We start from the raw sequence: 72,089 nt of genomic DNA on the forward strand, positions 1-72,089 counted from the left end.
TGTTACAGTGCCCAGCGGCCACTTCGATGCTCGGATGTGATGCTGCTGCTGCAACTGCTGCTGCTGCTGGTGCACTTCATCATTACTCGGCCGTTATCGCTTTTTTGAATTTAAATGATGACACAGCTACACACTTCTGGGTGTGTGTGTGTGTGTGTTCTGGTGTGTTTGCGAATGCACAACTGATTTGAAATTTGCGAGTCCAACACGTACGTCGTCAAATTTCTTCCAGTTAGTATTTAACCCCACAACCCTCACCCGCCCACCCACTCCCCCTTCCACTCTATGTACCCCCCTTGACTGCATAGTCTCTCTCGGTCTGATTGTGAATGACGGTGCCATGGAGGCAACAAACATGGCAGCCGCAACTCACTCGCAAATACTCGGGGGGCTTGTATCACACATACGACGCATGTGCCGCGGTCACATGCATAATTTTCAACTTGTGCACCGCTCGTGGCGCCACGCGGTACCGCCACGCAACGCAACGCAAATGCTCATTAAAATACTTGAAAATGTTGTAGGCGGAATGTTTACGGTTTGCCTTTGAAATGCCATTTACCATTGCTGCCGGCTGAATCCAACCAGATTCTCATTCGCTTCTGTCCACAGTTCCCAAACATATATCACATGCAACTGAACAAAGTGGGTTTTCTTTGTGATATTTTCAATAGTGTTTTAGTTTGTACTTTGCATATCTTTTTTTTGGGTATTGATATCTCTTATAGTTTTAAAGTTTGACTTAAGACTATTGAAATTTCAGTACAGAGATGAAGTTAGAATGCTCCAGTCAAGACAGGTTTGTAGATAGGAATATGAAAATATTTGTTGGTTAACCAATTCTACGTTGGAGTAAGCAGCAAATTGGTATCCATATTGATCCACAGAGGCAACATAAAAATAATCAGCTTGTTTCAATCGACATTAATGGTGGAGTAAAGATTCTCTGTTGCACTTTAGATGCAGCACCAGCTGCGGCGCCAAAGGTCCACTTCAGTGCTGAAGCTAAAAATTGTGCAACGACCAAATACGACTCTTAAAATATGCTCGCAAGCGCAACGTGCTCTGTGCTGCTCTCGATGATAACCCGCTGATGTCATATAAATAACAGATTTAGTGCTGCTGGCCTGGCCAGGGCCGTCGTTTTATTTGTTTTGGACCTTTCAAGCGGCGCAGACAGCAGCAGCGCCAGATAACGGCAGCTTTGTTCTAAGCCCAACTCTGACCAACCGGGTCCAGCTAGCTCAGCCGGTCAGTTTTTATGTATGTCATAACCATGGCGGCCCCGACGTGGACTGCAATCGTGCTTGGTGACTGCGACAACAGCCAACAATGGCAATGGCAATGAAGGCGATGACGATGGCGATGGCGATGGCGGCTTTTAATGGCCGGGCAGGACGAGTGGCAGCGCGGCAAACAATGGCCTCGGCTTCATTGACTGCGAGTTAATTGCTGTCATTCATTTGAAAAGCCATACGCGCTATTTTTGGCACAAGGACAGGTTTTTTCCCCATTTGGCCTCAAGAGTCGTTAAAAGTGATGATGATGCGTTTACTCTTTCGCTTTCGTTGCTCACCATAACATTTAAGAGCGACGCTTTTATGTCCTCATCATCGTTGGTTGCAGCAGCACCAGCAGCAGCAGCAGCAGCAGCTTCTACAAATCTTAATCCCACCAAAGCAAAAAAAAAAAAAAAACAATCTGCGCTTTTACTTTCGCTCAACCAATCATTTATATCATATTATATGCTTACTTTCCCTTCCCCTTCTTAACCATATTGGACCCATCTGAATGGAGATACATACTCTTTTTTTCCCATCTCTACTTTCACAAATCCAATTTGGCTGCTAAGCCCTAGAAATTTTTGTGTTTGCTTATATTGATTTTTCCTGGTCAACCCAGTCAGACATTCGCATTATCACAACTTCACTGGGATGGTGCAGCGGGGGACAGCGGTTGCCGAGGGGTCAACTGTATGAGCCTTGCTCACACACCATGTGTGTGTGTGTTGTGTGTGCCACAGGCTTTCTATTTGGTGGACACTTAATAGGCTTTCGATAATCATTTTATTTTGCAGTTGAATCTGTTGCGCTTCGAGAGTTAAGCATTTCTGTTGTTGGAACAAAATAAAATTCTACTTAAAGCAAAAAAGCTCACATGTAATAATGCTTATAGATTATTAATTATTTTGCCTTGGGTTTTGATATTTCTTGAAAAAATATTCTCATCACATATCCCATATCTATTAGTAAAATCCACTTATGAGCTTTAAATATAATATGTGATTTAATTTGGCAATACTTAAAATTTCTTTGTGGTATTTTGATAAAATTTCTATAATTCTATTGACAAACTTTTTTTAGAGGGAAAATGTTTTTATTGTCGTACAATAAACATGACAAGTCTCTTGGCGTTTACATATCATACAAAACTAAGCACTTTTGCTTTGTTTTAATTAACGTAAGCTAAAGTTAATCCTTTTGCTTTGCATGCTGCAATTTTAATGGCTGTATTCAGTTTTAGCGACCTTATAATTCTCAGTAGTCACCCAGCGAATGCGTATAAATTCCGCTCGTGTGGTTTCTGAAATGCATTCAACCACCCCCAGTGAGCTGCTGCAATAGAAGTGGTGCTAGGGTTAAGCTAATCAAGGGCTATGCCAACAATTTACTTAACCAGTCCCGGCTTCCACTCTCTGCCTCTCCCCGCCTCCCTCTCTATCACTCTCTCCCTCGCTGACCTGTTGGGATTGTAGGGGTTCTGGCTTCCATCTGGTGTTTCCATCATATTAGCTCGCTCCGTGCGAATTTCCTTCCATGCAGGCAGACAGGCAGACAGGCAGGAGAGCAGGTGGAAGGCGAGGCACATCCGTTTGTCTGTCCGTTTGGGAGCCTCATGCATAAACCAATTTGTTTTGCATAAGCTGAGGCGCACTAGGGTAAAATAAGTAGGAGCAAACGTATTCCAGGATGACGCGTCCAACTCCGATTGCTGCACTTTTTGGGCTCCGTCCGTTCCGTCCACCTTATGCATTTATGCGCCTTTGTCTGCGGTTTTTGTGCTGCGTCGTCTGCGGCGCCGGGTCATTAATTTGGTAGCGAGAGCCGTCGACTTTTCGACCCCACCGTCCAACTGCAGCTGGCTCAATCAAGTGGGCAGTTGGATAGTGGTCTTCAACTAGCCGGGTTCTTAACGGCATTTCCCCAGTGAGAAATTAGGAAATTGCATTTGCTGGCAGAGCGCAGTGAAGCCCAAAAGCGAACGGGACTCACTGTCGATATAAAGCTTTCATGGTAACGGAATTTACGCTCTGCACTCCGGTGAAGATTTGCTATCGGCGATACGCAAATGCAGCTAACCAATTGAACCGAGAGATCCAAGGCTGGCCAGCGAGCAGGAAATGTAAATTTTCATATGCGGAGTCTACCACCTCCCATCTCCCACCTCCATCTCCCTCCTACCATGCACACATATGCTGCTGGGTTGTGCATACAAATTTATTGCTCATTCGCGACGTATGCGGTCAACGCCGCCATCAACATCATCATCATCATCATGCACATCATTATCATCTCCGTTGGGGGTTATCATCAGGGGCAGAGGGCGCTAAAATATTCATAATCAACGGCGGCATTAGCAACGGTTGCATTCGAATTTCGTTTCGTTTTGTCGCGAACACACACAAACACCCCTGCCACTTCTACCCTTAGGAGGCCTAGGTTAGGTGCTGGCATTGATACTAATCCTACAATGAATCAGCGTTTGTGGCGGAATTGAGGTTATGCTCCAGTTAGACATTGGTTGTCTGTGAAACAGTGGCAATAATGCTAGGAGTTTCTCTGATATGAAAACAAACTAGACTTTGCACTGCATATTGGATTAGACCTATATATGAAATGTTTATTATAAAATTGATAACACCAATAATAGCTGCTGCTCTCAATAGTTTTCTCACTTGACTTGCATTGCATTCATATCAATTATTTACTGATTTTCAAGCTACTCCCTTTGCTGCTGCTCTCTTTGTGCATCTGCAACTTCGGTCTATCTGTCTGTCCGTCTGTCTGTTTCTGGTGCCGGGTACAGTGACAATAACAGCCATTAAGTCTGACCAACACGTAACCGGGCAATAAACAAACGTGACAAATGATGCCGCTAAATGAAAGTTGATTGCCAGTTGACGGCCACACCTGTTTCGACTGACTGCAGCCGTGGAGCGAGCTGAAGTTGGCGTTATACACCTGGCCAGCAGTTGGACAGCAACCTGGACAGCAATCAAAACTGTCAGGCATAGTGAGACAGAGAGAAACGCTGAGGAAGAGAGTAAGAGAGGCATTGGCCAAAAAAAATCACAGCACGAACGCAGCCACGCAACGGAAGTTAGCGCAAAATCAAATGTCGCTCACATCGTTCTGGGGCCCCATCCTTTGTCCTGGTCCTGGCCGGGTATTAATAATGATGGCGGTACGAACAAAACGCAAAATGGCCGACGCTTTGGCTGTCGACGTGTCGCAGTCTGCGTGTGACTACAACGGTAGCGAATTTCTGCACTACCACGACAAAGGAGCCATTTGGGAGCTGAAAACGTATTCGACATTTTTGTCACCTCCCCTTAAGATCGCTGGCAGTCCGCGTACGCTTTCAGATTGCATCGTTGCCAGGAAGTCTACCGGGGTCAGCAGCAAACGTCCATTATTGTATTCCCTGCTCTGTTTATTGTTGCTGTTGCTGTTGTTGTTGCTGTTGCTGAGCTGTCGCATTGTCACATTGAATTCGCTCGTCTTGTCAGTCGATAAAAATTGAATAAGCTAACAGCAGGAGCGAGGAACAGCTGGAGAAATCGTCGATTGTAACTGGGCATCTCTGGGAGGAGATGGAGGATGGAGGCTGAATGCATCGCAGACAGCATCTGATAAATGCACTGTAATGTGTCATGTGGAGCGTGCTTTAAAATTAATTTAAATAAATTGAAAATGAATGGATGAGAATATCTGCAGTGTGGAATGTGCACAATTTCAGTTAGTTTGATTACATACCTATTTCTTTTCGTTGCACACTTATCATTTCTAAGGTGGAATACGATCTCTTTGCTCAAATCCGGTTAAATTAAAAACTGAACTCTTTTCTCACTTTGAAAGTAAATAAAATTGAGCTGTGCAAAGTCCAATTAAATGCCGCAACTAGCTTTAACTTGTTGGTATTTAAAAAGTACCACAGTCTGTCAGAGACAGTTGAGACACAGTTGACACTTCCCCCTCCTCTATCTCTCTCTCTCTCTCTGTTTCTATCTCTCTCTCTCTCTTTCTCTCTCTGTGTGTTTCTCTGTGGCTCGTTCGCAAGTCATCCAGGCGGCAAACAAATTACTAATTGGCAAGCAAAACGCTCTGCTTGTTTTCCAACAAACAACACAACGACCAGGTCTTCTTTATGGCTTGCTGTGGTGTGGTTGGCTCTCGTCTAGTCTGGTCTGATGTGGCACTCACACAAACACACTCAACGAAAGGATGCAAAGGTGGCACTCATATGGCACACAAGCTTCATTAACTCAAACTATGCTGCATATTGCGATTATCAAATTGTCTTTGCACACATGAAGCCAATGAGGGGCTGCAGCCAAGCACTAAGCACTGAACACCGAGCTCTGAGTACTGAGTACGGAGAAAACCAGCAATTGACGTCTGCCGACTGCTGGTGGCAAATAGCAAGTGCAAAAGTTACCAGGAGGTGGTCGCAAACCATGGAAATTCAATGGACAAACTGGTAACCGCAGAAATATGAAGCGCACTGTGCGACGATGACAGCAAAAACATTTTATAGATGGTACAATGCCGGCGATTAGATACCCTTCATAATATATATACCAGATGTATGATATAGTAATCTCTAATTAGCCAAGAACTGAAATCAAATATGACTTTCAATTCATTCATCATTCTTCTTTGGCATACTTGACAGATATTAACTGAGAGAACAGCAATATCTGCAAATAATCCCCTGCAATGCCAAAACTGGAGTACTCTCGGTGAGCGTGTTAAACGAACAACAGAGCAGAGCAGAGGTGTTGTCTCTCTGTGGCTATAGAAAGTAGAAAATCCCCAACATGCTTGCGGATATTTTGTTGAGCTAACAGCCAAAAAGGCACGCAGCAATGCAGCAGGCGATGTTGACGATGCCCCGGCTGGTTGCGACAGAGTGACAAACTGACTCGACTAGACACACCGACTGGACACAGACCCGAAACATGCCACATTATAGCACCTGATGGCGATTAGACAGTTGGCACTGTACTTAAATTTGCGACGATTATTCGATTGTGCATTAAAGTTGACTGCAAGAGTTGAGCAAGTCCAATTCTGGTGCTAAGCCAATTGATTGGCAGTAAGAGTTAACTGACCTGTTGATTAATGGTTATGCCTGGAAGACTGCAACGCGTGAAAGTCAATCAAAGTAATCAACTTAAGACTTAACTTAAATGAGTGCATAAATTAAGTCAAATTACGCTTGTACGGTTCTGACAAAATACACCTATCGAAATTAAAAAAAAATAGATATTGCAAAGCTACACAAATCCACTAAATTAGAGCAAATTCAAATACAAGTGCAGTATGCTCTTTGTGAATTACGTGCAATTAAACTCGAGTATCGAGTTCTGAGTTGGCAGTATCAAACTAGCTAGCCCGGTAACTTTAACCGGACCACAGAGCGGAGGATCTGCACCACTTTGAAAGCCCTGCTCAGTTTCTGTTTGTTGCTTTTACTGCTGAGGAAAACAAAAGTTTCGCTAATGCAAAATGTAGGTCACTGTGTTGGATTGCAGCAAAACTTTCCAGGCAGTCCGCCCCACCCCCCATCTACGAATTCTCTGCCCCATCATCTTTTGCATTTCACTTTGTTATGTGCAAATATTTTCCATTTAATTAACGCATGGAAACTAGCAGTAAAGCTAGTTTAGGCGAGCGACACAGAGAGGGAAGGGAGAGGGAGAGGGGGGAAGCGAGGGGCATTGTGGGTTTCTGTCGCAGCAGATTAAAATAAATTGCACAGAAATTTATCATTCGAATCTCAGACGAGGCAGCAACAACAAGAGCAGCAATAACAAACAGCTTGACTCAGTTGCAAAACTTGGCAAGAAAGTGGAGCTTAGGGTCATTTTGTATATGTGTGTATATGTGTATGTGTGTATGTGTGTGCCGTGTGTGTGTTTGTGTGTGTTGGTGAGTTCTTGTAATTGTGTGCTTGTGCCATAATTAATCATAATAAAACCAGGGACAGCAGCGAACCAGGTAAATGCGAGCGCAAGGAAACCAAACAAAAAAAAAAGGCCGCACTTTTCCAACATTTTCTTTGCCATCAAAATAAATGAGCCAATTAAGCGGACCACAAGTGAAAATGGCTGCCAAAAGCTTCCGTCTCCTGATGAGGGTATAGCCCCAAATCGTTGCAAGACTTTCTCGAGACTCGAATCCTGCTAAATCTGAGGTTCAGGTGTTGCGCATCATAATCAGCCCCTTGGATTTGCGACCTAATTCTCTCTCTCCCTCTCTCTCTCTCTCTCTCTCTCTCTCATACACATTCTCTCTCTTTCGCTCCCTTATATCTTAGCGCCTTCAGCTGAAATTTATTTATTTCTCTCTGCTATTCCCCTGCTTGTTGTCGTGTCGTCGGGCGTTGACTGAGGTTAAGTCGTTTGAAAATTTGCTTCTAATGAAACTAAAAGAGCCGCTAATTGTTGCACCGTTGTCAACATCGCAACGTTGGCTTTCAATGGGCTTATCTAGTTCTTGAAATTTGCTGCGGCTGCTAATTGAAATCAATTTGCATTGAGCGCAAAAGTTTATCAACTGGTTTGAATGCTCCCCTGAACGATCTGTGGTTCATAAATATGCATAAAGTTGATGACGAGTGGATAATTATTGAAAACGCATCTTAACTCGATGGAACATGAAAAACAATCAGAAATCATGCTTCCAAATTGTGTTGCAGTCTTAATACATGTGGCCAAATCATTATCAAGATAAAAACTTTTAGTGATTTGCAGCTACTGATAATTTTATTTATTTATCTTCTTTTTGCGTAGGCACTGGTTTAATTCCATTGGTAAGATATAAAAAAATCCCCTACTTTTTTCACAGATATAAACTCATATGTGTATTTACACAAAGCCAAAAATATTATACTCAGCGTATTACTTGAAAGGTGCCAAATTTTGTGAGAGGTCTCTTGAAAATATCAATGACGAAGTGAGTTATGCAACAGCAATAACTGGTTTTTAATTAGGGGCTTTTTCTCCAATATGTACTCATATAAATATTAAAAGACGCTGATATATTTATTGCATATGTTATATGTATTGTATTTTATTTATTTATCTTGTGTATTGCTACGCTAGTCACAAAAGAGCTCATTACAAGTAGGTTATGGACCAAAATGAACATATAAATATAGCTGCCATTAGATGTGGCTTAATGCGTTAAGCTATTTCATGTAAAACTACATAAATTTCAGTTAATATTGAATAAGCAATTTAAATATAGAATAAACCAATCAAAATAAAGTATTGCTTATCGCATTTGATACTGTTTATATTAAAAAATCAATTTCCATCCTTTAGAATGTATGTATTTTTATTCGCCATCGCAAGTGATCTTTATCTTTGTCAACCAAGTAGATGTGCTCTACTTATATACCCTATACTACTTAAGCCATTTAGTTCAGCTTAAAGACCATTATGTTGTACTTAACGACACAAAAAAGAAATCTAAGCAACAAATTAAATGAATTGTGTATCTTTATTGTCACTCATCTTTTTATTATATGGTATTTATTATTTTAAATTTATTAACGAGCTTAAGCTATGGTACACTTAGAAACTAATTAGAACTAAGGCACGTAACTACGGACAAATCTTGTGGCAGCTGCTGGCCAACTTCGCATGCAGCACTTGCTGGCTCTGTTTGGCTGCTTCCACTTGTGACCACTTTATCAACGGCAACTGTTTGTGGTGCCATTGTATTTGCATTTTGCTGTTGCTTATTCTGCTGCTGCTGCTGTTTCTGGTCTATGCACAGCAGATGCAATCGGTGCTCCTGTTCCGCTGCACGGACGACCGCAAGGGCAACGAGGGTGCCAAGCAGTGAGCCGGCCACAACATCCGACCAATGGTGTTTGTAATCCATGACACGGCTAAGGCCGACAAATGAGGCGATACTGACGCACACCAGCTGGCACAATGGACGCAGCATATTGTCAGGCAGTGTCCGGCGGATGCGCTGCAAGTGGAGCGCCACAAAGACCAGACCATAGAACGCCATACTCGAGTGACCGCTGGGAAAGGAGATGTGCGCATCGAAAATCAATTCAGTATCAGCGCCAGAGACACAGGTGTAAACGGTGTGGTAGACACCGCCCTGCCGATGGGCATCGTCGGTGCAGAAGCCGCCATCGGCCAGTTGCGGACGACAGATGTCAAAGAAATGTGGACGTAGTCTACCAATTGTGTGTTTGCCCATATTCTTGAGCACCGAGCTTGCAACATGACCAAAGAGAAACCAGCGCAGCGTGTTGTAGACCGGCCAGTATTGTTGCCACTTCGAATCTAACGGTCGCCTGCAACGACAGCTCTCCAAGATGAGTAGCAACAGCAGCGGCAAATACAAGCCCAACCAGTGAAGCATGCTGGACGAAACGGTGTTCGAGTGATAGGGATACATAAGCGACTCATCGTCACAGAAGAAGCCACGTTGCGTTGTCCAATCCCAAAGTTCCTTAAAGTTCTCACTCAGCACGAGCAGGATGCCCAGCAACACCACATCCAGCAGCGGACGATGCACAGCTGGCCAGTTGAGTCTGAGACCGAAACTCATGTTTTGTTCGCTTTCACGGTCCACGCGTCACTGATCACAGCGAGAAGTCGAGCTCAGCGTTGAAGCTGCGACTGAGATTCCGAGACTCCAATGTTCTCCAATTAAATTGTTGTTGCAAGCATCTCAGCAATTTCTGCTATTCATGTTTATTTAAAAATAATAAATGTGAAATGTGGGACATGTGAAATGATGTACACTCTTTGGATGGAAATATTTATTTAAATTGGACTAAAGACAGTGAAAATATTTTTAAAAATAAATAAAATTAAAAGGGAAAAATAAATGTTGTCTAAAAGCAATCCTTAGTATTTTGAAAAATCGTCAATTAATAAAAAGATTCGAAATGAATATTGACAGTATAAAACAGTTTACATTTTGTGGCCCAAAACTTTAGTCATCTTGGTAAAATCGAAGCAAATTTGTATCTCTATTATAATGTCGTAATAATGCCATTTTTATTTATGCTGCTTATAAAGAAAAACTAATTCATATGAATTATTCTATGATTCTTATTCAGCTGCCATTAAAATTGTTTTCTTCCATACAAAAGTTTGGAATGATTGTAATACCAGCTTTATATGAAGCTTTATTATTACATTACAAATATGATGTGTGTCTAAGTTACAGGATTGCTCAATAAATAATGACTCCCTCTCTGTACCACAATGAGAAATATACAATAAAATATGCAAAATGCGGGAATTTTTTCAAATCTTACATAATATAGTCGCAGCTGTGAGTAATTCCCACTAAATATGCTTGTTATGTGCTTGTTTTTGATTTTTGATTTATAATTCATTGCTCTGACGAGTCAACCTTGGCTGAACCTGATAAGCTGATAAGAGGCTGCAGCAAAAAGACGCACGTGTTGCGAACTCATCTCGGAATCGCTGTTGTTATTTTTGTCATCTGTCTAGCCCTGGAGGAGCACATAACACGCGAGTCTATTTATTGGCACTTTATATTTATATATAGATTTTTCACATTTCATTTGTATTCACAACAAGAGATATTTTAAGAAAGCTTCTAAAAAGCTGAGTTCATTAAATATTGCTCTTTAAACATATTTATTTTTGTTCAAGCAATTGGTTTACTATTTGTTTGCCTAGCAACACATTTATAATGACTCATAATGATGGCATTTGGCATGCTGCAGAGGGTTACCTACTTATTGAAGTTCTCACGATCATACAAAAAATACAAAAGCTTCGCCAACAACAACAAATATGAACATAAATTCAGCTTACTCTTTTTTGTGCCACTTGAGTATGACGCAGCACAAAATAGCTACCAAAATGAAAAGGTTCTTATACAACATTAAAAGAAATTAGAGATAAACAAAATACCTGACATTTGAAATGTATGAGTAAGTAAATAATATCATTTGATGTTTGTTGGATTTGGAAATTATGCTGATTAAATTATGTTTAGATAGATAGGTAGTGATTGAATGTGGTCCCATTATCTAAACACATGATAGACAGTAGTCACTTTATCTAAACACTGCTTAAACTTTAATTATATTGCCCCTATTAAGTAATTTGCTTGATTGCATGGTATTTTAAAAATGTATATCTACAACATAAATATCATCTGTGAGTCACAGAAACTCTGAATTCCCGTTGTTGCTGCTTTTGGCAAACAAATACATCAGCATGATTTGTAGAAAAGGTTAAGAGTTAAGATACAAAAGTGGAAAAGGTGAAGCTGAAGATAAATATAAAATAAACTTTTCAATTGAAAAGAATAATATATTATTTATATATATGTATTTCTATTATTATTTATTTATATATTTCTAGTATTATATATTGTTTGGTGACCCATTTTTGCACTTAAAAAAAATATATATATTTCTATTATTACCCTGGAAATTGAGTAAAAATGCAGCCAAGCGTTAAGTGTTTAAAAATTACTCATCGCCATTTTAAATTGTTTTTTCTGTTTTTTTTTTTTTTTAATTTATTACAAATATAATACGAATAACACACATATATAGATACAGATTGATGGATCTTAAATGGAGGCAAACAACAAATGAATGAAAACTTTACAAATGCAAATGCGACTACGACGACTACTAAAAACTAAGATGAGCTATACTAATAAAGTAAGAAAGTCTGAAAGTAATACTAAATACGTGGGGATTGTAAGCTAGATAGACATAAAATAGCTCTTCATCTTTTAATGCTTTACAGGTAACACATTTAATATTTAATTGGCTTTGGAATGTTTTCTTTAAATACAATTTGTTGCACTTGACGATCTCAGATCGGGTATTTAAACTTTGGTACAATATTGATCATCGCTAAAGCTGCCATTCACACAGTAGGGTGGCGGTGTGCTGGCGCAGACATCCTCCTGCAGCGTGTCCGAGGTATTCTGCCTCCGTAGTCCAGCCGGACGTACGATTTCCCGGTAGGATGGCTTGAACAGCTTGGATATGTAGCGAGCTGTAATCAAGGCGACTGTCACACCAATCAACGAACCGACCAACACATCCGACCAGTGATGCCAGCTGTCCATGACGCGACTCAGCGCCGTATACCAGGCCACCATGATGAGCACGAACTGCAGAAAGTGTTTCGCCAGCTTGGAGCTGCGCCAATGGAGCTTCCGCTGCAGATAGAGTGCCGTATAGAGCAGCGCATAGAAGGCGATGCTGGAGTGTCCGCTGGGAAAGCTGAGACGCGCCTGCCTCACATCCGCAATGGTGTAGCCCTCGCCGGCGCACTCATAGTCCTCCACATAGCGATGCAGATTGGCGGCATCTGTGCAGAGGCTGCCATCGCTCAACATTGGCTGGCAGACCGCCATAAAATGTGGCCGGAGTCGGCCGATCGTGTACTTGCCCACCTCGGTGGCATCGAAGGTGAGCACCAGGCCGAACATAAAGTAGGTGATCTGTCGACCAAATTCCACATACCACGCCGACATCTGCCAGCCGAGCACCTGCACCGTGGCAGCTAGCTTATCTTTTCGCATCATACGCACATACTCGACCACGATGAAGATTAGGGGAGGCAGTGCACCCGACAGTAGACCCAGCATTACCGGCGTCACCGTGTTCTCATGGAATGGATAGTGCAGGCTCTCGTCGTCACAGAAGAAGCCACGTCTCGCCGGCTCCACGGCGACCTCGTAGACTAAGACGGGTATCAACAGCACCACAAAGATGAGCAGCTCGATGAGGCAGCGATGCGCCACTTGCCGCTGTACAGCATTTGTGGCACATTGCACTTGGCGCTCCCCCTCCCTGCTGGCGGCTGCAATGTTCTCGTTGTCGTTGTCATCTCCATTGGTTATATCGTCGCGCATTTTGTCGTTCTCGTTTTGTTTTTTTTTTTTAAATTTTTAATTAGTTAATATTCCAATTTTTTATGCTGTCTAATTAAGTTTGGGTTGGTTGCTCTTTTTTCTGTTTTTTGTTTTTGTTTTTGGTTATTGTTTTTTTTTTATACCCGTTGGATTCGTTGTAGTCGTTTCGGGTTCGTTGTCAGCGTCTGACTGATCCGGCCTCGAGTGGGTAACGTTCTTTTAATTCAACGATCATTTCATGCACGACGGCTCTCCTCTCACATTGTTTTTCTCCCTCTCCCTCTCGCTCTGCCCGCCCGTCTCTCTCTCTCTCTCTCTCTCTTTCTCTCCCAGTGCGTCAGAGCCAGTTTATTACTGCGGAGCTTAGTTTCTAGTTTCTAGCTAACTGTAGGCGTTTTCTGCATAGTATTTCTAGATTAGACAACAGCCAATTTAACTTTGTATTTGCACCAGTTGGCAGCACTGCAAGAAAAAGCCAATTCAAAATTTGTTAGAAATTAAAAGTACATCAATAATTATTATTATTATTATTATTATCTATGTAAAATATCTAGCAGCGCAGGCAGGTTATTGTTAGGAGTGGTAAGTCTATCCACAGATTCTGTGATATTCCAATCTTTCTTAATTTTCTCTCTTACTCTTTAGACTGGGCACGTCAAGGCTCTCTTTCTCTCTCTCTCTCTTTCTCTCTCTCTCTCTCTCGCTCTTCAGAGAGTAATATATAATATTTATAAATTACTACAAAATTGAAGTTTAAAATTAAATTTGATTAGCTATAAAAGTAAAATTAAAAGAGTTTAACTAAAAAGTAGCATTAGATGTTCATCATATTTAATTTACTTAGTTTGAATGTTTATTTAACAACTTGAAAATTATTTACATTCTACAAGTCTGCGTTTTGGCACAGTGTACACAATGTGTGCTTGCCTTGATAACAGCAAGTGAGAAACTCGCTCAAGATCATTTTGATAAGATAAATAAAAGCGTGTTCCCGATGACAATTGCACACCGCCCACACACACAACACACACACACAACAGACACACCACACACACAACACACACACACAACACACACACCACAAAGGCGCACGTTTGTTGTGCCAGTTAAAGGTGTGCTATTTTGTGCAAATTCATTGATATTCAGCTTATTTCGAAACAAGCCGAATCGGTTTATTGGCACGGCGAGTGTGATAAGAATTACACATAAAACACACACACTTTCACCTACGGCGGCATTTGATAAGAGCCCGCTATTCTGGGGCAATATCTTGGGTGAATAGGCGAGTGCAGCGAGTGAGTGAGTGAGTCACTCATCAGAATACTGAGCGATTGTCTATTGTCTTGTGGCAATGATGCGTCAAATGGGCGCGTTGCATGCACCCAGTGCGATTTGCATTATCATCAGTTGAACGGCGACTGAATATGAGTTGGCTGCTTGCAACAACTGCTAATCTCTTTGCCACTTTCTGCCCAAGAATGGCCCCCATTGTGCGCTTTTGATCTTTGGCTGATCCCTCGCCGAAATGGGGGTGTTTCTTCAAAACAACAAATGCATGCGACAAATGCACAAAGTTGAAACAGTCAATCGTGAAACATGTGAGACTGCTCGACTACGAGATACCCTGGACTCTGCTCGCCCATCTTATTCTTTTCTCATATGAGTATGCTTCTTGCGCTATAACTTGGGTGTTTCTTAACAGATCCTTATGCAATTTTTACAGCTGATCAAAGATGAATCAAAGTATTTTATATATTAATAATAATTCTTATACCTTCAAAATGGTGGCTACTATTGCTATCGAAAATCGATAAATAAAATAAATAAATATGAGAAAGTATATTCCAAATTTGAGCTCGACTCGGATGTTGTTGCTGCTCAGGAATATGTATATATATATATACCTCATTGGATCGGTGATAATTCCTGCTGACTGTTTCAAGCTTTAGCAGCAAACTATTATGCCATTTGTAAACATTTTTTATGGGCTCTGTGTATGGAAAGACACTCACTCCACTCACATTCATAGTCATTCCCATATTCATACTCAGAGTCAGAGTCAGACTCGTTTTCGTATTCGTAGTGGGACGTCAAATGGCACGACCTTTAATTGAATGAATAAGCGACATTTGATTGAATTAAGTCTCTTTTTTTCTCTGTGTGTGACTGTGTGTATATCTTTTTAACATATGTATATGGGAACTATGTATATATATACATACATGTGTATTTGTTTATTTGTACATGTGGCGCTTACTTTGCCTCGGTTTGACTTTGTTGTTCTGCTGGTTAACCGTTGCTATTTTAAAATGCACTTTGAACTTTATGCACTAAATGCATTTCATTTTTATTGCCCTTTTACACACACACACACAGAGATGAGAAGCATTCAAAGTGCTTAAAGCTTTGCACTCACATTTATTTTATTTTATGCTATTTTACTAAAATAATTATTTCTTCAGGCGGGCAACCACAAAATGAAAATTCATCAATTTAAATCAACTTTTAAATACTGCTTTGATTTGCAATCACATATTATAGACTCATAAATTCTTTATATGCATTCGTCCCATTTCTTTCGCTCAGTGTATGTGCATACATGAGTACTGTTTGCTCCATAATGTAAACTGGCCAATTTTAATTAGAGTTGCTCGCAGTTTCTACTCACTTTAATTACGTGTTTAATGCTTGTTTTATGGCTTCTCATTGAAATGCTTAATTCTGTTTCCGTTTCAATATTTGAGTACAACTGGGAACAACTTTTGGTTAACGGCGATTGTTCAATTTTATGACGCGATTGTTTATTAGTTTTACGATTATTATTACCACTGTGCGACGTTGACGAGATGCCGAAGCCGATGCCGATGCCAAATGTAAACGACGAAGCGCCGCTAGACGATCACAACTGAATGAAAACAAATGCGGTGAAGCGCTGTTATTTGTTGTTGACTTTGTAAACAAATCGATCGGTCGACAACTTGTTGCTGTTGCTGTTGCTCTTTCGATCAGTATTGCTGAGAGAGCGTGCGTGTGAGTGTAGTGGGAGAGTATGTGTGTAGCTAGAGAGAGCGCAAGTAAATGCTCAACTGAGCTTGGCATTTGTTGTGTGGATCGCAAGCTAAGTGATTAAAGTTGATGGTTTGTAAACAAAACGCTGGTCAGATCACTTGTTGCTACTGTTGCAGCTGTTGTTGCTTAAGCATTGCAGGAAGCGCAAGAGAGAGAGAGAGAGAGGGAGCGAGAGGGACTTGAAGTGGGATTGCAAGTGAGCATATTGTGGACTGTGGTCATTCTGCACTTGCACTTGTTGTGTGGAACGCAAGCCAACTCTTTACAGCTGTTGGTTTGTAACTTGGCTAAATGTAGGTTGATCATTTTGCTTCTTCTTTTTTCTTAAATTTATTTATAGAAATTCAATTAATATTACAAGCTGTAACTGTAAATTTTTGTGTTTTTGTTATCTTGATAAGACATTGTGGCATTTTATCTTTTGTATACAGTTATAAGCAGATTTTATATACATTCGCTGTAATGATTTCGTTTTGCTTAAAGCCATAAATGGAATAAAATTATTTTAAATATATTTACAATTTATTGTGGCTGTTGGATATATATTTTTATTTATTTTATCTTACTTATATTTTAAGCTGTAGGAATTTTTGAGCGTACATTTTTGCTATTATTGCTGTACTCAATTGAAAGATGTTTGATTGATTAGATTTATTGACTCTGTGACTTGTTTATATTATCAGTTAATAGCCATATGTGGCCCGATTGTAGTAGCCAGCATAGCCGTAGATCTGTTCGTTTCTGGGCCACTGGCGTCGCTTGACCCTCACCTGCTTGAACAGGTGCGCCACAAAGATGGCCACGAAGGAGGCGAGCGCGGCGCCGGTGGCCAATCCGGCGGCGACATCCGACAGATGATTCTGATTGGTCGAGATGCGTTCCACACAGACAAACAGCGCAATGGCGGCACAGGCCAATTGGAGTGTGGCGCGCAGGATGCGCAGCCAGGGCGCAAAGAGACGCGCCTGGGCATAGTAGATGAGGAAGATCATCGCATAGCTGGTGCTGCTCACAAACCCACTGGGAAACGAGTGCCTCACCACCGACAACAGCTCCAACGAGGCAGCAAACTCGGTGCAACTATATTGCTCAATGTATCGCGTTGAGTTTGAGGAGCAGCTCTCCCTCAGCTCCGGCTCACCCAGCTCACCCCAGCTGGGCTGGCAGACATCAAAGAAATAGGGACGCAAGCGACCCGTCGAATATTTGGTGACTCGGATGAGCAGCAACAGCAGACCCAGGCCAAACAGATAGACACCGATGATCTTGTAGCACTCGCTAATGAAACTGGGTATCCTTGTCCCAACGAAGACGAATCGTTGCTTCAGCTCCTCCTTCTGTGGCACAAAGGCGGCACGCAACAGCTCCACAACCAGCAGAAAGGCAGCTGGCAACGCTACCACGGCAATGGTCAAGTGCACCTTGGTCAGCCAGGGCTGGCGATAAGGATAACGCAGCGAGGTATCGCTGCAGTGGAAGCCACGCTGTGTGGTCACCAGTTGCTGTGGCAACACAACAAGTGCCACACAGTAGACGCCCAGCAGCAGCAGAAAATCAATGATGAGTCGCGAAAGAAGTCGCGTATTCGGATTGCCGCACATTTTGAGACTGAAACGGCGACTGATGTTTTTTTTTTGGTTGGGCAGAGTTTCAACGCAGGGCAGGGCAACTGGGCAACTTGATTGGTGGCTGCTGGCTGGTGGCTGGTGGCTCGTGGGTCTCTTGCAGCTGCTAATTTACATCTCTAATGTGGTTACGACGTCCAAAAAAAAACTTGTTTCAAAACCCTCAGCGCTCAACTCAAAGTCGCCTCGACTGGAGTCAAGTCGACTCGTTCTTTTCTATTGTGCTATTCAGCTGAAAAACAATACTCAGTTCCAAGTCCAAATTGTTGCCGTTGTTGTTGTTATTGTTGTTGTTGGCATTCCCAGGCTATTTATCGATTGCTCAAGTATGCAAATCTTTATTAATTTATGCCGAGTCTCTTAGCCAGCTCTCAGCTCTAACTTGAAAGCATTTCAAAATAGTTTTGTTATCTTTATTTTTATATTTATATATATTTTATATGTTCCCCAGAATCTGTGGCCCAAACAAAAGCAAAAGTAACTGTTAAGCTTACGGTTTTTTTTTTTGGTCAAATTATAAATATTTGCTGACTTACAAATCTTTAATAATAATTTGGGATAATGTCTGCTGCCAAAATCAAAAAATATATACAACTATATACATATATATATATATATATATATTTTTATATATTTGTATTTTCTTCTTGCTTGCTCAGTTGCAACGCTAATGCAGTGTGCAGTCTTCGAATGTGCCACTTGGCTGAGCATGCGGCAAGTGCTTTGTGGCAAGAGATGCGCGCAGCTTGATAACTATCGATTTTAGGCACTTTCTAATTTCGCTTTTGAAAACAGCAGCAAATAATTAAACATTTCATTACTAATCATCCAATCGTTAATTATGATTAATCAACTTTCCATCGAAATAACGTGAAACACAGATTTGTTTTTACTTATTATTATTAACAATATAATATTGATTCGAATGCCTAATGCTAATAAAAAACAGATTTTCTTTCATTTTGTTTTTGAGGCTTCATAGAGGAGTTCTACGAGAGCACCTGCCTCAAGCGATCAACACATCCCCGATCCTTGAGCTCAGGGCACATAGCCGTAGTTGTGATAGGTTTGGGCGTATTGCGCCTGCGCCGGATGCGCTGGCAGATAGGGCAGGGTGCCAAATGTGTAGGCGGGCAGGGCGGGTTGCAAGCCATTGTTGGCTGCCACAACGGCTGCTGCTGCTGCCGCCGCCGCTGCCGCATTCGATTGGGATTTGGTGGAGCTCTTGGGTGAGACCTGTGGCTTCTTCATCAGTGTGTTTGCGGAGTAACCGGTCCGATTGCAGCGCTTGAAGGCAAACAGATCGGCAACATAGACACTCGTCAGCCAGGCAAAGATCACGCCAAAGATGATGCCAGCGAGGACATCGGACCAGTGGTGCCAGTAGTCCGTAATCCGGGTGAGCGACACATACCAGCCGAACATGACGAAGAGGAACTGCAGCAGATGCTTGAGCAGCTTGGAGATGCGTGTGCTGAGCGCCGCCTGCAGATAGATGGCCAGGTAGAGCATCGCATACATCATCATGCTGGCGTGTCCGCTGGGAAACGATTGATTCAGTTGCTCGTACTGAAAGTCCGTCATGTTCGCATTGCTGCACACATAGCCATCGATGTAGCGTCCCACATTCTGTGGCGCCTCGCAGTCGGTGCCATCGCTCAACATCGGCTGGCAGACGGCATAGAAATGCGGACGTAGCCGGCCAATGCACAGCTTTGTCAGCAGCGTCGCAAACGTGAGCATGGCCAGACCGAACAGATAATACCCTGCCTGCCTGTACACCTGCCCCAGACGATGCGACAAACGGCAGCCAGTCTCACGTTTCTCCCGGCCACCGGGCAGTGGCAACTGCTTGAACAGCTCCACGACAATGATGACGGCTGTGGGCACGGCGAGCGTGATACCAATGACCAAAGCAGTGCCAATTGTGCTCTCCCGGAACGGATAGCCGAGTGACTCATCGCCGCAGAAGAAGCCACGCTTGAAGGGCTTCACCAACCTGTTGAGCAGCAAACTGGCCGCTGTCAACGCGCCCCAAAGCAGCACATCGCAAATGCCTCGAGCCAATTTCGTGTATTTGGACATTATCGGCGAACTGATCCGTCTCAATGGTCTCAACTGGATGCCAAGCCGCGTTTAACTAACCCAACAATGACGCTTGAATATCTTGTGTGGCTGCTCTGAGCCATAATTCTCTCCCTCTCTCTCTCTGTCTCTCTCTGTCTGTCTCTCTTTGATTACGCTCTCTGGTGTTCTCTTTGCGGTCTGCCAGTCACATGAATACACAAAATACACAAACACAAATCTGGCTACCGTTTTGTGCGTGCTTTATTCGCACCCACAACCAGCCCCAACCCCTCACCCCCTCCCCCAGCTATCACCTCACAAATTGATCCATTGTTGCTTGGGAAACCAGTGCCAAGCCATAAATAATAATTGTTTATTTATTTAAGCATTTCATTTCGTTCAATTAGAAACTTTAAGCGACACACAATAACACTAAAAATATCCTATGTCAACTTAAAAACATTTGTATTCATTATTAATTGCACAGATATGTCTTTATACATCTATATATATATATAGCATATCGAGCTAAATCATATTCCACCCAAACATCTTGGCCCAAAACTGGTTTCACTTGGAGAAATTATTTAGCCATACACATACATATGTGTACATGTGTGTGTGTGTGTGTGTGTGTGTGTGTGTGTGTGTGTGTGTGTGAGGCCCACCTGCAAAAGTTTGCTTATCAGAAACTTGTTTATACACACACACACACACATAGGTCCTGCATTTGGTGTGATTCTCTCTTTGCAGCCGAAGACTTCACGCACCCAGCAGCAAACTTGTAAATGACATCGCCTTACCGAAGGCATTCTCTATGCATGCAAAGTAAATCAGTACCTAGTAATGCACAAGCATAAATATAAATATAAATATATATATATTAAGTATATATAAATTGGTTTCCAACTATTTCGTTTAATTATTGCGCCTGCGCAGCTTTCCTAGATTTTAGTTTTTATGGGTTTTGCAATTTGTTTTAGTGAAATAAAATATATATTTTAATGTTTATAATGTTTATATTTAAAATTGATCTATATCCTAAAATAAATTAGCAAATTTTATTTAATGTAAACTTTCTATATTTTTATTATATATTTATTTAACTAAATTTCAAAAATATGTACGACAAATTCTACGTAATTGGTGGTGTAATGTAACTAAATTGCAATAAATATATTTATACATATATAAATGTATATTTATATATATCTTTAACTCTTACAATAAGTAAGTGAGCCTGGAAGGTGCATTAAAAGCTTTCGGCAACGCATACTTTCAGCATGACAAAGTAATGCACCATGTAAAGTGTTTACTTACTGGTATTAGTCGAAATGGCTTGTGGCATAGATTACGCAGCGAATTGGTAATGTGTGCATTCAGTGCTGGGTGTCGGATGCGTGTGCATAATTTTGTTTGTGAGAGATTATGGTTTATGATGTGGAAGCGCATCGCTGTGCTGTTAAGCAAACCAAACGGTTTTCACCATTGGCTGAGCTGTTGCGGCGCAGCCAATTGCAAATGACTGGGCTAATGGGATTTTCGCTGTGGTCACTTTCATATGATTCATTCCACACGATCACACATCTCACAATGCGTGCTGTGACCCGGTCAAAATACAAAAAATCACGCAGCTCGGGAGAATCCGCACCTGAATCTGTTGTGACGTCAGTCGCATTCTGTCGTCTTTGTATCGTTTTTCAGCTGTTTGGAATGTTTTTGTGATGACGTTTGGCTACAGAGACAGAGAGAGATTGAGAGAGACAGAGAGGAAGAGAGAGAGAGAGAGAGAGAGAGAGAGCTTTAAAGCTCCGCTATGCGCAGCTTTTCCTATTCACAACTCATGCCGCTATTTATTTTTAATACTTTTACTAACTGAATCTTCGCAATTGGCGAGTTTATTTGTTTGGCTCGTTAAGTTGTAAAATTAATGTTTTTAATTTTGTCGTATTTGCGTGTTAATTTAGTCATTATGTTAATTGAGCTTCGTTTGGTTGACTCTGTGAATATGAATCTTTATGAGTGTTCATGATGAAGCTGTTTGTTTTTGGCATTAAATTATTTTGCATCATAGACGGAAGTCGATGCCTCCTTTTCTCTGCAATGAATTGCAATCTGATTAATCATTCAATTTATTCCCATCTTACTTATTGCAGATTTGTATGCTACTCAGCAGGCATCAACTGTTCTTAAACTAATAATTAGAAACGAAAAAAATCTTAACTATTTAACTATTTGTGCCATTAGCTCGAGTGCATTGCACGTGCAAAGAATTGAAATCAATTTATTTTCATTTCATTTCAATTGTACAATTCGAATAGAGTTAAGCGAGTTTCAATCTCTGCATAAATATATATTGTTTCGATTATTTAGATATATACTTAAATAAATATATTTTATTGCAGTCTCTACATAAATATATAATTATTTATACTTCTTATTGCACTGCTTGCATTCTGAGCAATAATTTTGCTAATCAGAATGCTTTGCATATACAATATCAGTAACTTCCTATTCCAATTGGCCTCTCAACGACACATTCCAATTGGCTAAGTTTACCCCTCACAAAAAGTGCACACACACACACACATAGACATGCCGTTAAATTGCAATTAACATACGCAAAAATCTTTACGACAAATATTGGCTAGATGCAAACAATGATCAACCCCCTCCAACACTGTTACAAGCCAACTTCTCTCGCGACACGTTAATTGCCAATATTGCGTTGACATAGGGCTTGGCCCTAGGCAAACTGTAGCCTGGTTGGTTGGGGAGGGTTTACTGGGGATCTGTTCAGTCACAGTCGTCTTCAAGTGCGTTGTAGTAGCAGCAACAGAAAGTAATGAAATGCAAGGCGTTATCAGCGTTATCATCGTCATCGTTATCGCAATTTTACACCTTACGCTTATCAGTCACACCTAGCGAGCCTGGTTCGCGGAACAGCGGAAAGTGAAACAAGTTTCAACGTGTCCCACCTCGATAACAATTTCAATTTTACACAACATTTAGTTTCATTTCATTCGCCTGCTAAGCTAAATAGAGCAAGCAAGAATGCTGCAGTCGCATCAGCTCGACTGAAAGATACCCTGCACCCAGCTGATAGCAATGAAAAGATCACTGTGACTTAACTTGAGTCTTTCTTACATGATCTTGATGAAATTTGAGCAGTTGTTAAATCATCATGATCATGAACTATAAGTAATTAATTAAAAGGTTTTACGTGTGGCTTTCATTGTTATCGATTTGTATCGATATTTTCGAAACGGGAGCAGTTATACATAAAATGAAATTATTTGATCTGCATGTGGTCTAAGAGAACTTAACTTCTGTCAGATCTGACTCGCTTGTTGCTGCTGATCGAGAATAGATATAGCCCATGGAGTAGCCCAGATCTTGCACTTTTGTTTAGTCTTCTTACTAATTTTTCGTGGGTTCAGAAACCTTGTTTTTCTTTATTTTTGATTTATTTGTATTTTTTTTTGCTTAGTCAGAAATTATGTCTTCTTTTGTTATGTGATATACATGTTTTTCGTCGGGTTGGGCCAGACAGTCTGGGCTGTGTTGTTTGCATGCACCCGATTCCGTGGCATTGTGTAACGGATTGCTCCCATCCGGCGCTGGCTCAGCGCATTTCATAAATTGTGTCGATAATCAATTTAAAGTGTTTATCGTTCAAATTTCAATTCTTTCCAAGTCAAATCCGAAACCATTTCGATTCAAGCTTGAAAATGCTTATCTTGTATTTTGCTGACTATCTTCTTGCGACTCGCACTGAGATCATTTTGATGTTGATGTTCACAAAGATGATGATTATGATGATCTTATTTGATCGGCTCTCGTTTGGCGCGTGCTGCGGTCAATTATTGATACGGATGTTGCCATTTGCCACTTGCCACTTGCGGATTATTCGAGACCGTAATTGGGGCGTATTTAATTGTATTTTTCTTCTTTTTTTTTTGTGTTCTGGTTTCGTGTGATATGGCAAGCCTATCAGCTTACAATGAAACCCAAAAAGCCGAATGACAAACAACACACACCTCTTATAACATTTAGCGAATTCCAATTGAATATGAATTGTAATTCTTATAATGAATAAAGTTGTTGTCGTATTTCAAAGGAAGTTCTTTAATTTCCTTGGAATTTACTCAACTCATGAGTCGTCTATAAATGATGTAAATAAATAAACAAATTTACTATAGAAGAAGAAGTATTCATTGCAATAGCTTTTAAAAATGAGAGAGAAAATTACACCGATCTCAAAGAGATGCATTCTTTATCTGTACTCAGAAAATCATAAATACGCGGAATGCAATAGAAGTTGCGGGTAACCTTTTAGCACAATATTGCCAGGCCAGAATTACCATAAATTAGTAACAAATGGCAAATGGGAAACACTGCGACATTTTCTATGTAAATTGAGCAGTTTGCCAGACGTGCATAAAGTTGCACAATTCGCAGTGCGAATATACAAAGTGGCCATAAACTTGCCACACTTTATGAACTGCATTTGCAGTTGTGCTTGCAGCTCGGATTGCTACAAAGTGGCACTGTCTTCAATGCAACGCTTCCTCATGCAGCTCGTGCAACGACCTACATCAAGAAACGCCTCAAAGGCACGCAGCAAATACGATCTCAGCAGTAGCCCAGCAGCCCGACTTAGTCACGTCGCAATGACCCACTCCAGAGTGGGTGATGGGCAGGCAGGGGACCGAAAGAAGTCATAGAGGAGAGACAGGGGTAGAGAGAGAGAGAGAGGAGTGGCACTCCACTCCTTCAAGCGTTCGCTGTGTGTAAATGCAACTCTTTCATTGTGGCAAGTCTCTGGCAAACAGGCCTAAACAAACTGAACGCAAAAGTAAACCTTGAAACCATTCAACAGTTTCCTTATTAGCGTCAACCGCAGCCACACAGTCGACAGTCAAAAGCGCTGACGACGTTGCCGACGGCTCTGCTGACGACGCTGCTGACGACTCTGCTGCGACAACAGCTAAATTGATAAGGAAAGCATAGCAATGAATTCAATATCAGTGCGAAACACCCAACACAACACAACACAACAATACCAATACAACAACAACAGTAACAACAACAACAGCAACTACTAACACTCCTCCACATCATGCTGTGTGGTGGGTTTGATGGTTGCTGCGCGTGCTGGCAGCGACAGCAGCAGCCGCAGCAGCAACGGCGACAGCAGCAACAGCAGCAGCAGCAGAGCGATCGCATTGGGGCCGTCAGAGTCACAGTCAGATTCGGTCTGCCAAACAAAACGACAGCGTCGTCGTCGCATAGGCAACAAATTGAGCTCGGCCAGCGAGATTTGCTGCCCAGGAAACCCACAGCCCACTACCCACAACCCACAGACCACAACTTAAACCACAGCCCACAGGCCAACAGCCGTTAAGACTTGTAACTGACAATCGGCTAATCTGGCCAATACAGTTAATTTATTTAATTTGCAACTACAAAACCATAAAAAAAAAAAAACACAAAAAGAAAAAACGCGCGCGGAAAAGAAAAGTAAAGAAAAAAAAGAAAAGAAAAGAAAAGCAAGGAAAACATTACACGTGGTTTATTTACTCCTTAAATTTCTAAGCACATTGGATAATTGCATTTGACGTGAAAATGCCGCAAATCGTGAAGGGGATTTTAGAAAGCAAATCCAATTGATAAATGCACGACTATAAATAAATGCGCAATTTCTGTATGCCAAGTGTCAAAAAATAAAAATAAATAATAAAAATAGCAAAAATAAAAATAGGAGATAAAAAATCAAACTGAACAATGCCAAGCGACTGTGTGAAAATTGTTTGATTGAAATACAAAATATATAACCGAAAAATCTCATGTTTTTCAAGCTGATGTGTTGATCAGTTCATGCCCGAGTGATAAGGGCGCAAATAGAACAATATCAATATAAAAACAAAAACGGATTCAATGGCGCTAAGAACAAAATAAATATTTACTCCAAAAGAGAATGCAAAGCGTGAATAATTTTTGTTAACAACCAATAAATACTTACTAACAGCAATAAACTATGAATTATCAAAATATTATCTAAATATTATCAATGAGTTTATTTATTAACTAAGCTGAATTGAATCAAAATTAATTGTGACTGCTGAGAGACAATTGACATAAATATTTTCACTAGGAAACAATCAAGTTAAACTAATTTTTTAACCAATATCTGATTGTATTAAATGCTACCATAAAACTAAAAAAAAAAACGTTGAATTTATTTCGAATTTAATCCGAATAATTGTGTTTGCCAAGAAAGAGTTAAAAAAAAACATATTTGCACTAAAAACATTCAAATCCGAAAGCTAAAAAGTTATTTCTCTAACTAATTCCACACCGAAAAACTCCAAATGTATTCCGATAAACTGTGAATTAACTTAAAATCAACTCTGAATACCAAAAGACAGTTTTCATTAAAAAAAAAGGAAACATAAAAGAAAAGAAAAGCTAAAACTTAATTTAACTAATCAAACTCGGACTACATCTAAATGCCTAAATAAAACTCCGAAGAAACTCCGTCAAAATCAACTTGAAAATTGGAAAATGCGGACTTTTAAGCGTGGCTTCTTCTGCTCGGATCTGTCCCTGCGTTATCCGTATCGGGAATGCACGATTACTGTACCGATGCTGCTGCTGATGATGCTGCTGCTGCCGATGCTCTTCATCAGCGTCGTGGAAATCATGCGCATCTGTCGCCAGCTGCGCATGCGTCGCTATATGCGCAACTTGTGGCGCTCTGAGGCGACGTTCAGCTTTGGCTTCATTGCCACCTTCCTGACCACGGAGCTGGCCAAGAACATGGTGGGTCGACTGCGTCCGCATTTCTACAACGCTTGCCAGCCGCGTCTGAACGATGGCACCAGCTGCTCGGATGCCCAGAATGCCGATGTGTACATGCAACATTTCTACTGCAGCAATCGGAATCTGTCGTCGCAACAGATACGCGAGTTGCACGTGAGCTTCCCCAGTGCGCACAGCAGTCTTAGCTTCTACTCGATGTGTCTGCTCGCGTTCTATTTGCACAGCGTGTGGCATCATGGGCGTGGCTGTGTGCGCGTCATGCGGCACATTACACAATTCCTGCTGCTGATGGCCGCGTGGTATGTGTCGCTGAGCCGCGTCGCCGACTATTGGCACCACTGGTCGGACGTGCTCGCCGGCGCTGTGCTGGGCGTTGTCTATGCCACAATCACCGCTATTTACGTGGGCGATCTGCTGCACTTGCGACGCCATGCGGCAAGTCCCGTTGCACTCGGCTACAGTGGTTGCAGTGGCTGCCACTGCCACTGTCACTGCCACCATCAGCGTCTGCTGCACCATCATCATCAGCAGCTGCTGCAAGCCGAGAATAACAATTCGACCACATCGACAAAGGTACATTTTTTGGCTGCCGCTGCCGTTGCAACCACAACGACAACAACAACAACTGCAGCGGCCGAATCATTGGACAACTGTGGAACCCACAACGTCGTCAACGATCTTGATGAGCTACACGATGGCAACGAGAGCGATGTGGACATCGATGGCTACAGCGAAGGTGATGTTTTCCACAAACTGAACACCTACAGCGACGTTGGCGTCGATTACGTTCTAGGCCCATCACGTGCCACAACACCAACAACAACAACACCAACCACACCAGCAACAACAACAATACAAGCCTTGCCACCACCGTCCAGTGTCTTGCCAAATGCGCTCTAAGTCGACTTATCTGTCTTTGGTTGGATTTCGAGACGGTACGGCAGCTATTTCGACTATTTTTCCATTAGAAATCGATATATATATATATATATATGTATGTGATAAGCGCACTGTTTACCTGATATGCACATGCCGCTTTACTCTGAAAATGATTTACGAAATCCGCTGCGTGCTGGCGACGCCAACACCAACACCAACGCCGACGCCAACGCCGCTGACATGTTGTGCAACTGTCTGGCAACGCTGCGTTTGCTCACAATGGTCAAGCAGCAGGCTGAAGAAACCAAAATTGATTATGCTGATTAGCTTGTTAAAAATAAGTAATTGCAGCCACTTTCATTTTGCATTTTTGCGCAAATGATCTTGCAGCGCTGCCGAATTTATCGCATTTTTTTCAAGCATTGTATTTGCCGACTCAATGATATTATTATTGGCGGCAAGTTTTCCACGGCTGCAGCTTGTGTTGTGCTTCGCTTTGTTTGTAAACAATGTCGCAAACGGCGCTTTGAAGACAGACGGCAGACGGCTGATGGCAGACGACAGACTGCCCAATCAGCTGAGACAATCTTGCAGCAGCGACGCTGCAGTTAACGCTGGCGTCGCTGTCGTCGTCGCCGTCGCCGTCGGCTTTGAGTAGTTTTGACTGCACCGCTTGGCGATAGTCGGCCAGTCGATAAAGCACTATAAATAATGTACAAAATAATAAAGAAGCAAAACATGGTCAACACTTTATGATGATGATGATGTTGATCATGATGATGATGATGATGATGATTAAGTGCAGTTGTATTTGTATTTGTAGTTTTAGTTTTAATTGCGGTTAAACCGCATTAACGATTTATTGTTACTGAAGATTTATGAACAAAAACTATTTATTAGCGTCTATTATAATTATTTGTTTTTATGTTAATTATGTTTAGATTTTGTTTGTCGTTGTCGACAAGTGTTTGCTCTACAAAATAAATAAAACGATTTATGTGTAAAATGATTTATGGCATTTTCCATTTTTGGCTGCGACTTTCAGGTTCTTTCTACGTTTTCATTAATTTTTTTTTTTTTTTTTTATTAGTTGCTGCAATTAATGCCAATTAGCTGGAAATTTGTACGAGTCAGCTGTGGGGAAAAAAAGAAATAAAATATATGAAAAATGTTCTATTTACTTGAGTCTTCTAAAGTGGAAATCACCTAGAAGTAAAAGTGCGCCAGATAAGGCAAAGACAAGCCGCAAATTCTGATAGCTGTTGTTGATAAAGCCAATATGTAATTGTGGTTATAATATGCCCTGTAGAAACACAACAAACTCGCAAGTATTTAGTCGTGTTTCCTATCTAATCACTAGATAAAGACTTGCTAGTATATATATATAAAGCACACATACATACAGATATATATATATATATACTAAGTAAACGTTGAGGAATTTCACAATCACAAGTTGTAGAATTGTAGTATTGTCTCCCGAGGAGAGTGGGAGTTGAAACGCGTTCTGTTTCGCATAACTCAACTGATAAATAAATCAAAACAAACAAAGTTCCATTATGATTGGGCATTCAGGAGAAGTTTGGCGCCAGCAACTTGAACCGTGAAGTAAACAATAAACTTGAGTTGCTATTTAATTGATTGGCATCAACATTACATTCTGTTATTTGGCTCAAACCGAGTCTTTTGCCATTTTTTTACACTTTTTTTATACTTTTTATTTACGGTTGAATTATAGAGTATATTTTGTTTTTGTGCTCTTCTGCAAAGATTTAGTTAGACTCCCCAATTGTTTAAAGTCTGTTACCGGTGACTGCCCCTAAAGATCGATAAGAATCCCCCATAACCGATATACCTAATGCTGTAAATCGATAAAAAGCATATAATAAATGTAGAAGGTATTTTGGTCTCACTTGTTTGATAGTTTGAGCATTTTAATCTGTCGCTTAAAGCCAATTTCCTGTGTCAGCTGAATCAATTTGCTGGCCACAAATTCATTTTGCCTAAATTACTACCTTCCCCGCGCATGTACAATCAAGTGAGTTTGCCAATCTATATTGATTTTTTGCCCTCAGCCCAGCCAGCGATTGATGTTTTGCAATTGAGGCGCATTAGCCACTCACCTAGATATGCATACACTTAGCGAAAGATACATGGATACCGATACAGATGCATTAAGAGATATCTGCCGCTTTGAACTTCCCCTATCCCCCTCTTCCCTCCCTCCTATTCATACGAGTTGAGCACAATAAAATACCATTGTGGTTGTGAGGGGGTGCCGGAGACGACGAAACTGTAATGCAACCACAAAGTATTGCAAAGCCATAGAAATCAAAGGCAAAACTAAAGTCGAGCAATTTTCTCTTAAGCACATATGTCGTAGAGATATTCGAATACCAAAAAAAGGCAAAAATAAAATAAAAAAAAAATCTATCTACTAATACAAAACAATTGAGTGCAATCTTGCACATAAATTTCGACTGTGAGTCGCCCCCCCCCCGAGGTGGATGTGGCAACTAAGTATGCACTGCGGAATGCAGCTGCTGCAATTTTACTCGGTTTTAGTTTTTTTTTTTTGGCTTGCCACCCCCCCAAATTACAATATCTGTTTTCTTGCCTTTGTACCTTTTTTAAACGGTAAATGTGTGCAACCGTGGGCAAGAGCAAAAGTCAGGTTGCATAATCATTTTTTCCTACTCTTGTAGAATGCATATTCAATTTAAAAAATTGAACAAATTTTTTTTTTTTAATACAAGGTAAAAATACTGAAGTCATGTAAATGTTGAAAAATGGGTTAGCTATAAAATTATCAAAAAAAAAAATGCTAGTTTTTAAATGGGTCGGTAAAAATAATAATTTATATATAATAAATAGAAGTGGGGCTTTCGTAGCTTTGCATATATATATAATAATATATATTTAATAAGTGGATGTGATGTGTGGGCATATTAAGACTAAACATAGTAAGTATAATTCTCATTAAGAAATAACTGTCATTTAAAGATATTTAATATAGGCAGTTGCCTAAGATAAACTTTTTTTCTAGTTAAATAATATACTTATGTACAAGTACTTCTAGTAAGCAGACTAACTATAACTAAATTAGGTGACATCGCATAGAAATCAGTATTAACTCAATGTAAAATGCAATTATTGAAGTATTTGGCAATATTTGGCAAATTTTGCACATTTTTCCACTGTGGCTGGCAGACTGCTTAAATCGACGCATAGTTTGTCTCTGCTACTCTATTGACATTTCCTCAAAAACTTTTCTCATCAATTCAAGTCAGAGTGCGGCAGTATGTGTGTGGTGTGTGTGTGTGGTGTGTGTGTGGTGTGTGTGTGTGTGTGATGTGTGTGTCTGTTGGTGTGTAAGGAAATGTGTGTACGTGTATTGGTACTTGTAAATACGACAACGTTTATTGTCATTGGAATTATTACTGCCACATGCGAGTGGAGCCCAAGCAAGCCAAGCAACCAGTCAGCCTGTCTTTCCTCCTGTCCTCCAGCGTCAACTTCATTGTAGGTAGAAATCACAATGGTTGCTAGGGGAAAACCTGTTTTTCAGTTTTTGGATTTTCTTTGCCGAGCATAGCAGCGTCAAGCGGTGGGTGGCGGAGGAGGAGTAGAAGGCGGAGGAGGAGGAGGAGGAGGAGGAGGAGCAGCAGTTGTGACGCTCTACTAGCAAATGTCTTACGTATTTTTTTGGCGTATGCGAAAATTTAACGAATCATGAAATACGATAATTGAACCATGCACAAGAGTTCGTCGCCGAAGACGAAGACGACGATGATGACGATGATGACGATGATGACGATGATGACGACGATGATGACGACGCCGACAGCGGAGGCATCTTCTTCAACTTCAATTTCAGCATCGCTGGCTGCTTTGTTTGTCTCCCTATATGTACGTGTGTGTGTGTGTGTGCATGTGTGTGTGTGTGTGGCTGCGTATGTGTGTGGCATAATAAAGTTTTATTGTAGCCAAAAGTTGCTACCACTCTTTCACGGTAGTCAGGCGTAGTTTTTTGGGCATGTGCAGCACTCGTAATTGTTTGTGGTGTGTGTGTGTGTGAGTGTGTGTGTGTGTGTGCTTGCCTCCGGGAGCCATACGATTGAGATTGAGAGAATGGCAAACTAAACATTCAGATGCCAAGAAATTAGCGCGCTATGTGTGTGCGTGTGTGTGTGTGTGTGTGTGTATGTGTGTGTGTGTGCGTGTGTGTTACACAACAATGTCATGGTTATCGTCAATGCCTTTGATTTCATTTTCAGTAATTTAAGCTGCGGCTTTTGGGTATCTGCCAGTTGTGGGGCATACTTTTAGGCAGCGCGTTAAATTTTCAAAGCTTTGGCTGGATGAGCGTTAAAATGTCAATTTATGTTTTATGACTCTAAATGAGCAGTCCTCGAATTAATAGAATCTGCCTGGCAGGTCTGGCTCATAAAGAGCATTTAAGCCTGCCTCTTGGTGGATTTTATTCAAGTTCAATGGTTTTGGCAGAATGAATAATTTATTTGTTTGTTAAAAATGCTGATCGAAAATGAAACATTGTTTCAAGTTTTTGAAAAGATTAATACGAGAGTTGAGTAATAACAAAGTCTATAAAAATAAATATATATTCATATATTATATAAATCTTTGATAATGCCCATTTTCTTATTTATTTGCTGCATTTAAAAAAATAATTCTTAATATATTTTATTTAGATTTATTAATTTTATCTTCATTTTTGTGGTGGTGACAATTTTCAGCTTATTCTGCTATTTCTATTTTCTATCATATTCCTATTGTAATTAAATGTTTTTCATTCAAGCTTACATTTTAAGCAGATTTTACTTGAATCCGGAATCCAGAATAGTTATATTTCTTTGCATAGATTTTATGATATCTGTGTGTATATTTATAATCTTTACTTAATAGGTAAAAGTAACTGCATAGTTACAGGCGGGGCTTAAAACCGCAGCTCAAGTTGCATGCCTCAGATTAGCGCCCGGGGCTATGCACTGGAATTGTGGAATTGAGGGACTCCTGGCTCGGCTCGGCTCGGCTCAGCGAATGCGATTGCGAGTGCCTTGGATGTTTCTGAGCTGCTTCTCCACCTCCTTCAAGTACTTGTCGGGCAGACAGTTCTCGCGCATGGCCGCAATCTTGGAGCTGATCACCTGCTTGATGTTTGCGTCGCGTTGACGCTCCTGCTCCAGCCACTTGTGCATGCGGTCCTGTTCGATGTCCTGCAGGCGACGACGCTCCTCCTGCCGGTCCGTCATCTGTTGCCTGAGATCGCGCCGATATGTCTGACTGCGCATCTCGCGCTCGCGATCCAACCTCTTCTGCTTCTCCTCCTCCTTGCGCATGCGCTCCAGCAGCTTGTTGAACTCCTCCTCAGCATGGGCGATCTCCTGTGCGATGCGCTGCTTCATCTCCTGCGCCTGCTGGGCCCGCGACTCGAGCAGATCGCGTTCCGCTTCTCGCTTCGCCATTGCCGCTTCCTTTTCACGCTGGCGATATTCGCGCTCGACGCGATTGCGTTCCTTGAGATACTTGAGCTCCTCGTTGGTCTGGCGCGTCTCCTGCGCCTCGACGGCTATTGTGTAGATGCGTTGCTGTCTTCGCTCAAACTCCTTCTTCACCAGCTTCTGTATGTCCTTCAGCTGGCGTTCCTTCTCCTGCTTCTCGCGCATGTAGGCCGCTACGCGCAGATCCGCCAAACGCTCCTGCTCGGAGAGCATCGTCTTGAATACGTTGGACATTTCGCGGATGCGTTGCAACTCCTCGCGGAAGCGCAACTTGCGCATCTCCACAAAGTTACGCTGACGCTCCTCCTCCTCCCGCACCAGTTCGCTGGCCTTGCGCAGATGCTTGGCCTCGGCGGCCACCCGTTGGGCCTCCAGGAAGCGCTTGTTCTCCCGCTCGGTCAACTGCTGGCGAATCTCCTGGGCGTACTTGGCTCGCTTCTCGATCTCGAGCCGTTCGCGTTCATCCTCCGCGTTGAGTGCCTCCTTGGCTCGCTCGTTGACCATCTTGGCCAGGCGTTCGTCATCCTCGCGCAGTGCTTTGGCCAGAAGTTGCTTCTCCTGGATTTGTGCCTCTCGCACCGCTTTGCACTTGGCGTCGAGTATCATGCGATTGATCTGCTTCACCTCCTCCTCCTGCTCCTGCTTGGCGAGCAGAGCGCGACTTAGCACCGTATTCTGTTCATCCAGTGCCTCGTTGAGATCAGTGCTCGGCTCGGCCTCCTTCGGATCAGTCTTGCGAGAGGCGTCGATCTGCTTGAAGCGTCGCCGTGTCTCCTCCACCACTTGCAACTGCCTGCGATGCTCATCCTCGGTCTGCTCGACCACCTTGAGCTTATCATGAATGCTCTCCACCCTGCACTTGCCCGTCAATCGCTTGAGATCATTCGGCCGCAACACGAGCTCCTTGCTGCCCTGGTTGCGTCTTCTCTCCCTCTCGTTGCGCTTCAGCTGCTTCTGATCGAAGGCGGCAAACTGCTCGCTCCGCCGTCGAAAGGGCACATAGCTCTGGCTAGGATTCTGGGAGGTAAATGGTCTATATCCGCCGGGTGGCGGACGATAGGCGGCAGTCTGAGCTCGAGCCCTCAGCTCCTGGCACTTCTGCTTCAGCTGCGACTCGGCGCTCACAAAGCGCACATTACAAGCCGATAAGCAAGGCATTTGCGACGGGCTAACAGCAATCAAACGGGAATCAACACTATCCAACGGAATCGGTTTCAATGCCAAGAAATTGAGCAAGAAAATAACCCATCCTCGTTGTCCAGTTGCTAAGCTTTCAATATGTTTGTTTGTTTATGCAACAAGCGATGGTCACCTTGGCAGCAGGCTGGTAACCCTGGCATTGCACCAGGCGCGAAAGTGTTTGCACCTCTATCAGAGATACACTGATCAAAATTTCAATTACATATAATTATTTTCATAAATTCACTCAACAAATTTCCGATTCCACAAATTAATATTAATTTTTTCGAGCAACTTTTTAAAATTCAAATTTCGATTAGAATTTAATTTAAATTTGCAAAGCTGTTGAACTAAAGTCACTTTTTTTTACTGTGTATTTGCAAGTGAAGCCAGGACAGAGAAATTATGTGCTCAGGTTGTTGATTGAATTGCAATTGATTTTCTAATGTTGGTCTGTTGTGGAGTATGTGAACCATTAGTCACTCAATAGAAGATACAATTTTGAAACCATATTTTTAATGGGGGAGTTTCCTTTGGTGTTCAAAACATGAACCGTTCCGCCTAGTAGCTGTTTGCCTTGTTATCTGTTTTGCCCACTGGCCGAAACATATAAGCAAAGCCAACGTTTTTGCCATAAGCATCAGAAATGCAATGAAGCATAAGTCTGGAGAGATTCAGACGTATGAATTATGCGAAATGCTCAAGGACAAAACGTCTAGCAGACACACACAGCACACACAACACACACAACACACACACCCACACACAGCTGCCCAATGATGTGTGTGAATGTGTGAAAGAAGTCAGCAATTATGCGGCATACAAAAGCAATAAGCCAACAAAATTCACACATTGTGGCCATTGGCCATAGCAAAACGAGACAAGTGACCAGTGTGACTATGGTGTGTGTGGTGTGGGTTGAGACCTCACTTGGACTTGGCAACTGGACATTTGAGATATCAGCAGAGGATGTCCGAAAACAGAGAACACCCACTGTCTATCCAACCGCTCAGCCAAATGCCCATCAGGGCGTGTTGCAAGTCTAAGCTGGCAAAGTTTACGGCCACACATACAAATTAACTTGACCAGAGCAACAGACAGCCCACACTGCCACGCCCACATTTTCAAATCCAGACAAAGAGAGAGAGAGAGGGAGAGAGAGAGAAATAGTAAGGGAATGTGATGTATAAAGCGTGGGTAAGTGAAAATTTAAAACCCAGCCAGGTCCCATAGATTTCAGCTGACTTTAATAAAAAAAAAAAGAAAGAAAAGTTTTTCTTGCAACTAAAACTTTCATTTGAAGTTCTCTGAGCTTTTCACAGATGCATTCAGGCGTTAAAGTCAACTTAAGCTCGGGCTCCCAGGCAGACTGCCATTTACCATTCCATTCCACTGGGGAGTGGGTGGTCGGTCGGCCTTCCCATTGGGAGAGCACAACGCACTGCCGCAAATGTAAATTGACATTTTCGAGTGCACGATTGAGCAAATTAACGGTTTTTTTTTGCCTTCTTTTTTCCGGTCTCTGCTGAGTGTAATGGCCAAGTCAAGTTTTGTTGGATTAGCAGCGTGGCCCGCCATGGCAGCGAGGGTCACGCATGGTCGCTTCGCACATGGGCTGCTTGATTATATGCAAAATGGGGCCAGAGGGGGCGAGTTGAATGCGGGCCCGGCTCAAGGACATCATTAGGGTATCCTTAGCCCCAGATCAGGACCTAATTTATGCGCCTTTGGCCGCTACTAGGTTAATTGGAGTTAAGCCGTGTCGTGGCCCAGGCGTTTATTAAGCCAAGATTGTTTATCTCATGCCGAGTTTGGCTAATACTTTTACGGGTTTCCTCTCCTATTTGCAGGTAAGAGTGGTAGATAAAGACATAAGCGAGCAGCTGACACTTCGCTGAGTGCGCCGACACATTCAAAGCGCCGGGCCAAGTTTTTGCGGAGGCAGACAAATGCTTGGAACTTAAACCAAGTCCATGACGAAGAGTCAGGCACTGAAATTGATAGACTTGAGCACAAAAACTTTGGACGTTTGCACTCTCGTGCCGAGAGTGTCTAAGTGCATTACCCATACGCCGTGTGTACACAAACGTAGCAGCCAGCAAACCCAACGGGCCTATTACAAAAGCTATAAGAGCAGCCATCAAATGCCTGTCTGCCATATATGTATTTATCATATATATATATGTACATAGATGATTCATTGTAGAGGGAGTATTTGTGGCAGACGTGCGTGTGTCGACTTATTTGCATAAATTATGTGTAGGTAGTGTAGTCACTGGACCCACTTGTATGGGGAACGGTAACAGTTCGCTGCTCGCTGCTGTCTACGCGCTGCCAGTGGCAGGCAGTGGAACCGGCGCCAAGCTACTTACCAACTCAGCGCTGCTGCTGCTGCTGCTGCTGCTATTTATATAAATTTCCCACTGACAGACATTTCGATTTCCGGCTGCAGATTCTCAATGTTGTGTTCGTTTACATTTTCATAAACATGTGCTGGGATTTTGGCCCCGTGCTGGCTGACAGCTTTGCATAACTTTGTGTATGCGAATTATTGATCGTTGGCAGCTTTCAAGTTCGCTTCGCAACAAATTCTACACTCAAAGTTACCACTCCCCCCCCCCACCCCCACGCAAGCAGCATCCCTTTGCCAGCAACTTGAGCAATTTCATGCAGTTTCCTGTCGTCGTCTTCTGTGATGTTCACGGAGCACATCATTTATACTCCTGCGACTCTCTGCTCGTACGCATATTTTTATTTATTTGGCAACATATTTCGTAACCAGCTCCCCCTGCTGTTGCTTTCCACACATATTACTCATACGCACCATTGAACTTATGTCTTGGTCAATTTTTTATTGCATGCGCAGCCATATCCTTTATCCTCCTTCTTGAGGGTTTTTGAGGGTTACGCACTCGTGGCACATACATTTTCACACATTTCCATTGTAAATGATTATTTTTTTATCCTGTGCAGCCTTTTGATACATTTCAGCTCATATGTTAAAGTCCAAAATGTTTGAAAATGCCTTGATTAATTGGACCAAATGACATACAGAACTTGAGCCCAATAATAGCCGTAATTGAGGTACTCATGTTTTTGATTAGTTTTTGTGCACTGAGTTGGCACTGAGTTGATTTGCCATCAATAAATCAAAATCTTAAAGTTGTTGCACTAATTATTTTATTATTTTGCCCTAAATATTTGATTTGCATCTTACTCGTAATCAGAATCAGAACACAGATTTATTGAGATTTATAAACGATGAAATCAATCAGACAAGTTCAACTACTCAACGAATAATCATAGAGACATGAATGTCATCATTCTCATACTTTTTCAGAGCAGGAGCTCTTTCATTCTTTATTTATTTTTTTTAAATTTACTTTGCCTTACCATTTTTCGGGCCTGCAAACAAATTTCATTGGAATAAAATTTTAATCATGCTGCAATACGAAACTGGTTTTTGTTACGTACTTTTGCATTTGCTGGCCCAGCCTTGTGCTGTCTTTGCCCTCTTCGCCAATCTCGAGCATGGCACACACGAAAAAAAAATATAATTTATATTTAATCCAGCACACAAACAAGTCATTAACCATATTTGGCCAGCCAACGGAACAGCAGTCCAAACTCAGCTTCTCTCTGTCTTACCATTGCCATTTTATGCATGTAAAAATGAAATTTATGAAGACTGCAGTAAAGAATTGCCTGTCTGTCTGTCTGTCTGGGTGTCTGACTGCCGCAACTTGCCTGTTTGCTGCCGTTAAAGCTGCTCCAAGAAACCCTTTTGCTTATTTATGGCGATATTGATAAGATGTGGGGTCAGCTTGGTCAATTGCTGGCCCATTGTGAGTCACTTGATCAAAGCGTCACCAACATCATTTGTTTGGCATTCGATGTAGGCACTCTACAATTAAATGCTTGGAACCCCCGCCGCGTGTGTTGAACACAATTTGAATTCGCTTCAATAGCGCATCGCTGAATCAACAGCAAATTCTCAGAAATTCATTTGAATTGATTTCGAATTCACCGAGTGTATTATGCTCATAGAAATATCATCTATATATATGTACCAGTACCAGTACCAGTGCGCAGTACGTGCAACATTCCAGCTCCGTTTCAATATTTTCGCATTTCAGGGCAACAAACAACTGACGTTGGCGCCAACGTCGACGCCAGCAGCGACTGCGATTGCGATTACGTGATGTTTTAATCAATTTACGTTTGCCACATTTGCAAATTGGCTGGTGACGCCTCTCTCAACATCCATGTAAGCAAAATGAACTGCCAAGTGCAAAAATGATGGCAAAAGCGCTGTCTGAATTCTGCCTATGCAAATTCGCGAATGTTTTTAATTGATTAACGAAGTGCAAAGTGTGCCAGGCCCATCCAGGCATCCGCTGTTGCCACATTGTATTGCTGTTAATATTATTGTTAATAATGTTGCTGTTCAATATTCCCTGGCAGCATTACAAATTCTTTGGGTGTTCGTTGGCATAACTCAAATTAATAAATTGCAACTGACAGCCCAACGTTGACAGCGGCGCCTACAAACTTCTCATGGAATGAGTATAAATACTATTTTATTAGTTGCTGCTGCACTTCCTCCTTTTGCTGCAGACTATACAGAAATGTTATTGAAAGTCAACAATTGCGTGTACTTTGTTTTAATAATGAGTGCATTGAGTTAATATAGATTGTCTATAAATTTAATCACCAAAAACTGAGAATTTTCTCTTGAACAACTTCATTGTATTCTTTTCATCCACTCTTTATGAGTTTAGGGTAGAAAAACCCTAGTTTCGCAATTAATATGGACACAAAAAACTTGATAATAAAGTCGTGAAAAGTATATGCATAAATGTTTAAGACGAGAACAGCGTTTCGGGCTTTCTTCTTTCATTTAAATGCTTAAGGGTTGTAATGTAATCTGTGTTATTAAGGTTATTAAGGTTTATAAGACTTATGACTTGTGTTATTAGTTATTATTACTAAGTAACGGTATACGTACTGGTTGTCTACTAGAATTTGACTTTGGTTCAGTCTTTGGTCACTTTACTGGCCAGTCCGGCCATTAAAACCAAAACTTAAACTTGACCGTCGTGTAACGAGCTGACTGCAAACTGCAAACTGCAAACTGCAAATTACAAACGAGAGCGAGAGAAGCAACACCAGCAGCAGGATACATAAGGCTACCAAGTGGAAAAACCAATAAACAAAACCCCTCGCCGAAGTGGGTGGTGGGGGAGAGTAATGTTTGCTGAGTGCTCGAGTGGGTAGAGTTGAGTGTCCCACGCACTTGGAGCTGGCCCGGCTAGCCATCAGGCCGTTGAGAAATAAATTACATACAAAATAACTGCAATACATGTAAATAAAAGTGGGCACCCAGTGGGGAGAATTGGGGCCAGAGACCAGCTTGGAGAAAATGGTGACGCGCTTGGTTGTCGTTTGGGGAACGTCGACGTCAGCGTCTCATCAACTTGCAGCCGAGCAAAAAGTCAGCCCAGAGCAGCATTCAGCCCCATTGTCCTGTGTCCGGGATTTTGCGTTCTAGGCAGGATGCGTGTGTGTGTGTGTATGTGTGTATGTGTGTGTGTGTGTGTGTGTGTATGTGTGTGCTTGTGTGTGTATGTGTGGCTGTGCCTCTGAGTGCTGTCCAAAGGACTTTTGTGCTTGCCACATGGCTGCTGTCCGGCACAGCGACATTTTGACGTCCCCAGCTCTCACTTTGGCTCGAGTGTGCCCAAGAACGAGGAGGAGCCCGAGGCCAGAAGTATCACTTGTCAGATTAATTTACGTGTTTGTGCTGCCGCCACAGCAGCCGGAGCAGCGCCAGTCGAGGACCAAAGCTGTGTGTATGTGTCCTGACAAAGAAATCAGCTGCTGTTGCGGTGCTCCACATGCAAAAAAAGAAAAACAAAAAAAAAACCGGAGCTGAGGCATGTTGCCGTAGTATTTACTTTCAGTAGACTCCACACGTCGCCCTTGCTAGCGGAACCTCTGCAGTGGCTATGTAAATTTTGTGTCCTCTGCGATGGCCAAGGGGCAGCCCCTTTAATGTGCTCAAACAACGCATTTACACACACGCACAGTAGCAAGACTGTACATATAAATGCAGCATGCTTTAACTTTAAATAGCAATTTTTATCTAAGCACGCCCCCAAAAAGAGGCCTTGCAATTACACCTGTTTCACCCCCTGATTCTCATATCTCTTGGAAATCGGACTGTCCACCCTATCCAGCCATACTATTTGACATTTTTCACTTTGTAGGTCTCCCAAGTAATTGCTGATGCAGCAACAGTGGGATGCTATCAAAAATTTGATTGTATTTAATTAAATTTTGAAATGTAGATATAAATAGTTAAGTTATCGTTAACAAAAACATTCTTATTCTAAATTATTCATTCTAAATAAATGAAAACATGCAGAAGTATTTACCACAACAAAGTGAATATTTTATAATCAGTATTTCTCATTTTTATCCACTTTAAATCTATATTTAGTATATTTGAATTGATGGTCTTTTTATAACATTTTCTGGAATTGTTGACTGTTTTGTTGTTATTTTTTTTTAATCTGTCTGCTGTTAACTTTTTAATTTATTTTTACCAATAAATGGTGTGTTTTACCCATCGTTACGTGGACTAGTGCTTGATTGCAGGGGGAGTTGGAGTGGTGAGTGTTCTGTGTGTTGTCGCTTGATATTAAGTTTTAATTTATGCAAATTGTTGATATTTGTTGCTTCTCTTATTTTTACATACATGTACTGCTCTCTCTCTCTCGCTCTCTCCCGCTCTCTCTCTCTCTCTCTCTCTCTCGCTATATCTCTCTCTCTCTGTGTTTTTGTCTCGCTGTCTGTGTGTGTGTCTTAATGTTTGCTTTAGACGCATTTAAATTCTGTCTCCTGCCCCCCCTGCTAGCTGCAGCCACGTACACAACCTCAGCCACCGATAAGGATAATGGAAAATTTATTAGTTTAATTGAATTTCGAAGGCGGAAGTTTTACGATTACGTAATGATATCGTCGTCGTCCTCTGGCATGCCAGGGCAGTCTGTTCGAAGCTGCTATTGTTGTTGCTGTTGCTGTTGCTGTTGTTGTCGTTGGCTGCTGTGGCTTATACACATTGTTGTCCCTTGGCCCCCTTTGCATACTTTCTCTATTGTGTGTGTGTGTGTGTGTGGTGTTTTAGTTGGAGGCATTGTGTATCTCGATAATTTATTAATGAATGCATTTGCCTACTACTTTTTGCATGGCTGAGATTGCTTTTTACAGTATCTAAATAATCTTTCAGTGGGTGCTTTAACATTTAAGCATTATTTAATGCTTCTAACCATTTTGGAGAACAAATTATTTATATAGTTTTAAGTGGAGTACACTCTAAGAAATTTTGCTGTTCTTAAAGATTTTTAAGCTGAAGCTGCTAATAACATCGGATGACCATATTTAATAGTGCAATCTCTTTAAGAAATATATCTCAATTCTGTTCGAAATGTTTGGAAATATGAAATGAATTTTTGTTAGGAAATATATTTTTAATGATATTTATTAAAGTTTTCATAGTTATGTATCTCTGCAAGGGTATTAAGCTGGATATGCACAATTTACTTTATAAAAATTTCTATTTTCTATTATCATCCTGATTACTTCCACCTTAACGGTTCATACATTTGTTAACTGCTTGCCAGCAAGGAGTGAAAAATTGACTAAGGACTCAGACCACTTCCGCTGCAGGTTTAATTTCCTTTGGCTAAAATGGTTTGCATGCAAAACACTGATTCGATAGCAATCGCATAGCTACAAAGAACCTAGGATTGATCGAAAGGCCAAACCATTCGGCCCATTCCCATAAGCCGATTTCTTAGGGTAGAATATTCACATGGATTCCGATTTCAAATCACATTTTCAACTTTAAATGTGGTAGGGACATTAACTAACGAGGCCCCAAATGTACATTAGAGCAATTTGTTAGGGGCTATCGCGTTGTCGCCATCAATTCTTTGAGGCAGCAAGTTAATCAGTAAACACAACGATAACAAATAGCAGACAGTGGAGGTGTGAGTTGCAAAGGCGCAAGGCAAACAATCCAAGCAAGACAGAAAATATATATATATATGTATAAAAAATAAAGCAAAATGAAAGAGTGAAAAAAACGTTGGATGTACAGTAGCCAAAACAAAACACTTAACAGCTGCCAAAGCACTGACTGAGTGACCTGAAGCGAGTCCAGCAAGTCACTGGGAACGTTGAGTGCAAAGTTGGGCGACAGAGTTGGGGTTAGCTGAAACAGCGGCAAATGGTCAAGTGGCAAACCCCTTTTTGCCATTGCCTGAAGTGGCTAAATATGGCGCCGGGGTGCAAATGGCAAAAGCCAAATGATGAAAGTGCTGCTGTTGGTGCTGCTGGTTAAAGTCCTTGCCTCGACGTGGAGAGTGCACATCAAAGGTGCCCGCTGCGCAACGGGGGTTCAATATTGGGCACTGCTGGTGCTGGTCCTGGTGCTGGTGCTGCGGCAGGTCCTGGCGCGCCACTTTGCATAAATGGCGGGTGGGAGCCAAAATAATAAACTAGAAATACGCACGGACTGTGCAACAGGGATCGATGGCTTTGGCATGGCACGGCTATCGTCGCTACCTTGCTGCTTTCGTGACCTTTGCGCCGTTTAATGTGGTTTGCCAGGCAGACACCCCTGCAATTTGCAATTAATCAGCAACCAGGCAAACAGCAAGAAAGCGACAGTCAGACAAACAGACAAACAGACAGACAGACAGAGAGTTGTTGCTGTTGCATATTTGCAGGCGTGCTGCAGTCAATGCAACGTGTTGCAGAGACAAAAAACATAAATTAACTAGCGACCGTCGAGCTGCAAAAGGGTTAATTTTGTAAAATATTTTAATAGTCGACAGCCACTGCAGTGGCCATTTGGCATTTACCCCAGCAGACTATTCTTTTAGGAGTCGCCAGTGCAACCCTTGCGAATTGCAGATTGGTTGCTTTTGCGGTGAGGGTGATAATTTATTTTGCAAGTTTTTAATTTCATTTATGCATTAGAGATTCAATATTGGGAGTGTGAATTCAGCATTGCAGTTAGAGCAATTGATACAAAGATCGTAAAGTTTGTAAACAATGCAATTTAAATTCAACTCAAGCTTTTATTTTATTTTGAATGTAAATTTGGCTTCAGTCCTCAAGCAGCGAGCATTAAAAAGAGGGGGCGAAAAAAATGTATAACTCAAAAAAATAATAAATGACAATTTTATGGTGTGGGATAAGAGGCTGCCAAGTCTTGAGCGGCTCTTGCTATAGGTGTGTGTGTCTACTTGCCATACCAAAGCAAGACAATAAGACACTGGGTGGAGAGGAGCTGCAGAGTCACCCCAGACCCGGATAGCATATGTGCCGCTGCCAGATCTGCGGTGCTACAAGATGTCAGGCAAAAGGGAAAGACTGGCAACTGGCAACTGGCGACGACTCTCGACTGCCAAAAGGCAAACTGAGAAAATAAGTCATTAAAATGCGGATTACCAAAAGCGTAGAAGTGGATTTTTGCATGCTATTTGCGAGATGCGTCGCAGACTTTAGACTTTGTTTGGCTTCGGATTCAATGGGTCTGTGCCGGGACCCATCAGCGGTTGGGGCTCAGCTTGGTGACTGACAAGCCAGCCGGGAGGCATACGAGAGATAGAAATTGGGAGAGGGGGTTGGGATTGGGGTTTGGGGTTATAGCGCAAACATGTTAAGCTCTTGCGCTTTCTTTGTATGTGTGTTAGGTCTTTTGGATTTGACAGGCAGCCAAGGACTGAAGACCTAAAACAGCCAGCCGAGTGAAATATTTATTAATGATCCTTTTGAGATTTTGCGTGGTACATTCACATAATTCATTTTGCTCATAAACTGCGTCAAAACGATATACATAGAGTTAAAGGCAGCATCTGAAGTTAAACCGAGTGCTAGCCAACAAATACTTGAGTTAGTTTTACAAAAGATCAGTTATTAACATCTTTAGTGATTGATATAAAAAAAAACAACAAAAAACACATGTTTCCAAGCGTTTTATCGGTTTAAGCTAAAGGCTTGAGCTCATCACAAAATAACCTTTTTCAAACGGAGGCTGAACCCAAACATAAATTGCAACATGGACATATCAAACCAAAAATATGCCAAAAACTCAGCGCTAAAAATCCGAAGCACGCCTTTAAATGCCAATTAATTTTGGCTCGCCGTAAACTGTCAAGTTGTTTGGTTCGCGAAGAAATTCCCAGAATATCCCACACGTTTTTCATACACTGGTATCTGGATTATTTGTGGATTTTTGAATTCTTTTTAATGTTTAATATAAAAAATGAAAAACATAAAAAAAGCAAAATGCAAAAACGCCGCCTAAGAAACTTTGCATCGTTTCTTTTCAGTATGTTTACGATCTCTTAAGCTTGGTTTATGACACCGCATCGATCGATCCGTGAGCCAACATTTTGCTGTTTTATTTGCCTCGAAATTAGCAATTAATTCTCCATCAAAGAGGCGTGTGTTGATTTTTATTATTATTGAGCAAGATGCTGACCGTTCCAACGGATCGCGCTGAGTCAGCCTCAAGCGCGCTGTTGGACCCAGTCTTGTGAATGAGCTGCCAGTTTCAGTTTGAGCAGCTGAGAAGCTGAGCAGCTGGACACTGACTGAATGCCAACTGGGTGTGGCCTCATTGGCGTGTGTGTGCCAAACTCAAAACGGAAATTAAAAAATTATATATATTTGTATATATATGTGAATAAAAGACCCTAAAACGTTGCGCTTAAGCAGTTGGCAAACGTCAGGTGCAACAGCGGAAGAAAGCATAAATGAAAACAATAGCAAATCACACATAAAATATACAGTCGAAATTGCAATTCCAAGATATATAAACTCATTGGGGGTTAATCAAAATGTGACAGCATTTTTTTATGTTCTGCCCCATGCTGCCTCCATCTACGCAGCTCTTTGTGTTGTGCCTAATCCCCATTTAACATGCATACGCGACTGTGTCGCCTTAAAGACGCAATAAATTTTCATTTTCAATATGTGTAACAAGAAAATATACATAAAATTTGTGCAAGTGCTTGGAGCACAAAACAAAAAAACCAAGACCAGAAACAAATGAAATGCGTCCAATAAATTCTGCAGTCAAATCCGCAACAGGGTCCCAGATCTGTTTTGCAGGCGGTCCATAAGTAATTTTTTTTATATTTTTTTTGGTTGCATGGCTTTTGTTATTTTAATGTGAAAACATTTCCACATAAGCGATTTTTCACGTAAATCAAAAGTCGGCTCGATGATGCCGCATGGCGAGGACTGGGACTGGGTTGGAGGCGGAGCCAGGATCAGGCTGCCAACAGATGAGATGTGGCATTCTTCTTTAGCCACATGTGTCGCTGCGCCAGTGTTGGCCCACAAGTTATGAGATTAATTCATTTGCTTTTTGCTCGAGTGCAAATTACAAAATTACGCCATTTCCTTTTGACATTTCTCAATTTCTGTTGAATTGTGTGCCATGCTTGCAACATTCGACATTCGGTCGGACAAAGTCTCCAGGCGGGCCGATAGGCGCTTTTGTTTTTCACATGAATTTCAATTTATAAATATTTAAGCACTAGCATGATAGACGCCGTCGACTGTTGTTGGAACCAGGACAGCTGCTCGTCGCGACGAGTCTCGTTCTGTGTGCTGGCCCAAAACCAGGGAGAGTGGACGGGACGGCAGCAGGGCTGGGATAGTGGTAAAATTAATGCTAGACAATGCAAAGGCCAAGGCAGACGTAGACCCAACCAGGCAGTCAGTGAGAGAGACCTGGCCAGACATTCTCAACTCGACATGATAAAAATGAATCTTTGATGTCATTTGGGTTTTGTATGAAAATGTGTTTTAATAATAAAAAAAGATACAAATAAAAATAAACAAAGTCAAACAACAAGAACAACAAACTAGACTCTGGTTTTGTTAATGAAATTTACCGAGGTTGCGAGTCGGGTCGTTTTATTTGCCAAAAATATTAAAATCATAAATAAATTAAAAGGTAAAATACGAATCCGACAACTGATGCACAGCGTACAGAGCTGGGTTGAGTTAGGTTAAAGGTAATTTTTGTGGTCATATTTGGTAGGTAGATGTATAAAGTTTGATAAGTAAGTAGATAATGTTTAAGTGATGCCCCTTTATACTTAACATCTTTCACTCACTTTTCTAATTTCCAGTCACCTAGTGGTATTTGTGTTAATCGTTTCATCTGTTGAAGTTTCTCTCATCAATTTTGGGCCTCGTTTAGCTCTCTCACACACAACACCCACAAACGCTTGAAAGCAATCATTAAATGATTATTCAATTATTTTTCCCAACACTAGATTCGTGTGGCATTATTCATGTTGTTGGCCAAACTGGCATCTCTAGCCAGCAATCCAATTAACGTCAAAATAACGCCACACATACCAAAGACGCACAGTACTCGTAAGTAGACCCCGAGCGAATGAGAAATCGTTTAATAGGCGCATCAATCAGTTAGACGTACTCATAAAACACCAGACACTCCGAACAGCAATAGCAACAAGCAACAACCACAACAAAAGCAACAACAACCACGAGTGGAAATAAAACATATAAACATGGAGCAAACCATAAGATGCACATGCACATTTTTCTTTTGAAGTGCCTGCTTGGCTGCCAGCCGCAAGCGTTGCAACAACAACAACAAGATGCCTGCATGTACACATGTAGCATGTGTATCTTAAAGATACAGATAAAAACTGAGCAGCAGCAGCAGAGAGATAGAGATAGATAGAGAGAGAGAGAAAGACTCGCTGCTTGCCGTAAATGCACATAGAACTAGCCGAACCCGGCCTGCGCTTAATTGTTAAGACAAATCATACGCTAATGGCCATAAAGCAAAGTGCATAACATACGCGAAACGTGGCCAGCAACTGCAACAACAGCCACAGACAAACTCAACTCTCAAGATTCGTTTCTCAGTCTCAGTCTCATTCTCTCTCTCTCTCTCTCTCTCTCTATCTTTCTCTCTCAGTACACACATTAAAAATTAAATAAACAATTTGCTGCAGTTTCATTGGAAAATGTGTGATTAAATGCGGTTGGCTGCAGTTCCAGGGTGCTGAGGTGCTGGGGTGCTGATCTGCTGGTGTGGTGGGGTAGTGGGTGGTTGGCTGCCAGTGTGAAGTGTTCCGCGGCCTTTTTATGACCGTTAAAGTAGCTCTCAGGTTTGTAACGAATGTGTTCGTATTTGAAATGCATTCTTTTCTCATTTTGTTGGATTTGGGCCATCAATTTTATGGCAAACGGATGTGTTATTGGTTCCTAGTATGCGAATTGATGGAATGTGGAGGCCCTCAACGTGCAATGACCTCACCGCTTTTGTCTCCTTCAATTCAATTTCGTTGGGAATTCAGCATAAGTCTTAAAAGTCGAATTTAGCATCGCTATTTTGCAATTGGCCTTATTTACCCAAAAACAATCTTGCTGGCCAAATTAAACTAATGCGATTGTTTGCAATTTAGTTAAATCATTTCGTCAATCGACCGCTAATCGGCTCGTCAAATGCAGACTCCAAATAAGGGCTAGACCAGATTGTCGCTGCAGGATACCAGTTCCCATTATGTATCTCTATCTATGTACGTATACATATTTATCTGCATTTCTATCTGTACCTTTAGCCGTACACACAATTCTAGGCAAATCAAAGTTAATTCAAGTGCCAATTGCCAATGCTCGACTGTCAATCAGTCGGGAACTGTAACCCGTTTTTATATGTACTTATTTCGCTTCATTTTTTTTTCTTTCCTCCAAACCTCAAGTCGTAACTCTTGGAAATTTGTTTCCGCTTTTTGGGGTCCTGCCACAGACATCTTTCTCACTCTCCCTCTCCCTCTCTCTCTCTCTCTCTCTCTGTATCTCTGTTGAAGTGCTGTGCGTTACCAATTTTAAAGTTGGGCATTTTGGGGTGTGCGCCCTTGCAGCAATTACCAAACCACACAACAATCGTTCGATGGTAAAATAAAAGCGACTTAAAAATCGACAAGGCAGCTGACAAAACCCACAGACAGGGAACCAGAACCAGAACCAGGAATACACAACTCTCTGCTGATGTTGCCAATGTGTCTATCTCTCTCTCTCTCTCTCTCTGTCCCATATTGTTGCTTGTGTTGCAGTTGTTGTCGAGCTGTTGCTGTCGGTGGCTTCAATTTCGAGACAATCGCAAATTGACAATCAAAGTCTTCAAAGACAGTGAAAACTGCTGTGGCTGCGGCACAGTCAAGAAACAACAACCGAAACGAAACAGAGCCAAAAGAGCCAAAAACAGCCAACATGGCATCTTTTCGAATGCTTTTCATGTTCCCATATGAGTGTGTGTGTCTGTGTGTGTGTGTGTGTATGTGTGTGTGCCGATGAGTGTCTGAGACGCCAAAGCATTTGATTTAAATTGAGTTTGTGAAAATTTTCGTTGATTTGATTGAAGCAACTAAACTTGCACCAAGCGAAACCAACTACAACTACGACTACAACTCCTCGCATCCCTCAACTGCAACTGCAAATAGCAAAATAATAGCAACAATTGTTGTCGTGGGTGTTGTGAGAACAATCTGTGAATGGCGTTGCTACTGTTGTGGGCGAGTTACTGAAAGGTGCATGCAGCATGCGTCTTACACAAATCTTTTCCAATTTGAGCGAGGTTTGAGAGAAACTCTGCAGAATATAACCATGATTTTAAATTAATATAAATATATTTTAAGGGAGAAAAAACACGAGACGAGTATTGCAATATTCGTTTTTAATTAAAAAAATTCATTGAACAATTGTTTATTATTTCGATACTTCTTTTATAATTTAATTATGTTGGCGGCCAATCATTATTAAATTCAATGAACAAAAAAATTTAAATGCTTTTTGTACCGTTACGAACATTGAACAATAACTTGGTGGGAAACGCATTCAAGGAGACTCTTCAGACCCCAAAAGATACATTTATTTTTAAACAGCATGACTAGGCGAGGTCATATAGCCATGTCCGTTTCTAAGCAAACTATTTTTTCAATGAGGAAGCTTATCTTGATGAAACTTGGCACTGCTGCAGGCAGCACATATCTTGGATCTGACCGGATCGGATTACTATATCGTATAGATGACGTAGGAAAGATAGGTCGAAAGATGAGTTGTTGTTTGAAACTTATACTTGTTTACCAAAATATCCATACATTTACCTAATATGCATATTATTATGCTGCTCACAATCGAAAATCATCGATATCGGTCTATCATAAGATAATCGATCGGTTGTTTTTAAATTTCTAATGTAATTTAGATGCCGGCAATTTGACTCCGGTCTACAAAGCTATGTAATCTTCAGCTTTCGTGTTGCAAATGTCTTCCCAGAATCGCTGCAGATATGTATTTAAAATGCTCAAAACAGGTTTAATTCATATTTCAGATAGATTGCCATTAAATCGATAACGATAACCATATATAATTCTTTAAGCACTGCTCTGACACTTTAATTCTTGACGATACCAAATTATTATTTGTTATGAACTGTCCCTTGTTTTGGTGTCGTGATGTTAATTACCCAGTGTGGGCACAATCAGTGCCTAAATTTGCTGGCCGTTTTCAGCTCAATTTGGATAACTTTTGGCCTAAATCTCTTCGCCAAGTTTAGTGTGGTTGCTTGCCGGCTAATTGCCTGGCACAGGACATTAAAGTGTTTTGCCAGGCGCTAATCTCTAATGCTTCTTGCACACATAAACATTTTTATTTTACTAAGATGTTGCCGTCGCTTATCGGCAGCGTCGACTTTCACCGGCCAACCGAGTCTCTAATGCAAAGTGCTCCAGAGTTGTCCAGTCCAGTCAGTTGTCAGTACAGCAATTTTGTCACCTCCATGCGCCACATCATCATTATCATCGTTTTATTGTTTCAGGCTCGAGGTGCTGTTTCAGGCTTGCTGCTGCCTGCTGTGGGCAATGTGGCTGGCATCCAGATGCCCCGGCAAACCGGCGAGTGGCTCATTAAGTCGTAAAATCGCTTTAATCGCCGGCGTCGTCGAGATGAGATCCTCTTGCGAATCCATAAAGAGTTAATAAAAAAAAGCACAAAATCACGGCGGTCCCACAGACAATGGCAAAAGCGGCAACGTTATAAAAATGAGGAAATTTATATGCCTAACTTGTACCTCGGGTAAGGGTATATTCAAGCCACAATCTGTGTCTGGCTGTCGCTCTGTCGCTGTAGCTGGTGTCGCTGCTCTGGTTTTTATATTTTTAATGCCCAAGATGGTTCATTACTCATACCGAAACCGGGGGAAACCGCAGATTCCCCAACCATGCCAACTTGTCGCTGTGTAATTTAAAATGTCTCATTATCATTTGACGGTTTGTTTACTCTGGTGCCGTTTGGCATTTTGGGCAGAGAGAGAGAGACTAAGAGCTAGGCAAATGCTAGGTTTGCTTAATTGGTATTGTAGCGGATGCAAGTATTCAATTTAAAACTGCAGCAACATAGTAAACGACAAATCTGTGGCCCGATAAATCCCATTCAAGTCAGTCAGTTACCTACAGAGTTATGTATAACATATATCGCGGCTTTTAATAGCCATTGATTGTCGTTGTTAACATTAAGTTGACTTGTAGACATCTGAAAAAACTACAACAGAAATCCATTTAAAGTCAACAGCAACAGCAACAAGAACAACTATAAAAAAGCGAGGCCCGCAACGACGCATCAACAAAATCGAATCGAAAGACCCAACGCCTCCAACATCACACCACGCCCCCTTTATCCACACAGTGCGACACACCGACTATCCGGGGAATGCAGCCAGGCAGCTCGCACTCTTAATTCTCCCCCCTCACTTTGACTATCCTTTCGAGTTGTTTTCGATTTCTGTCAACGCTTTCGGTTGTAGTTGGATATATTTCCTTACTCTGGTTTCATATAAATTATTGCGACACGAGTTCATTTCGTTTCGAGACAGACAACATTTAGTGGACCGCCGTTTGCCGTTCTCCATCCTTGCCACGGTACGCCCCCAAAAAACCGTATTAAGGCGATCTTGACCTTTTTTGTTTTTGGTTTTATTTATGCTGAATTATGTCGCGGAATGTTTTAATACTTAATTTATATTACAATGCGCTTTGCATATCCAAGAGCTGACTGCCAGCCCAAAAGGTGTCTCTGTGGATATTCGGGCCTTTGTCTCGCTATACCTCTATCTATACATGTGTATTACGGCAGCTGTCTGGCATTGTTTTGTCTTGGTTTGGACTCGTGTCTGATGATGGTGCTGGGTCGTCTAGACTTTTGGCAACCATGTTACGGATTTCATTCTAAAAAAAAACGAGTAATTTTTATTGTTTCTCCATTTGAAGTTGTCGCAAAATTCGTGCAGTTATTTGCTAACCAGAACTGGTCGGGGTGTATTTGATCAAGTTAAGTCAAAAAGGGACCAGCAAAAAGGTTTAATTTGTTGACTGAATACTGTAGCGATTTGAAGCACATTTGCTATGTATGGAAGACAATTATTAATCAAGTGCATTATTTCCTAGATGTTCTCCTATTCCTTCTCTCTGTCGCTCTGCTTCGGTGAAAAGTTCATTAGACCTTTGCTCAGCCTGCAGCCACGTTATTCAGTTGCCCATCTAATCGTAGGTTAGCATACACATGTCTATGTCCATGTCCATGTCCATGTTCACGTGCAGCAATCAACTTTGCTGCTGCAGAGTGACTCGGGCAACCCACACTTGAAAGCCTCAGTCCAGCTGGCAAAGCAATTTTGATGGCAAGTGCATCCTCGACGATGAGGAGTCGTTGATTTCAGGCATGTGGTTTATGTTTTTCTTATGTTGCATGACCACAGTACACAGATTCGCCGCCAATAAAGATCTCATCAAGTGCAACATGCATCGTGCGTCTTACCTGATCCGAACCACCACCGACCTGCCCACAACCCCCCTTGCACCAATATATCCACCTCTCTTTTGGGTTATTTGTGTAAACTTGTGGCTGGTCTTTTGACTCTATCTGCGGCCTTTAATTTATTAATATTCTCATGCACTTCCCACTCGGTTTCGCATGCATTCTCCTTGTTCCCTCTCTCCTCGCTCTCGATCTCTCTCTTTGTCTCTTTCTCTCTCGCTTACTCTATCTCTTTCTCTGTGTGTCCCTGCACACGTTGTATATAAATTTTTTCAATTTGCGATCTTTGAACTGTAGACAATGAATTCTTTATAGCTTAACCCTGTCTACTACTTCTACTTCTACTTCTGCTTTCGGACAGCGGTTGCTTCCTCATGTGGTTGTCCCCCCCCACCCCTGCCACCGTCTTATGCCATTTTCTGCGGAAGGTGAATGCGTTGCTCTCCCATAGTCGACTCGACTCGACTCGACTCGACACCAGTCACATCTCCAGCAGTCCATAAGATATTCGCTTCACTCAAAGTAAGTGTGTGGTGCGACCTGAGATCGGGGAATGCGTTTATAAATAACCAGGTATGAGCAGTCTTTCTTCTTTCATTTTTCATGTTCAATTTCCTGTACTTTATAACGGCACTTGTTGTTGTTGTTTGGCTTTTTGGGAAAGTTAGATTTGAAAGCATTTCTTTTAATGCCGCTGTGAATTTATTAGTTTGCCACAAATGTGAATTTGTTTTGTGGAAAATCCCTCACTCAGGATTTGCTTGATACCCCAGCCAACCAGCGACCCATTTCACACTGTGAGTTTATTAAAATAAAATCCGATAACCATTAAGGCTGAAATAAAATGCCAAACACGAACTTGCATCAAGCAAATTGAAAAGGCCCCCTTAAGAAAACAAAAAATGACTGAAATGATAATGAACTTCTGTGAGTGCCAGCGAAATAAATACTAATGTCGCCTCAACACGAAAACCAAAAATGACAACAACAACAGCAAAATCAGCACAAAACCGAAACAGTGAAAGATTTTTGATGAGCCACAAAATCTTTCCCATAGCATTGAGTTGGCGGTCAAAACGATCACGAGGAGAGCAGAGAACAAAGACCAAACCACAATGAAAAAAGAAAAAAAATCAGCAGCTTGAATTTATTGATCATGATTATGGGACGCCGCACAAGTCGTGAAAAGGAAAACAACAACAACAACAACAACAAGCACAACTAAAATGAAGATGCCCCCGACGATTGGCAAGTGCAGTCAACGGATTGGAGTGGGCTGCCTCAGGGCACTGCAATACCGCGTGGAGCTACCAATATCTACTACCTGTTACAGACACAGAGACAGAGACAGAGAGAGAGTGTAGGCAAACCGGAGCACAATTCTGAGTTTTGCACTGTGGCAGACACTGCTGGAGTTGTTGTTGTTGTTGTCTTTGCTGCTGTATGCATCTTGTTGAAGTAATTCATACAATTTAAGTCGTTTGGGTGGTTGAGTCCTCCTCAAAAGTGTATCTGTATCTCTGTGGCCTCCGTCAGTGCCGTTGAATTGAAATCGGAAATTCATAAATAAACTTTGCCTTTTATTGATAAATCAAAGTGAAGTGCAGCATTGCAGCATTGCAGCATTGCCGCACAGCAGCAGGCCGTTAAGACTGAGGCTGAGGTTGAGGTTGAGTTTGGCGCAGCCTCTTCATCCCTAAGAATGCGAGCGCGGCCACATGGTGCATGGCATGTGGCACATGTGGGCTGGCTGGGGCATTCGTATTTTGTATTCGTGGACTCAGTTGATTGCCAGTAGTTTCTTAACATTTGCATATGGAACTCTGGAGAATGAAAAAGATTGCTTTAAGCAGAGTCAATAGGCAATCGAAGAGCAGAGAATAGTTGCACATTTAATTGACTTTCAAGAGGCAGAGAGTCGTCTTATGTAAGTCTTTCAGCCAATACTCATATCAAATGACTCACTGTGATGAAATTAACCACAAAAAAAAAACAAAATAATAATAAAAAAAAAACGGCAATCATAACCACATCAAAAGCGCTTCAATTTACGACTTTTCCGCTTAACAGTCGCAGTTGGAGACAGATTAAAAAAAAACTACATCCAAATATTTACATTCGGCGACAAAAGCCGGCATTTGATGGCTTATTAGACGCCATCGACAAGACAAATCGAACAAAAGCTGCTTTTGTAATATTTCTCAAACGATTTTTTAATTCCAGTCATAAAGCTGCGTTGACTGCATTCGAGCGAAATGATCGTTTATATTGGCTCTTCCAGCGGCCCGAGCTGAGTATTAGCTGCTTTAAAAAGCCAATCAACTATCGAAAAATGACATCAAACTCCCCATAATTAACTGACATTGCTTGGGCTGTTTTTGATTCACAGGTCTCAAATGTTAACACTTTAAGCGTCAATTGGGGGATTTTCTTCGACAGTTGTTCGATCACTGAAAGTCAACTTTTCTTGACACTGATGCTTATGGTAATTTTTAGATAGCGGTTTCAATACCCTTTACACTCACAAAACAATTAAATAGGGTGTTTTAGTTAAAACCAAGTTTATTTCTCGAATTGTTAATATTTCAGAATCATTAAGCTGAATTAGCTGAAATTCAATTCACAAATTATCTGATATACTTTTGGATGCTAAGTATTGTTATGCTTACAGAGTATCGTCAAGTCAATCATTTTGGTGTCGGACATACTTGCTGGCTTAAAATCAATCATTGGGTGAAAAGCTGTATAAATCGGTGGTACAAAGGCGACAAGTTGTGTAATCTGAAACGGCTTAGAGTGATTTTCAAATTGCATAAGCAGGAAGTCTTTCTTTACCCCCGAAATGAAAGTCATGTGTGAAATGCATTAAATAGCCGCTAATATCTCGATAAGTTTGCAGTTGTGTGTTGCCATGTGAGCTAGAGATACACATACATATACTTAAAGATCGTTACGACATATTTAAAGTCTACTCACGCCCACTCAGAAGCTTGGCCACTAATCACATTAGCCACAGCATCCAAATTTAACGAACATCTATCTCATAAGTCCACCACAATTCTCCACCCCCACCTAAATCGGACATTTCAGTGTGATGCGTTTATCCATTCCGCTTTGCAGTTGCTATTTGGATAATGAATACCGCAGACAGTTCGGTCCCCGTTCCTCATCATCATATTTGGCTGGCTGGCCGTTGGCAATTGGATTGTGGCCAGGCTGCCAAGACAACTTTATGGTCTGAAGTTAGGAACGCGACAACTGCGCAATGCAAAAATAAAACAAAAAACCAAAAGAAAAATAAGTTAATAAATAAAATGGCAAACACCTACACTGCGCATTACAGCCGAGTCGAGGTACAGTGAACACGTCCAAGAACAAAAGTCAGCGTATAATGAGATTAAAACTTGAACTTTGCAAGCCAAAAACTTTTCGACAGCCAAACAGCAGGTAAATCATTTTACGCACCCGCAACCGAGGAATATGAACTTGAACAACTTTTGCAATATGGCAGAGCTCAGTTCTGCTGCGATTGTTGTTCGATTTGTAGTTGTTGCTGTTGTGTGATATTAGTGTTGTTACTGCTGCTGCTGCTGTTGCTGCTGCTGCTGCTGTGACTGTCATGAATTATGACTTGTTGGCCGTATGCTGTCGCCAGTTTGCATTCATATCTCATTATCGAAGTTCGATAAAAATGCAAGCAGAAGTTTCGTTTGCATTTCTTTTTGCTACAAATATTTGGCATTTCGCCACTAGACAAAATCGAAATGTGTTTTTTGGCTTTTTGGCTGCTAAGTTTCAGCAGACGCCATAAATATACACCGTCTCACGCACCCACGTCCCCGAATACAACGTGTCTCGCCCAGTCATGGCCCCTCATCGTGATGTGATGGGCAGGGAATTTTGGGGGATGCCTAACCAAGCGTGCTCAATAAAACGTCGCCTTTGTATTTGTTTTGATGGTTTATTACTGCGGTAAAGAGAGACTCGCTTCAAAACGAAAACAAAAACAGAAAACAAGCCAAAAAGCCAACGAGCCAACAACTACCAGCAAAACAAAATGAAAACGGAAAAACAATGACGCGCTGATACAAAAACCTATCTATATCTATAGCCCGATATCGACGTGTGTTTGTAATCAAATTTGTTCAAACACGCTTTCGTGTGGGCCAAGTGAGGGTCTGTGTCTAGGCCCCGATCTCCTCTACCCTTCTCCACTTTTCCACTCACTCGCTTTCTTTCTGCTTCGGTCTTTAGTCTGATTTGATTTGTGCGATGGTCGCTCACTATTTGACAGGACAGAGGCCAGTGGCTGCATCATAAACTAACCCATGGACAGTTGAATACGGGATACGTGTGTTCCTTTTATGCCAACTAGCTAGATGGCTTTTCGATTGACACTTAACACGTAGCATGTGCATGTGGAACGATTGCTGATTGAGATCCCATGTATTATATTACCATAGCAAACAACATCATCAATAGTAATTTGCAACTTGTAGCTTGTAGCTTGTACAATACTTTCCATTTGTAATTGGCACGATTTCTGCTCAACTCAACTACAACTCAATCCAACTACTAAAATAATAGTAATAGTAATAAACGAGTATAATCAATATTATTGAACATATTATCGATATCTTTAGAATAATCTTCAGGTCACCAAACACAGATCAGTCAAAATTAAATTAAATCTTTCTCAAACACATCCACTTTAGTCACAACGGTTGAGGTCTTCCTCTTCAAGCTGATCGATATCGTCAGATTAAAAAAAAAGGGCAAAAAACTAAATATTTTTCTAAGAAAATCCAATTTAACTAGAAGATGTATTTAGCACTAAATTGCTTCGATTAGACGAGACTGTCAAACTAATATTTTTATTAATATTTATATATATATATTAATAGTCTATACTATAATAAAAACATGTGTCTTCATGGCAACCAAATAATAGTATTTACTTTATTATAATATTATGAATGTAAATGCTACAAGCAAATTTCACATTCATTTTACTAAACATCACATAAAAATACAAAGGAATATATATGTATACAGTAAACTACACAGAAAGCTATAAAATTATATATATATGTATGGCCCAAATTAAACAAAACAACCCACAGCCAGATACAACAATGAGTTTTGACTGAGCTAAGTGAGTTTTATGGCATTTTTTGTTTTTGTTTTTGTTTTTTTCTTTTATGAATGACTCACTGGAGCACTTTGCCTAGTTTTGCTTGTCCGCTGTCATTTATCGCTTCAGAAGTGTCAGCTAAATGTTTCCGATTTGATTTTTTATAGAGCGACAGCAACAACAGCAAATCGGGGAACAATATAAATTTTGTTGCTCATAAAAAATGCTAAAACACAAAAGTCAAATACCGCAAATTGATTCACAACAAGAACTGCGATTTCAATGGCCTGCGAAAAACTATCTGCATGCATAAGTTTTATGCAAAATTAACGTAACTGTGTGTGTGTGTGCTTGTGTGTGTGTGTGCATGACTATTCCTGATTTTCCTGGAAAAGTTGGCTGCACGCATTATGTATGCCATGCTCCTGCATCGATAAATCAGTCAAAACTGTCAAATGCATATAAATTATATGCAAGCGCGCTACACTGCCCAATGGACAGTGGGTGTGTGGTTGCTTCTTTTGTTGTTGTTGCTGTTGCTGTTGCTGTTGCCAGAGCCTTAACCCAGCCAGACAGAACAATAACAAGGCACGTATTGCATAAATGCAATATGCACACCAACTAACTAGGAAATTGAGGGCGGGCATGGTGAAGGGCAACAAATGCAGGAGTACTACTAACTATACGTATGTGTACACTGAAACAAATTTGACTTCTGTTTAAGCATAAGTCAAACTGGAATTTAGAATGTGTTCTGTGCATAAACCCTTTGTAATATATACAATAAACTTTCTAATATATTCAATTCCGAGTCGGTTATTTCTATTATTGAGAATTCCACTTTAAATGCCATAAAAGACTTAATATTTTTGAGTTTAAGAAACTCATTTTCTGAGCGAATTTCGAAATTTCAGTGCGATATTTGGTTCTCTGAGTGTAAGCGTAGCTTGTGCGTGGGTTGTGCGGATGGGTTGCGATGAGATTGGGCCAGGTGAGCTGGCAAAGCGTGTAGGAGGCCAGCAATGACTGTGTGTGTGTGTGTGTGTGTGTGTGTGCCTATTAGAACTTGTTGAGTGCCGTTTGAGTGGACGACGATGAGAGGACATGGACATGGATGTGAATGTAGATGTGTCTGTTGGCTATTGGACGTAGGTAATGTCGTTGTCGTCCCGTATGAAGTTATGTTAATGGGCAATGACTGTTGGGATTTGTATTAGATAGGGTAATGTGTATGGGGGCCGACTATAACAGTTACTGCTTGAGATTACATGCATAGAAAGGAGGAGGTGACAAGACTGAATCATTATTTTATTTATTTCTTTTTTGGTGGAATTTCATTCTAGTATTCGAGAATCTTGGGAACCAAAGTATACGCGCCTTATATCTGTCTATCTATCAATTGACATCTCAAGTATTGCAGCTCAACTGCTTCTCAACGTCAGTCGAAAATCTAAAGCCTAATTTACATACACAACTCGCGACGTGATTTTTAATGATGCTGTTGCCGCATTTCGAAGATCATCTAGCAGCTGATAGACGAGCCGACTACCATAAATGCATTTTCAGCTGATGTGCCAGCAATGATATGCCAAAAAAAAAAGAAAAAGAAAAGGAAAACCGAAATAAGTAAACGTAAACCAAACAAAAGTTCTCTGTTTGATGATTTGAAATAATGTTGCACAATGATGTGGCATAAAAGTCGTCGCAATGTTGTGGATAAATCAATAACTGGATTTGGCCTTTTGTTTTGGTCAAGTTATCCGCGCTGAGCCGAACCCGAACCGTTTTTTCTTTGGCCCTTGTTGTTCCATTGGGCGAGTTTCGTGTGCATGATTTGTAAGAAAATTATGTAAATTATTGTTTTACAGCGTCCGGCTGCGTGCAGAGATATAATACAATATTTTTGTTAAAGCAATTATAGCTGACCAAATATTTACGCAACAATTATGATTTTTATCGAGTTTCGTCTCGAAAAACTTCAAGCCTCCCCTCAACCCCTTCTGAACTTTGACCGTCAGAGTGTAGTATATTAATATGCTATGATTGACTTGGCGAGAAAGTTGCTCAAAATATGTAAATAGTAAAACTACTAGTTGTATATCGTTTGTACTGCTGTCCTGTTCCCCTTTGGGTCACAGCGGTGAGGTGACAATGCAATAAGCCCCATAAGCTGCTGTTGCACGGTAGCCAGCGACAAAAGACAACTGACAGCTGCTGCAGCAGCTTATGACAATGACAACATGCAGCAGCAGCAGCAGCAGCAGCAGCAGCAAAAACAGCAACAGAAGCAGTCGATCGACGACAGACAGGCAACAACTACACACAAATGTTGCATGACGCCAGCCAAATGCAAATGAGGCATGCGCCGCGTAGGCGACAAAACAGACAGAGACGGACAGAGAGAGAGAGAGAGAGAGAGAGAGACAGAGACAACGCCACTGATGAGGTCTTGCCACAGAGATGCTGCGCAGGCGCACTGCGCGAATTCCGATTGCAAGAAAGAAAGTTGCAGCACAGTTGCCACACAGTTGTACAACTCCCTAGCCGTGGCGGCTGTTTGCAATTTGTGCCAACTGTCAAAGTCCCGAGTCCCGAGTCTGTTGCAGCCCCATCCTCAGCCCCAGCCCCCCTGGCACCACTTGCAAGCCCAACTGCAAATCACGCGCAATGAGCAATTAAATATGCGCAGTCGTGTGTGCCAGCAACAGAATATTGAGCATGAGTCAGAGGTTGCCATCAGCGGCACTGACTGTGCAGCATCTTGCGGCAACAGCAACGTTGCTTTCCTCAATCCGTTCTAGAGAAAAATGCATTACGAACCGCATGACCCGAATAACTACAGCTAAAAAGATTTATTCACATATATCAAGACTGTGCTTATAAAAAGGATGAGAGTTAAAAATGCATAATGGCCATTTTATGAAGTTGTATGCAAAAGGCAGACGGAATCTTCTTTGATGACACTACATATGTTTAATTAAGACAATTTTCATTATATTAAGACGAAGAGCTGATTTAATATTGTCATAATGACTACAAATGCAGTTCCTCAAGAAATTAATTACTTTTACAATTACAAATTCAAAATATTTGACATGAATAGATAAATAGTAATAAGGTTGAAAGTAGCTCAACTGATTCTTTAGAACAAAAATGAGTAAACAGATGTTCTTAATCAGTCTTACTTATCATCGCTTATCACTCTTCTCGTTGCAGGTATGTAATGTCTTTCTGCCTTAAGTGGCAGCGGTAAGTTCAACGATCTGAGTCGTGTGTGATCCTCGCAACGACACGCCTGACATTTGAAAAATGCCTCAAATTAAGCATAACCAACCCGGCGACAAACTCATACTCGTAATTTTCAAGTGTTTATTACAGGCTACACACAGAAAAAGAAAAAACCCCCAAACTATGTACTTGTAATATATTTAATAAGCGGCTCTGTATGCCATCGCATGGCGTCACAGTTGACTGCTGGCTTTGTTCTCACAGACTCGCCTACACTCTCTCTGTGTCTCTGTCTTTCTCTCCAACTCCAGTTTGCATTGCAATCAGTTAAAGTTTGTCGCTCTGTCTATGAATAAGAAATGCAACTTAAGAACTCTCTACAAACGATAAAAGTTTTCGCACATGCTGCTATTAGGAGACAGAGGAGCGAGGAGCGGCAAGGAGACGGCGCCAACTTCTTCTTTCGGAATGCACAAAATCAAAACACTAATTTATTGCACATTTGGCACAAACAACACACGGATCAGGAGCTAAAACTCAACTGCACCATTGAGAGTTGGAGTTCCAAAGTCGCCGCTAAGTAGCCGAAGGGAGCGAGGCATTGGAGGCGTCTCAGACAAAGGCAGGAACTGAGACTTGGTCTCGCCGCAGTATTCGCAGTCATAAATCACTTTCGCTGTTGCTGCTGCTGCTACAAAAAAAAAAAAAATAGAAAGAAAAACAACTTGCAGCTCATATGCGAGCATGTTTGAACATTTTTCAATAGTTTGCCAGTTTGTAAAAAAGACAAATACAAAAAAAAAAGAAAAGAAAAGAAGTAAAGAGACCAAGCCGAGTGTCTTTGGCAGCGTCTTTGGTCTTTTGGCCGCCGTTAAGTAAAAGTGCAGCCTGGCGACACAAATATTATTGCAGTTGTGTAAATATGTGGCTGACAGGACGCCGCTCCCAGTTGTGTGCTTGAAAACGCTTGTATTTATATGCCACATAAACATAACCTCAAATGGGCTAAAGACCAGCGTTTTCAAGTGCACTTTTTGCATGCCAGTTTCCTGTGTGTTGTGTTTGCTGTGTGTGTGTGTGTGCGGGTGTGCGTGTGTGTGTGTGCGTGTGTGTGTGTGTGCCCGGCGCACTTGAGCCGTAATATCGTTGGCTCCAGACCATAGACCCTCACAGTCGGTCGGCTCACAATTCGCCTCAGCTGCCCGACCTCAAACCGAAATTACACATCCTTGGAGTGCACATGCTGGGCGAGGGGAAACGGGACGCTAGGGAATTTTTAAAGAAATTATAACACAAAGTCCTGCCACGCTGAAAAACCAGCGACAGTGTTTGTCCTCGTCTCGCTCCGTCTCTGCAATTTTTTCCTTTATTTTATTTTATTTTTCTTGTTTTGGCAAAACTTTGTTTTCGTGCTTTACTGCCGGCAGTTGCACAGTGGACTAAATGCAGCTTGTAACCATTTATAAATTTGATATTCATCGATTTAAAACGACGATTTCACTGAGGACTCGTCGCAACAGCAGTGGTTTTTTCCAACCCTTAATTATGTTTGCCACTGTGCCTGGCAACTAAGCGATTTTGTCAGCAAGTTGAAGAAATACTCAAAAAAGAATCTCATTTATCCTTTTGTGTGCTGGCTTGCATTATCGTTCCCTTCGCTGTCTGAGTCCTTGGCGTTCCAGTGTAAAATTACACCAAAATGCGGGCTGTTACAAACAAATGTGAGCCGCACACACACACACACACACACACACTGAAACACACACACACACAGAAGTCTTGTCATGCTAGTCTCACATCCATTTTGCCAGCCTGTTTCATATCACAAGCAATTTGTTTATTTTTCTGTTTGTGAAATCAAAACTAATTTACATATGGGAAAATCAATATGTGCAGCTTTTGTTTCTTCCTCTCCCTCTCTCTCACACACACACACACACACTCTAAACACACTGCTGCAATTAACAATTTAAGTGGCAGCAATAAAAGAAATTAAGTCACATTTCCCCCCGCAGACATCCGCAGGCATATCAAATTATGTTGAAAATGTAAAATCGAAAAATCACCGCATGGCTTCTCAGCTGCCATTTGGAGGCAACGCCCCCCAAAACAGGCTGGCTGCCCATAAGTGGCACACAGCTTACGCTTATCAATGCCTATATATATATATATATATTGAAATGCATATAGAGTCGACTTTTATCCCAGAGAACTCGAACTCTCTACAGATTCATCAATAATCGTTTGTAGAGGAGACGTCACCTCTGTGACGTTACCATTTATGTTTTCTGGTTGCATTTCCTTTTTTTCTTTCCTTCAATTGGTTTGGTTATCGTAAACCCCTTTCAGCCCCTCAATTATGATTAACGATGCCGCCTGTTCAGGGACTGGGACAGGGACAGGGACAGGGTCTATATGCTAGATGATTTTCTCTTTAACCGAGTCTGCGGCGCTATCCAAAATTAGTTGTGTTTTTGTCGCCGCATCATCTACTCAGCAATTTTATGCATTAACATTATCTGAGCATAATGTTTTCTTTGGTTTTTCCATTGCAGTCACTCGACCCTCAATGCTAATGCACTTGGAGGCGACCCCCGCATTTTGTTATGATGGTTGTCATTGTTGATGCTATTGTTGTCTCCTCCACAACTGTTGTCAATTGTTGATTGATTTCTTTGGCCTGACACTTGAAATGTTCCAAAATTAGCCCAGCCATCGGCTTTTCTTTCTTTGTTTGTTTGTTTGTTTTTTATGATGCTGCATTTTGTTAGACACAAGTCATGTGGAGATGCGGAGACTTCTTGACTGTTCCATTTTCTTCACATCATATGGCCAATTGAAATGCATTTGAAATTCAATATTAAACAAGAGCTTGCAATTGTTCTTCATGTTTTTTCAACTTGTCTAGTTTTTTGTACAATTCTCTTTAGTGTACAGAGTTTGAGCTCATCTCGCAAAGTCAATCAAAGGGATGACCATACTATGCTGCATCTCAAATGACCATTAATTAATCTAAAAATCAATAAGCGTATACGCTGAGGCAATGGGTAAACACGAGAAAAATTAAAATCCCAATTAAAATCCTAAATTCGAAGAGTAAATACTCTGCCTAGTACACATTATCACAGCTGCATCGATAAGAAGCTGATAAAATAGAACTACAAGTCTATAATTATGAATATTTTTGGATAACTAGGAGTACGAATAAGAGTGCAATTTTCAAACTAATTTCATATCTATATTTTATAGTCCAACTTGAATATAATAACTAATTAAATTAGCAATCAATGATGGCATTTTTATTGAGCTTGGTAACAATTTTGAAGAGATAATAATAAAATGTTAACCCTTATTCAATATAAGATATATAATATTGTTACAAGTTAGATGAGCACGCCAGAGTACTCCATGTAGGGGTATTAAAACAATAGACACGCAGAGCATCACTCATGCTTAAACAGAAACGAGATAAGAGAAGGCATTCAAGTCGATGAAGCATTGTGCGAGGAAGCGAGAGGCGGGAAGCGAGAAGCAAAAGTGCATCGAGTAATTAGACCATTAAACTTATGCGCATAACGGTTAAGTGCAGTTGCTAGATATGCTGCTGCTCCTGCTCCCTGCTCCCTGCTCCTCCTCGTATACGGGGTCGCGACCCTCAAAATCGAATTTACAGTTGTGGTTAATGCATTTCACTTACGCAAGTGATAAAAGCCGAGCGATAAGCAAGAGTCTTGGGTTGCTTTCAGTTGCGATGTGGTTAGCGGTCCGCGGTCGCCATTTGGGGCAGACTATGACAGCTCGTGCGTGGCTTACCCACCGATCCCCATTCCACTCCCAACTCACCCGGTTCCACACACTCTGCCCTTGCGCTTCCCTGGGCGTGTCTAATTGCATTAACCGTTGTCGTCGTCGTCGTCGTCGTCGTCGTCGTCTTCTTCTTTGTCGTTGTCTTCTTCGTTCGGTTGTCAATCGTGCGTCGCATGCATTTCAAATTCAGTTTTTTTTCCGACTCCTCGCTTTATGACATTCCTTTGACTGAAATTCTCATTCATTTCTTGTCAGCTTTTTTTTCTTTGTTTTTTACATTTCTCTTTTTGTGTGGCGCTTCTGAGTTCTTTGTGTATTTAGTGTAACTCTTTTGACAATTTATTAGAATCGCATTAACATTTGGAGCGCGTGCGGCTTTCTATTCTTTCCCTTTGGTTTTTATATTTTGTTCATTTAATTGAATTGGAAATTGGTTTTGTGTAATTTTTTATTGCTTAGTCACGCGTCATTCGCATTTATATTTTCCGTACATCATACATATATATAGATATATATTTTTACTTTTTACAGTAACAGTTCTTTTTATGACTGCGTTTCTTTGAATTGTGGCCGCCGAATTAGTCATTATACAATTTGAATGGTTTGTTAAAACTATTTTGCATAACGATTTCTACGTTTATGATTCGCGATGAGCTCTTAAAATATTTCTGGTAGTTGATTTTTATGGATATGTTGGAAACGATTTCACAGCATGTTTTTAAGTGCCAAATGAATCAGATTTTTTGACTCACCCTCCATGCAAATACTTTCAAATGGCCACGAACAATTTGCTGAAAAAACATAGAGAAATATTATTTCTTATTTTCATTTATTTCTTTCTTTTGAGAATATAACTTATATTTCAATTGTGTAGTTGATTGTAATGAAATAACTTCAAAATGAAGGCAGCAGCTCGAATTTCAGTCAGGGCACCATTTTTAATTTATATAGATGAGCAGTAAATAAAACTGAATTTATTAACACATACTTTAAGCTTAACAATACGGGAGCATTCGCAAACTGAAACTGCGAATATAATAAATTAAATTTAATTTACAAGAAGAGCTTATTTTTTCGCCGTAAATGCCACAAGCAACAACAATCACATAAAAATCGCATGCACAAATAAATTGTGTAAAATGCTGACAAAGAAAATAAAATTTACTGCATTATGTTTGCATTTAAATAAGTCTATTTTGAAGGGGGGAAGATCCAGTAGATGAAGAAGTTTAAAAGCTGATTTAAATTATTATTCAGTAATTGCATTTGCAAGCTATTAAAATCGAATTAATTCAATAACTTAAATTGAATAAGCATAATTATATTAACGCCAGAATAAAACAATTTATGCCATCAAATTAGCATAATTGACAGCAATATTTGCAAATCGATTTGAGATAAGAATATTGTATTCCATCCCCCAACCAAACGAAGTCTCAAGCTTACAAGAAAATGCAATTTATAAATTAGCCAATGCCCGAAATCAAACAGAAATCGACAGAGAGATGGCAAAACAAAAAGCAAAGCCTAGCAAAAATATCGACAGGAAATCATAAATATTGCAGAAAACAAAAAAAAAAAAAAACAATCGAAGTTCGAAAGGATTGGCAAACAAATTTTCACGCTTCAGTGAAAACTAAAGCCCAACTGCCCAACCCACTGCCAAAGGAAAAATATTATAGAAAACAGAAATGAAACGAGGCAAAAGGAAAACATTGAAAAAGCCGGCAAAAGGACTAAGGATAAGCCTGCATAATCAAGTGGTTTTCGATAAATAGAGAATAGCAGCAACTAAGAAGAAAAAAAGGTCCAGCTTCCCTGCCACGCCCCCGACCACCAGGCAGCCAGAGTCCCATGGCCAGTTAATCGAATATGTTTGTTAAAAAAGTTTTGAAGCGTAAAAAGGCAATGCATCCAGTTGGAGTCCAAGTCCAAGTCTGAGTACGCTTTAACCCTTGAAAGGTCTGAGGAAAATTTAATTTGGTTTGCGCTAACCCCGCACCGGAAAACAATGCCCAAAAACTTGAGAGAAGTTTTGCGAAGAGGTCTCTGCGCGAACCTGGGCCCACCTGCCATTTCCGTTTGCCTATTGACCCAGATTCTCTCTGGGAGTTGGGCATGTTTTAATTTCCCCGTTCTCGCCCAACGTTGCCATTCACTTTAATGCTCTTCCATTCTAAATTGCATCCTTTCTGTTAGAGCAGGCGGAGACTCTCTTGTTGTTGTTGTTGTGCTTGTCTCTCACACCTATTTACAATTGTTTCCACATTTTCGGGCATCTTTTCGCATTCATCCCCCCCTTGTCGTCTTGGACGTCTTTATAGTCGTCCTCATCCCTCTCAGACCTTTTAATGATTTTCAGAGTGTGAATTCTTTCTGCATGCAATTTTCGAGCTTTAAATTGCTTTTAGTGTGTGTGTGTGTGTGTGTATTTTTTTATATTTTTTTTGTTGTTCTCTTGTTTTTCACGTTGTACAATTTTATTTACTTTTTAGTTGGCCGTTGGGTTTCTGTTGCTCAGCTTTCAGAAATAGTTTGGCTTGGAATTTCCAATGGATTAAAGAGCAACTCAGAAGCAAATTCCAGGGGCTTACCAGCGCTCAATAAATTTGCCGACTCTTTTATGAAATCCGGTGCGTATTTGTTGGGCTTATCAATTAAGTATCAAAGACTTTACTTACTAATTTAAACCGTAATTCATTAAAGAGAGTCCGCTCTCCACTTGCACGTGCCGCTAAAAATCCAAAGCAACTTAAAACCCTGTTCAAATTCAATGGATAGAAATCCATTTTTACAATGGCCCCCCAAAAGAAAAAAGCCAACCCAAAATGATGCCAGACCACACAAGAAAGCCCAACAAAATCAGCCACTTGACAATACAAAAAATAATTAAATAAACAATGAATAAAAGGTCTAAATGAGAATCACAAAATGCAAATTGAAAAAAATATCCCAAAAAAAGCAGATGAAAAAATCTCAACTCTTTGCTATTACAAAATGAAAGTGTAAAGCCGTACAAAATCATTAAAGAACATAAAAGCGCCTTAATGAATAAAGAATTCAGGAAGTGTGAGACCGTATAAGATATTAGAGAAAAGCAGAAAACTCAACGAAAAGGTTAAGAATAAATTAGAAAGGCTTACATATTGTTTAAGACAATTAAATGGACGAGACTGAATATCGATTGGCAGATTATCAAATACTAAGCCATAATTATAACTTTTGATGTCAATCTACAAATAGAATGCCATTCTCAAGTTGAACTTTCCCTTAAACTAAAGTAAAATTGCAATTTATTTTTATTAAATGATCATCTTAAAGTTTGCCCGCATTATGTAAGTTTGCAGTCGTTTTGCGACAATCAACCGTGGAACAGTGAAACGAGCTCAGGCAAACAAAAAACCAAAATCAAACAAATAAAATTGTTTTGCGTAAAAATTGCAATCATGCAATGAAGTGGAAAAGTTTGCACAACGTGTGACGACGTTTGTCTGCCTCAAACTTGTGGCACTCGTAATTGTTCTTGTAGTTGTTGCAACAGTAAACAGCCACAGAAAATATAACATGGCCTGAGCAAAGGAGCAAAATTGTAGGCCCGAGGCTAGCAAAAAAAAAAAATAAAATAACAATTTATAGGAATACTGGAAAAAGCGCCTAAAATAGCGGCGGCGACGCCATCAAAAGCGGAAACAGACGCCGTCATCATTGTCAGGGAAGCGGTGCAACTTTTTGCTGAATGTGAGCCGAGGCGGCAACTATATAGGGAAGGGGGTATCTGCACTGAGAAGACCCCGCAGGCGACGCGACGCGACATCAGACGGCGACGGAGACGGAGACGCATTGCAGGCACAGACGTTCCCGATAATATTGTTCATGGTAAAGTTGTGACAGCAGCTAGCCATAGCAGTGGAGGGCCCACATTAAGAGCTGGATCACAACTTAAAGTTGAGGCAAGTAGTCTTAACTAGTAAGAGTGCAATTCTTAGTTCATTTGTTAAGCGTTTTACAAGGTGGTTACTGGTATAGTTTCAATGTACGATCTTTGTTTACCTTCAAAAATATGAATTTTTGAAATTATTAATAAGGGATTGGGAAAGGGTATTCATTAACTGAAATCTGTTTATTCTAGAAATTTTGGGGTCTTTCAAGACTCATTCTCATTCTTTTGTTTTTAAACTTATTTTTCTTTGTTTCATTGCACGAGTTGAGTGTTTTAACTAGTTCTAGCTTTAAATAAGGAATGTTGTCTTTCTACTTCTCAAATATTCTAGTATTTATAAACTTATTCATTTTAAGAAATTAATGAATCAAGACTCACACTTTTGTATTGAGAATGCTTTTTCTTTTAACAATTCCTTTCCAAACTTGAGTTTTTCAGTTTTTCTTTCAGCTGATTTTCCATTTAACTCTCTTTTTTCCCTTTTATAGTCTATGAATCTATTGCTGTTTAAGAATATACTTCAATTACCTCCTGAATGGTATTCAAATTCACTGGCAATTGATTATCAATAGCTGAAGTGTTTAATTCTAGTCAAGTGAAACGCTTTAAAGATGATCTTGACAGAGAAAACATTGCATCAACCACTTGAGCTCCATTTAATCCACGTCCTTAGTATTTATTTAGCTGCATCAATTTCTGTTGATGTTGGTCGCTTTCCAATCAGTTTCATTTTCACACACAGCATTTTCTTTCTTCTCACTTTTTGGTTTTTCCGCCCCTTGATCTATTTTGGCTTTAGTATGTCTTCCTCGAGCAGATATTCAATGGCTGGCCAAAGTGCAAACTGTTGTAAGTTGAATGGAAACAATAATGGGCTTGGTCTACCCTCATTCACATCCTCATCATCAGTTTCATTCGGATTCTGATTCACATCCATATCCTCATGAGCACAAGCTCGAACTTCGTTAGTTTTTTGTGCATTTTCTTTGCTTTTCCTCTTTTCAGCTCTCGTTTTTTTTTTTTGGTTTGTTTATTGCCTTGCACTTTTCACTTTGCGCTTTGTACTGCCAATGTGTCATTGTTTGGTGCTTAGTTCTTGCCCCACTTGCCCCACTCACGGTGCAATTGTTTAATTTGACAGATGAATTGACTTTCATTTTTTGATCCTTGCCCTCAAGCTCAAGCACCTTTTATGCCGTTCAACTGCTTCGACTTTGCACTCGATTGGGCCAGTTTCCGCTGTTGGATTTCGAATACCAGTAGCAGGCATTAGCCGATTTAATTAAATCCCAACTGCAGCCCCTGCAATGCAAAAACTTTTTGCACTGCCTCTCAAAAAAACAACAGGGACAGCAATTGCGAGGAGAGCAACCAATAGAGCGACCAGCCAGTAAACCATAAGACAAAAAAGCAAAACCGAGGCTCTATAGTAAAGCCAACCACAGCAGCAGCAGTGGCAGCAGCAGCGACAGCAGCAGCAACAGCAGCAACAGCAGCAGCAGCGACAGCAGCAGCAGCAGCAGCAGCGACAGCAGCAGCAACAGCAGCAGCAACAGCAGCAGCAGCGGCAGCAGCAGCAACAGCAGTAGCAGCAACAGCAGCAGCAGCGGCAGCAGCAGCGACAGCAGCAGCGACAGCATCAGCAAAGCAAAGAAATAGTTTGTCCAAACTATTTGCCAGCCGCCATTTTCATATGCAACGGCGCAAGTTGCGCCATAATTTTATGCCACAGCAGCAAACTTGTGCGGTTTTTGTACCACCGCCCCCTAACCCAGCAAGCCAGCCAGCCAGTGCTTAAGCCAACGCACCACTCGCGCCACTGAGCCACGCCTAATAATAAGAAATTAGAACTTACGACAGCCACTAAGTCTGTCCACAGCAGCAACAGCAGCAACAGCAGAAGCAGCAGCAGCAGCAGGCAAAACTATAATCGTCTTGTACGTGGAGTAGTACTTGCCACGACTGCAACTTAAAGCTAACCTCAAAATGTCCTGAGGCAAAGTTTTTGCTGTCCTAGCAGCACCTCTCCAGCAGCCGCCAAGTGATGACAATGAGAGCCAAACATTGCGGATTTTGTTGTCTCTCGGCGATGACACTGCTACCCTGCTCAGCTTAGAGTATATACGGTAAAAACAGGCGACGACAGCTGCAGCTGCTTGTGAATGTTCGATCGATTTGAGTACATTTCTCTCACTGTGATCCTTTCAGGCTTATGCTCTAGGACAGGGCATCAGTTCATCTACCTGCCACTGGCGTTGTCAGCTAAAGTTTTTAGCACTATTTTGTGGGAGTTGTCGTCGAATCCATAGAGTATACATATTCTTGATCAGCAGCACTAACCGCATCAATATAGATATGATTTAACCTAGCATAAATCCGTCTTTGTACACATATCAGAGCCGGCTAGATAGGATCTCTCTTTCTATATAGCTTTTGCTATTTTCCTCATCTGTCTATTTCTGTGCGAGCCTTTAAGCTATCTGCAAGTGTATATAAGCTTCGGCTTGCCTATGATAAGTGTTATTTTTCTTCTTCTTTTTAGTTGGGCTCCAAAAGCAGCATCCCATTTCCAAAGGGGGATATTCCCACAACGTTGCAGTGTGGTGAAGTGAGCGCTGCGCATTATTTAGGATTTACCTTTATGTTGTTGTCAACATTGTCGTTGCCTGGCATTGCTGTTGTTGTTGCTGCTGTTGTTGTTGGCTTCTTTTGCTGACTGCACTCGCACATCAGCCTAGGACGAGGCTCGAGCTTTGCCAGCTTCCTCTGCCGTTCCCCCATACCGGGTCATCTCCAGCACCGTTGTCGTCCTCTTCGCATGACGCTGCTGATGAGAAAATGCGAGGCTCGTGTGACATTTTCATTATCGTTGTGGGATATGCGCTTTTCTCTGGCCCGCCTCCTTTAGTGCGCTGCTGTGCTGTGACAGCGAGACAGCCCAGATAAGGTTACAAAATTATTAGTTGGGATTTACAATGCTCCAGTAGCCAATTCACCTTGTGTGTCTGGTGTAACTATGCTGCGGAGTCGCCTTCACAATAAGTGCATTATCCTTGCTGTCTGATTATATAGTTGCCTATTTGAAGTTGAACTACTTGCAATGCATTCGATGCCATTAAACCACCAAATATGTTCGTAAAACATTTTGCGAAAAATTCAATAATTGCTAAAGCGTTCAAATAGAGAGTAGCTAGTTAGAATTTCTTTTGCTGCCATCTACAAGTCTGTAAGTTGCCATCAATTTATCAGTGTGGGATGTATTTTTCCCCAAATTCAAAAGTTCAAAGATTAACACAATTTCGACAAATAATGAAAACATAATGAAACACAGCCACGAACAGCAGCAGAGGCAGTATCAGCATCACCAGTAGAAGCCATGAGTCCTGGGACAGGAGCAATAGAGAAACACACACACACAATGCTGTTGTCAAGGAGCGGGTGGTTGGGGGGATGGTATGATGGTATATATTTTCCTTTATCATCATATAAATTCCAGTTTTGCTGCTGCCTCGCTAGATATAAATGGGATGTAAGCGCCAGGGATAAGGACTCGGGGAATCGGCAGGCAGGATGGACAAAGAAAAATGCAAGCAGGAATTTGAAAATTTCAATTACGCGTGCAATGAAAATTACGAAAACCCACAAAAGTCATTTTTCTTGATCGATTTTTTCTTTTTTTCCAGTTAGCTGCTG

The 72,089-nt window shown here is 41.2% G+C and overlaps 6 protein-coding genes across 6 annotated transcripts; 1 reads left to right on the forward strand and 5 right to left on the reverse strand.

The window, feature by feature from the left end:
- Positions 1-8,770: 8,770 nt before the first annotated feature.
- On the reverse strand, positions 8,771-9,931 carry LOC6558945 (putative phosphatidate phosphatase). The gene has a single exon (XM_001984799.2). The coding sequence runs from the start codon at positions 9,861-9,863 to the stop codon at positions 8,871-8,873; it is 993 nt and encodes a 330-aa protein (XP_001984835.1). The 5' UTR covers positions 9,864-9,931; the 3' UTR covers positions 8,771-8,870.
- A 2,091-nt stretch (positions 9,932-12,022) lies between these two features.
- On the reverse strand, positions 12,023-16,094 carry LOC6556442 (putative phosphatidate phosphatase). The gene is made up of 2 exons (XM_001984798.2): positions 15,850-16,094; positions 12,023-13,643 (listed from the first exon to the last, which is right to left on the reverse strand). The coding sequence occupies exon 2, from the start codon at positions 13,179-13,181 to the stop codon at positions 12,144-12,146; it is 1,038 nt and encodes a 345-aa protein (XP_001984834.1). The 5' UTR covers positions 13,182-13,643; positions 15,850-16,094; the 3' UTR covers positions 12,023-12,143.
- Positions 16,095-16,836: 742 nt separating this feature from the next.
- LOC6558042 (phospholipid phosphatase 1) lies at positions 16,837-18,033 on the reverse strand. The gene has a single exon (XM_001984797.2). It carries the CDS (start codon positions 17,849-17,851, stop codon positions 16,934-16,936), a length of 918 nt encoding a protein of 305 aa, XP_001984833.1. The 5' UTR covers positions 17,852-18,033; the 3' UTR covers positions 16,837-16,933.
- A 724-nt stretch (positions 18,034-18,757) lies between these two features.
- Positions 18,758-20,012, reverse strand: LOC6558633 (putative phosphatidate phosphatase). The gene has a single exon (XM_001984796.3). It carries the CDS (start codon positions 19,958-19,960, stop codon positions 18,914-18,916), a length of 1,047 nt encoding a protein of 348 aa, XP_001984832.1. The 5' UTR covers positions 19,961-20,012; the 3' UTR covers positions 18,758-18,913.
- Positions 20,013-24,977: 4,965 nt separating this feature from the next.
- On the forward strand, positions 24,978-28,447 carry LOC6558092 (putative phosphatidate phosphatase). The gene has a single exon (XM_032742761.1). The coding sequence runs from the start codon at positions 26,510-26,512 to the stop codon at positions 27,665-27,667; it is 1,158 nt and encodes a 385-aa protein (XP_032598652.1). The 5' UTR covers positions 24,978-26,509; the 3' UTR covers positions 27,668-28,447.
- Positions 28,448-32,556: 4,109 nt separating this feature from the next.
- On the reverse strand, positions 32,557-34,326 carry LOC6558497 (trichohyalin). The gene has a single exon (XM_001984794.2). The coding sequence runs from the start codon at positions 34,324-34,326 to the stop codon at positions 32,701-32,703; it is 1,626 nt and encodes a 541-aa protein (XP_001984830.1). The 3' UTR covers positions 32,557-32,700.
- Positions 34,327-72,089: the final 37,763 nt, after the last annotated feature.

The sequence above is a fragment of the Drosophila grimshawi genome, unplaced genomic scaffold, assembly GCF_018153295.1.
Source record: "Drosophila grimshawi isolate 15287-2541.00 unplaced genomic scaffold, ASM1815329v1 contig_44, whole genome shotgun sequence".
Taxonomy (NCBI): Eukaryota; Metazoa; Arthropoda; class Insecta; order Diptera; family Drosophilidae; genus Drosophila; species Drosophila grimshawi.

What these genes read in the sequence shown, in the direction of transcription:
- LOC6558945 (XM_001984799.2), bottom strand. Translation starts at nt 9,863, where the DNA reads ATGAGTTTCGGTCTCAGACTCAACTGGCCAGCTGTGCATCGTCCGCTG.
- LOC6556442 (XM_001984798.2), bottom strand. Translation starts at nt 13,181, where the DNA reads ATGCGCGACGATATAACCAATGGAGATGACAACGACAACGAGAACATT.
- LOC6558042 (XM_001984797.2), bottom strand. Translation starts at nt 17,851, where the DNA reads ATGTGCGGCAATCCGAATACGCGACTTCTTTCGCGACTCATCATTGAT.
- LOC6558633 (XM_001984796.3), bottom strand. Translation starts at nt 19,960, where the DNA reads ATGTCCAAATACACGAAATTGGCTCGAGGCATTTGCGATGTGCTGCTT.
- LOC6558092 (XM_032742761.1), top strand. Translation starts at nt 26,510, where the DNA reads ATGCGGACTTTTAAGCGTGGCTTCTTCTGCTCGGATCTGTCCCTGCGT.
- LOC6558497 (XM_001984794.2), bottom strand. Translation starts at nt 34,326, where the DNA reads ATGCCTTGCTTATCGGCTTGTAATGTGCGCTTTGTGAGCGCCGAGTCG.